The 72,089-nt window shown below is 35.2% G+C and overlaps 1 protein-coding gene across 2 annotated transcripts; it reads right to left on the bottom strand.

Annotated features, from left to right (window-relative positions):
- Window positions 1-43,734: 43,734 nt before the first annotated feature.
- On the bottom strand, window positions 43,735-71,486 carry LOC136024884 (calcium release-activated calcium channel protein 1-like). Of its 2 annotated transcripts, none has more exons than XM_065700416.1 (5): window positions 71,316-71,486; window positions 68,763-68,940; window positions 54,127-54,234; window positions 46,299-46,495; window positions 43,735-45,304 (listed from the first exon to the last, which is right to left on the bottom strand). In XM_065700416.1, exons 2-5 carry the CDS (start codon window positions 68,814-68,816, stop codon window positions 44,962-44,964), a joined length of 702 nt encoding a protein of 233 aa, XP_065556488.1. In that variant the 5' UTR covers window positions 68,817-68,940; window positions 71,316-71,486; the 3' UTR covers window positions 43,735-44,961. The 2 variants fall into 2 exon arrangements, with proteins under 2 accessions (XP_065556488.1, XP_065556487.1); XM_065700415.1 differs by having other exon boundaries at window positions 71,320-71,486.
- Window positions 71,487-72,089: the final 603 nt, after the last annotated feature.

Here is a 72,089-nt window from a genome sequence, read left to right as displayed (position 1 = left end):
CCCTTTTACCCTAGAATCTGTTTACTGTATAGAAATAAAGTAAATTGAAAGAAAGTAATATAGGATGACAGTCTATCAAAATAGAATAACAGCAATACCTCAGGACTGACTTGGAGGAACGTGTTGGATTTTTACAATGTTCGAAGCTGAGGGGCAGGGGGTTTCTACATTGTAATTGAGGGCAAATAAATGAGGAATTACTCACCATCATTTTGCTGTCTTTTATTTGGAAAAAAGTCTCCGCATTATCAACCCTGTGGAACTCTGAACCGTTTCACCTTAAAGTAGTGAGGTACCTCCAAAGGCACTATGTTAAGCTAGGCCACCAGAACAGTGTATAAGCAATATATGGTGAATAGCTTAGTGGAATGACTTGAAAGTTTTGAGTAGTATCGGAAGAACCAACACAGTCTCCAGCAGTATTTTGTTTTGCTCCAACCTGCTTAAAAGTTTTGTTTGTGGTATTTTTTGACCCCAGGCCCTAAGACCAAAATATTTTTGATGCACACAAAGAGGGCCAAAAGTGTCTTGTTTCCATTCAGCTTGAACATTGCGTTCATAGGTTCTTGGGCCAGGTGAACCCCTATGCGGGAAAAAATGGTATCATGCTTTTGGCCACAATGGTTCGCAATATCCGAAAACAGACCCTGAAAGACTTGAATCTTAAAGGAGATGCAGCCAGGGTTATATAGACATGATTCATTTTAAAGCTTGCTTGTATCAAACAGTTCGTGGTAACGAACTGTAGTGAGGAGCGACCCGGCTCAATAGTAAACGAAACTCTAAATAACGGAATTTTGATGCTAAAATATACATCAAAAGAATTGGATTTTCATGCTGATTTTAAATATATAAGTTTCATCAAATTCGGTCTTTGTCATCAAAAGTTACGAGCCTGAGAAAATTTGCCTTATTTTAGAAAATAGGGGAAAACACCCCCCTAAAGGTCACACAATCTTAACGAAAATCACACCATCGCATTCGGCGTATCAGAGAACCCTATAGCAAAATTTTCAAGCTCCTATCTACAAAAATGTGGAATTTCGTTTTTTTTGCCAGAAGACAAATCACGGGTGCGTGTTTATTGTTTTTTTTTTTTTTTTTTTTTCTTTTCCCCAGGGGTCATCGTGTCGACCAAGTGGTCCTAGAATGTTGCAAGAGGGCTCATTCTAACGAAAATGAAAAGTTCTAGTGCCCTTTTTAAGTGACCAAAAAAATTGGAGGGCACCTAGGCCCCCTCCCACACTCATTTTTTCTCCAAAGTCAACAGATCAAAATTTTGAGATAGCCATTTTGTTCTGCATAGTCAAAAACCATAATAACTATGTCTTTGGGAATGACTCACTCCCCTACAGTCCCTGGGGGAGGGGCTGCAAGTTACAAACTTCGACCATTGTTTACATATAATAATGGTTATTGGGAAGTGTACAGTCGTTTTCAGGGGATTTTTGTTTTGGTTTTGGGGGTGGGGTTGAGGGGAGGGGGCTATGTGGGAGGATCTTTCCCTGGTGAAATATGTAATGGGGGAACAGAAATTCAATGAAAAGGGCGCAGGATTTTCTAAAATTACTATAAAAAAAACAATGAAAAAATAAACATGGAAAAGTTTTTTTCAATTGAAAGCAAGGAGTAGCATTGAAACTTAAAACGAACAGAGATTATTACGCATATGAGGGGTTCTAAAAATACTTTAGCATAAAGAGCGAGGTATTTAGGAGGAGATAAATACCTCGCTCTTTATGCTATAGTATTTTTAGTAATTTCAACTATTTATTCTACGGCCTTTCTGATTCAGGGGTCATTCTTAAAGAATCGGCACAAAACTTACGATTTAGTGTAAAGAGCGAGGTATTAACGAGGGTACAAACCCCCTCATATACATAATAAAAATTTAAGAATATGAAAGTTTGTTATGTAAGTTAATTCTTAAGTTACGTATATTTTTTACTAATAAAAAAATTCGTTAAAAATTAAAATTTATAGTTGCCTTTTTGTGTAACTGAAAAATTGCATGGCAACTAGGCCTCCTTCCCCATCCCTTATTTCTCAAAATCGTCTGATCAGAACTAAGAGAAAGCCATTTAGTCAAAAAAGGAATTAAAATGTAAATTTCATTTTAATAATTTATGTGTGGAGAGCCAAAATCAAACATGCATTAATTCAAAAACGTTCAGAAATTACATAAAAAAAACTAGTTTTTCTAACTGAAAGTAAGGAGCGACATTAAAACTTAAAACGAACAGAAATTACTCCGTATATGAAATGGGTTGTCCCCTCCGCAATCCTTCGCTCTTTACGCTAAAATTTGACTCTTTACCACAATTCTGCTTTTTAAAACAATTAAAAGATTTAGCATAAAGAGTGAGGGATTGCGGAGGGGACAAACCATTTCATATACGGAGTAATTTCTGTTCGTTTTAAGTTTTAATGTCGCTCCTTACTTTCAGTTAGAAAAACTAGTTTTTTTATGTAATATTTATAAATGACACCTGAAGCCAGGCCGAAAATTCAGGTCGAAAATATTCCCCTTTGCATTTATCCTAATTGGTATTTAGGCTGGACGAAGAAAGGTCCCTTGCTCCAGCGAATAAGGCCAATACAAAAGAAAAAAGAATCGATCGGCATAAAAGCTAAACCAAAAAATAACTCTTCGATTAGCTTGAAAGGTGCTTAAAGAGTGAGAAGAGGATCTCAATGAAGATGAAAAATAGAACAAAACTGGGTTCCTTTGACTAGTTACGCCCGTGAAATGTTCAAATTTGCTTTTTCTTTGATAGACGTAAGAAATTATGTGTAGGGTTGACTACACTGGGGAATAAAAAACGTAAGAAGAGAAATTTTCTGAAAAAAAGTTAGGTATTGATTAATAGGATTTCTAAATTGTCTCACTCTCCTCTGATTAGTTTGAAACTTTCAGGGTAAGTAAACTGGACCAAGGTGGCCTTAGTGAGGGCAGCAAGATTTGGAAGAAAAACTTCATTGTAGCGATTCGTAGTAAAAAAAAAAAGATTTATTCACTGATCTACTTGAATATTAAAGATCAAACAGTTTGGTGTGAGGAGCTCATTATGTCGATACCCTCTTCATGTCTAAGTCATCCTCGCATGATTTGAAAAATGATTAAAAATTGAATTAAAGAAACAAGTTTTTATCAGCTGAAAGTAAGGAGCAACATTAAAACTTAAAGTAAACAGAAATTATTCTATATATGAGCAGGTCTATCCCCTCCTCAACCCTTCTTTCTTTACACTAAAGTTTCGACTTCGTCCCAATTTTTTAAGTATGTCTGCGAAAACACAAGGGAACCATTTAGCGTAATAAGTAAAGGGCTGAGTATAGGGCATCCCTCCTCATATACAGAAAAATTTCTGTTCGTTTCAAGTTTTAATGTTACTCCTTACTTTCACTTTATTTTTATACATTCCTAAAAAAGGCTTATTCCAGATTTGCCTCTCACTCACTCGGTTTATCTGTCTTGGCTATTCTACAATTAGCCTTGATGCCTGCAACTGCTTGAATTTAATTCAAAATCAACGGACTTGGTCAAGGCCGAAAGCAATACCTCCTCATATACGGAAAATTTTTTATTTGTTTCAAGTTTAATCCTGTTAATCAAATTAATCCTGCTCCTTACTTTCAGTTAAAAACACTGAAAAAAAAAATTCTGGTCGTTTTTCAAACCATGCCCATGCGTTACCAATATATTAAGTAGGAAAATAGCCCCACAAACCATCAATTTCTTGCTATTAATAGTATATATTAATAATTGCAAATTTATTGGTAGCTTCCACCATTGGTAGCGTATTGGTGGCCCTAGAGACGGCGTTGTGACCATCATCAAAGAAAAATTGTCTGTATATGAATGAAAATTTGGCTCTATTGTTTCGTTAGGTCCGAGCTTTTAGAATTTTCTAAGGCAACGAAACAGAATTCTTTTTCTATAAATGAAAGTGACGTGTATTAAGTTACACTTGCTAACTAGTGCAGCAAGTTCCTTTAGATTCCTTTTCTAAAATGATGATTTAAAGATCCTTGTTTGTTTAATTGTGTCTAAAGAGTGGGGGGATGCAAATGCTTCAGCGTGAAGGTGACAGAAGACCAAACATTATGCAGATTTTCAATCCATGCGACTACAAAACCCTCTGCAGCCATCCCCCCCCCAAAAAAAAGAAAAGGAATCACAATCAACTTATAAAAGGTAAAAGGATACGGCATTAGACTTTACAGTCCGTACCAGCGGTGCTGATTTCCGTTTCTTGGCCCTTCAGCCAAGAAGTGCAATGGGGGGTTGGGGGTCAGCCATCCTGTGCTTTTGCACACCCTTCCTGTTTACCTTCCCCAGATTTCTCCAGGTACACATTTAGAGCTGGGTCGACTCTGGCTAAGCTTACAGAGTCACGCCACTGACCCCCGTCCCAAACTGAAGAACGTTATTTAAAAATTGCTGAAGAAAACTGCGGCTTATCGACATTTTGGTTCAAAATTCATTTGTTTCATAAAATCTTAATAGAAATCTGACATCTTATTTTTGAGCAGAAAAACAGAAAAGAAATCCTACATTTTGCCCAAAGTAAAACTACATCAATTAAAAAAAAAAATCAATTTTGTAAATATTTTCCAAAATGGAAGTTTTTCAAAAAAGTGAAAGAATCATATTAAAACCCAACACGACCAGAAATTAGTTAGCAGAACGATCAAAGAGAACTGCTATGAATTGACAAATGAAACATAAAAACGAACTGGGCCACTTGCTATCTTGAAAACTGGTTGAGCTAAATTTTTAAAAATAAATCTAAGCCCTAAAATAGGCCCTAGAATGTTGTCCTTATTTATAGGGCTTAGTAGATTGTAGAGAAGTCAGGTCTATGCATTTCTACTTTTTGAAAAATAATGTTTTACCTTAATCTTGGGTTTTTAGCCTTTTTGTACGGTGGTTCAAGTTTTTAAAATGTAATTTCCATTATTTTAGAATAATTTTAAGGGAATTTATTATCTAAAAAATCATTTTGCGATTCTCAAAAATAAAAGGTGCTTTAGTGAATCTTCCCAGAACTCCCGAAGAACTCCTGAACCATCCGTATCAAACTTAACAACAACAGACACGTCTTTGGATCAATAAATGGAACCTAGAACGATCAAAAATTAAAATCAATCATCAAATAAAACAAAAAACAAACAGAAACTACCACAAATCAGAGGGACTACCACCCTCTTAAACACTCTAAAGGGTAGTTTCACTTGTATCAAACCTCTGTAATGGTCGTGTTCAAAGTATGATACAGGGATCTAAATTGGAATTAATTCAAGCATCATTCATAGGCGTGACAACAAAAACTGTCCATCTTTATCTTATAACAAACCACAGATCATTAAACCTCAGACTAATTTGCAACGGTAAACTTTTGACTGGCTGTCGAAATACGATCCACCCATTATGTTTTTCTTGTGTATGGGGAACACACTATCTTAAAATTTAATCGCTAAATTTATTGCTACTTCTTTTCTCACCCTAAAGTAGTAAAGAGACAATTTAAGTTCTTTATTTTTTATTTTGACTTTTGGGGAGGCGTCTGGCAACATTGCACAACTGACATACAACTGACATAAGAGGCGTCAGTTTTAAGGAAATAATAAGCCATTTTCATTTCAAGCGTTAAAAGTGTAGTTGTAATTTTAGTCAATAACATGAATGAAACCATTTTGATGATTTTCATCATTTGAAGAAAAAATCGGAAACATCAGCGTTTAGATCATATGGTCATTTACATATCAACGCTGAGAATTTTATAAAATTCTACCGTTACGAAGTTTGTAATTAAAATAAAATCAATCTTAAAGGTACTCGTATGAAATAAATAGTTCAACATCAGCTTGCAATAGTTGTCTTGCCGGGAAAGTCGTGAAAGGATTAATTTTGTCCACAGTACAGAACTTCGTAAAGAAATCAGCTTTTAAGCGTTTAGATATTATTTTAATTTATACCAATTTAGCCAATTAATTTAGATCTTACTTTTTAATTTGGTCTTAATCCAAATTCAAGCTAATCACACAATGTTTACCAATTCTTAAGCTTTAAAAGGCTTTAAATGTTGTAACGTTTACCGAAAAAAAATTTGCAAATCAGACATAAAGCAAACATGCGGAATTTCTTTTCTAAAATGGAGTTGATAACACAGGACCATTACCATATATTCTAGAGCATTCTTTGATTTTTTTTTTCAAGTAGCCAAACAGTTCGTGGTAACGAACTGTAGTAAGGAGCGACCCGGCTCAATAGTAAACGAAACTCTAAAAAAAGGAACTTTGATGCTAAAGTATACATCAAAAGAGTTAGATTTTCATGCTGATTTTAAATATATAAGTTTCATCAAATTTAGTCTTTGTCATCAAAAGTTACGAGCCTGAAATATTTGCCTTATTTTAGAAAATATGGAAAAACACCCCCTAAAAGTGACACGATCTTAACGAAGATCACACCATCGCATTCGGCGTATCAGAGAACCCTATAGCAAAATTTTCAAGCTCCTATCTACAAAAATGTGGAATTTCATATTTTTTTGCCAGAAGACAAATCACGGGTGCGTCTTTATTTGTTTGTTAGCTTGTTTTTTTTTTCTTTTCCCAAGGGGTCATCGTATCGGCCAAGTAGTCCTAGAATGTCGCAAGAGGGCTCATTCTAACGGAAATGAAAAGTTCTAGTGCTATTTTTAAGTGACCAAAAAAATTGGAGGGCACCTAGGCCCCCTCCCACGCTCATATTTTCTCCAAAGTCAACAGATCAAAATTTTGAGATGACCATTTTGTTCCGCATAGTCAAAAACCATAATAACTATGTTTTTGGGAATGACTTACTCCCCCACAGTCTCTGGGGGATGGGCTGCAAGTTACAAATTTCGACCAGTGTTTACATATAATAATGGTTATTGGGAAGTGTACAGTCGTTTTCAGGGGATTTTTTTGGTTTCGGGGGTGGGGTTGAGGGGAGGGGGCTATGTGGGAGGATCTTTCCTTGGAGAAATATGTCATGGGGGAACAACAATTCAATGAAAAGGGCGCAGGATTTTCTAGCATTACTATAAAAAAAACAATGAAAAAATAAACATGGAAAAGTTTTTCAATTGAAAGTAAAGAGTAGTATTGAAACTCAAAATGAACAGAGATTATTACGCATATGAGGGGTTCTAAAAATACTTTAGCATAAAGAGTGAGGTATTTAGGAGGAGATAAATACCTCGCTCTTTATGCTATAGTATTTTTAGTAATTTAAACTATTTATTCTACGGCCTTTCCGAATCAGGGGTCATTCTTAAAGAATTGGGACGAAATTTACGATTTAGTGTAAAGAACGAGGTATTAATGAGGGTACAAACCCCCTCATATACATAATAAAAATTAAAAAATATAAAAGTTTGTTACGTAAGTTAATTCTTAAGTTACGTATATTTTTTACTAATAAAAAAAATCGTTAAAAATTAAAATTTATAGTTGCCTTTTTATTTAACCGAAAAATTGCATGGCAACTAGGCCTCCTTCCCCATCCCTTATTTCTCAGGATCGTCTGATCAAAACTAAGAGAAAGCCATTTAGCCAAAAAAGGAATTAATATGCAAATTTCATTTCAATAATTTATGTGTGGAGAGCCAAAATCCAACATGCATTAATTCAAAAACGTTCAGAAATTATATAAAAAAAAATTAGTTTTTTTTTAACTGAAAGTAAGGAGCGACATTAAAACTTAAAACGAACAGAAATTACTCCGTATATGAAATGGATTGTCCCCTCCGCAATCCCTCGCTCTTTACGCTAAAGTTTGACTCTTTGCCACAATTCTGCTTTTTGAAACAATTAAAAGCTTTAGCGTAAAGAGCGAGGGATTACGGAGGGGAAAACCCATTTCATATACGGAGTAATTTCTGTTCGTTTTAAGTTTTAATGTCGCTCCTTACTTTCAGCTAAAAAAAACTAGTTTTTTTTGTAATTACATACGGGCTGGCCTCTCTATACATTTAGGGATTACCACTCCCTTTGCTGAAAGTGAATATTAGTAAGTAAGTAAGTAATTTATTGATGCTCACTCATATAACATGAAAAAATGGAGTAAAATAAAAAGAAAAAGATAATAGTGTGACCTCTAATACAACTCAACTTCAAAAATTGCAATCATACAAAATATTTAAAGGTAAGAAACTTGCCAGTTTACAAAGAGACTTAGGCCTTGCCGACTCTTCCACCTCAGGTATTACATCCAGAGGACCATGCGTATTATAACGGTTTAGCAAGGAGGAATATCTTTCGTGGAGCGGCATACGCAGTAAAAATTTTAGGTACTTGCAATAAGCTGAACGAAGCTTCAACTTTTCTGTCACTGAAAGCCACTCCCATAGAGGTGCAATATACAACAGGTGTTGCAGAGTGACTGCCGAATACAGTCGAGATAGTACTTTTCTATTAAACGTATACTTAAGGGAAACTTATTTGGCATAGCTGAGTCTAATTACCTTAGATATATTTTCTACTAAAAGAGTTATAGTGCTCATTACGCTACATCTGTAAGTAATATCCAGGTATTTCAGCTGCTTTTCTGGAAATACTTTTGCCCTACATACAACAACATATGAAGTGACGGGGCTGATTCGCGTCGAGTTTTGCATGCATGGCCGTGAACCAAAGATTAAAAACTCTACAATGCCCCATCGGTCTAGGTACTTTTCTAGTTTTCCAATAAGATAGTTTACCTCTGCACACAACTGATCTTATTGAATATCGGTGCATCCCAGGTGGTAAGCCGTAGTATTTCGCTAATTCTGCAATTAGCTACCAAAGCTACATAAGGGGTATGATCTTTGCAAATTTTTATTGTAAACGTCTCTCTTTAGCTCCAAAAATATTTTCAATATTTTTTAATGTAATAGTGATACGATGTTGCTTATGCTGCATATTCACTTCACTAAGGATGTAAATAGAAGGTGACAATATCGTATGATAAAAAAAATAATAATAAAACAAGGGTAATATCAACCAGCAGACAGGTGTAGGTGTTTTCTCTATATATAGAATATTCAAGATTAGGAGTCTTTTTTAGAAATAAACATCTAAGAAGGAAAGCTTCCTGAAGCTTTTAGCTTTAACGTAAATTGAAGATTTCAATCGAAATGTGCGACAAGTACATTTTATGAGACAAGCATTCATTTGCTTGACGCTATTGGTAATAATAAATAAATAGAATCATGTTCATGTTCACAAACAGACAAAATATCATGGTTGCAGCAGTAGCTGTAACCTAGTAAAGAGCGAACCACAGCCCATAGTAACCAAAAGTTAAAAAATGCACTTTGAAAAAAACCTGCCTAGTTACAAAAAAGGGCCCTCTGACCCTGAATTAGGAGTGATAACTATTGTTTTGGTTAATCTTAAAAGTAAAAGCTTAGTGCGGAAACCAATTTATGGTTATTTCCAAAAAGTGCCTGAAACCCTTTGAAAATGGTATTGTATCAAAATAAAGAATACACTATTGGAATCAAGATGGTCAAAGACCTTTTTTAGAATAATCACAGTTCTCCACCTTAAACACCAAGTAAAATCACTTTTTTTGCATGGGAAGCACTGATGTGTAGCTTTTTACCAGCGCTAGTGAATGACCAGAACGTCCTAGAGAGATGTTTAATGGTTCATCTGAACGTAAATTAAATTTTCTAGTTTATTTTTCAACAAAAATAAAGGAAGGGATGTATCCCCTCCCCCAAAAGTCGTCCTACAAAACTTTTGAGATAGCCATTTTGTTTAATATTGGTCAAAGGTCCAACATACATGGATTTAATGATGGCAAGGCCCTCAATTGCCCCTAGGGAAGAGCTCTGCGTCACATTGGGTGCATCGGTATCGGGTATATCAGTGTTGCGCGTATCGGTGACGAACGTATTGGTATTGCGTGTATCGTAACGTGCATATCGGTATCAGTAATTTTTTTCAATTATGATTTTCTGCCTTCTAAAATAGTTGAAGAAGCAGCAACAAAGTAAAGCAACTAGTAAAGAACAAACCCAGCCAATAGTAACCAGAAATTTGGAAAGTGTATTAAAAAAAAGTAAAGTAAAAAAAAACAAGAGCTAAGAGCTCACATGGTACTTGTGAAGAGGTCGGAAGAGCCAAGAAACAAGAGCTCATATGGCTTAAGCAATAGCAAAATTCAAAGAATCAATAGATTGCTTTAAAAGGAAAATCAGAGGGTTAATGCCGGCCGGGATTTAAAATAAGAGCTCTGAGACACAAGGTTCTTCTAAATATCAAAATTCATTAAAATCCGATCACCCACTCACATGTTAAAAATACCTCATTTTTTCAAATTTTTCCTCTCCCTTGAGCCCCCCAGATGGTCGAATCGGGTAAAACGCCCTTATCAAGTCAATTTTGCAGGTCCCTGACGCGCCTACTAATTTTCATCGTCCTAGCACGTCCAGAAGCACCGAACTCGCTAAAGCACTGGACCCCCTAGCTCCCCCAAAGAGAGCGTGTCAAGTCTGGTTACGTCAATCACGTATCTACGACATTTTCTAATTCTACCCACCAAGTTTCATCCCGATCTCTCAACTCTAAGCGTTTTCCAAGATTTCCGATTTCCTCTTCCAACTCTCCCAATGTCACCAGATCTGATTGGGATTAAAAACAAGACCTCTGAGACATGCTTTTCTTCCAAATATCAAATTTCATTAAGATATGGTGACCCGTTCTTAAGTTAAAAATACCTTAATTTTTCTAATTTTTCTGGATTAAACACCCCCCCCCAACTCCCCCAAAGAGATTGGATTCAGTCTGGTTATTTCAATCACGTATCTAGGACTGCTTATTCTTCCCAACAAGTTTCATCACGATCTCTCCACTCTAAGTGTTTTCCAAGATTTTCTGTTTCCTCCTCCAGCTCCCCCAGTATCAGCGGATACGGTCAGGATTTAAAATAAGAGCTCTGAGACACAATGTCCTTCTAAATATCAAATTTCATTAGGATCCGATCACCCATTCGTAAGCTAAAAATACCTCATTTTTTTCAGTTTTTTCTCTCCCTCCAGCCCCCCCCCCCAGACGGTTGAATAAGGGGAAACGACTGTTACCAAGTCAATTTGTGCAAGTCCCTGACATGCTTACCAATTTTAATCGTCCTAGAACGTCCAGAAGTACCGAACTCGCCAAAGCACTGGATAACCCCCCCCCAAACTCCCCCAAAGAAAGCGGATCCGTTCCAATTATGTCAATCACGTATCTAAAGCTTGTGCTTATTCTTCAATATTCCATGGAATTTTTATGGAAAAAGTTTTTCAAGGGCCAGGAAGTTTCTGAGGGTACTTTCCGGGAGAAAATTTACAAAGGAGGAATGGGAATTTCCTAGTTTTATTTGAAAACCATCAAAAATTAAATAAAAAAATCAACTGGAAGTAAGGAACAACATTAAAACTTAGAGCGAACAGACTAATCTCCAAATGACTAATCACCAAAATTTGAGCGATTTTGAGCTTCACTTTTCTTCTGATAATTTCTTGACGAGAAAAAAAAGTCACCTTCGTTTATATTTTCTTTCAGTATTCCAGAAAAAAAAATTAAATCAAGCTATTCGAATTCATCAGCTCATTGTATTTTTTGATCCCTTAGTCTTCAAAGAAAGGGTTTTATCTATGGGCCTTGGTATTTCTTATTGGGAAATATTCGAACACTTTCTAGGGTAAGTTTTTGTAGGAGTGGGGATATTCCACAGAAAGAGTTTTTCTTGGGCAAGGAAGTTTCTGGGGGAACTTTCCAGGAGCAAATTTACAAAGGGGGGATGGGAATTTCCTAGCATTATTTGAAAACTCTCACAAATTAAATAAAAAAAAAATCGACTGGAAGTAAGGAACAACATTAAAAGTAAGAATGGACAGACTAATTGCCAAAACTTGAGCGATTTTGAGCTCATTTTTTTTTCTGATAATTTCTTGATGAGGAAAAAACTTCACTTTGGTTCTACATCTTCTTTTAGTATTCCAGAAAAAATATTAAATCAAGCTGTTCGAATTTGTCAGTTCATTGTTTTTTTTTGTTTTTTTTTGGATTCCATGGTCTTCAAAGAAGGGGTTTCACATATAGCCTTAGTATTTGTTATTGTGAAATATTCAGACTCTTTTTAGGGAAGGTTTTTTTAGAGGAGGGGGGACATTCCACGGAAAGTGTTTTCCATGGGCAAGGAACTTTCTGGGGGTACTTTCCAGGAGAAAATTTACAAAGGGGGATGGTGATTTCCTAAAATTATTAGAAAAATGTCTCAAATTAAATAAAAAAATTAAATAGAAGTCAGGAACAACATTACATTTAAAACTTCGAAAAAACAGACTAATCCCAAAAGGACCAATCGCCAAAATTTGAGTGATTTTGAAATTCATTTTTTTTTCTGATAATTTATCGATGAGAAAAAACTTCACTTTTGTTTTATATTTTCTTTCAGTATTTCAGAAGAAAATTAAATCAAGCTATTCGAAATAGTCAGTTATTTTTTTTATTTTTTTTTTAGATTCCCTAGTCTTCAAAGAAAGGGTTTCACATATAGCCTTAGTATTTGTTATTAGGAAATATTCGAACACTTTCTAGGGTAGAATTCTTGTAGAAGGGGGGAGATATTAAACGGAAATAGTTTTTCGTGGGCAAGGAAGTTTTTAAGGGTACTTTCCAGGAGAAAATTTACAAAGGAAGGATGGGAATTTCCTAGTATTATTTGAAAACCGTCGCAAACTAAATAAAAAAAATAAACTGGAAGTAAGGAGCAACATTAAAACTTACAGCGAAAAGACTAATTGCCAAACGCCTAATCACCAAAATTTGAGCGATTTTGAGCTTCACTTTTCTTCTGATAATTTCTTGACGAAAAAAAAAAACAAACTCACCTTTGTTTATGTTTTATCTCAGTATTTCAGAAAAAAAATTAAATCAAGCTATTCGAATCCTTCAAAGAAAGGGTTTTATATATGGGCCTTAGTATTTGTCATTGGGAAATATTCGGAGACTTTCTAGGGTAAGTTTTTATAAGGGGGGATATTCCTCAGAAAGAGTTTTCCTTGGGCAAGGAAGTTTCTGGGGGAACTTTCGAGGAGAAAATTAAAAAAAGGGGGGTGGGAGTTTCCTTGCATTATTTGAAAACTGTCAGAAATTAAATAACAAAAAATGAACAGGAAGTAAGGAACAACATTAAAACACAGAATGGACAGATTAATCACCAAAACTTGGGCGATTTTGAGCTTTTTTTTCTGATAATTTCTTGATGAGGAAAAAACTTCACTTTGGTTCTACATCTTCTTTTAGTATTCCAGAAAAAATTAAATCAAGCTATTCGAATTCGTCAGTTCATTGTTTTTGTTTTTTTTTTTTTTTTTTTTTTTTTTTTTTTGATCCCATGATCTTCAAAGAAGGGTTTCATATATAGCCTTATCATTTGTTATTAGTGAAATATTCGGACCTTTTCTAGGGAAGGATTTTTGTAGAGGAGGGGGGATATTCCACAGAAAGGGCTTTTCATGGGCAAGGAAGTTTCTGGGGGTACTTTCCAGGAGAAAATTTACAGAGAGGGGATGGCAATTTCCTAACATGTCACAAAAACAAATTGAGAAAAATGTCACAAATTAAACAAAAAAAAATCAAATGGAAGTCAAGAACAACGTTAAATTTAAAACTCCCCCCAAACTCCCCCAAAGAAAGCGGATCCGTTCCAATTATGTCAATCACGTATCTAAAGCTTGTGCTTATTCTTCAATATTCCATGGAATTTCTATGGAAAAAGTTTTTCAAGAGCCGGGAAGTTTCTGAGGGTACTTTCCGGGAGAAAATTTACAAAGGAGGGATGGGAATTTCCTAGTTTTATTTGAAAACCATCACATATTAAATAAAAAAAACTAAACTGAAAGTAAGGAAAAACATTAAAACTTAGAGCGAACGGACTAGGAAGCAAGGAAGTTTCTGGGGGAACTTTCCAGGAGAAAATTAAAAAAAAGGGGGGCAGAAGTTTCCTAGCATTATTTGAAAACTGTCATAAATTAAATAACAAAAAATCGACTGGAAGTAAGGAACAACATTAAAACATAGAATGGACAGACTAATCGCCAAAACTTGAGTGATTTTGAGCTTTTTTTTCTAATAATTTCTTGATGAGGAAAAAACTTCACTTTGGTTCTACATCTTCTTTCAGTATTTCAGAAGAAAATTAAATCAAGCTATTCGATATAGTCAGTTCAGTTCAGTTCTTTTTTTTTTTTTTTTTTTTTTTTTTTTTTTTTTTTTTTTTTTTTTTTTGATCCCATAGTCTTCAAAGAAATGGTTTCATATATAGCATTAAATTTTGTTACTAGGAAATATTCGAACACTTTCTAGGGTAAAATTTTTGTAGAGGGGGGATATTCCACGGAAATAGTTTTTCATGGGCTAGGTAGTTTCTGAGGGTACTTTCAATGAGAAAATTTACAAGGGGGAGATGAGAATTTCCTAGTATAATTTGAAAACCATCACAAATTAAATAACAAAAAACCGACTGGAAGTAAGGAACAACATGAAAACTTAGAATGGACAGACTAATCGCTAAAACATGAGCGATTTTGAGCTTAATTTTTTTTCTTATAATTTCCTGATGAGGAAAAGACTTCACTTTGATTTTACATTTTCTTTTAATGTTTCGGAAAAAAATTAAATCAAGCTATTCAAATTCGTCAGTTCAATGTTTCTTCTTTTTGGACCTCATAGTCTTCAAAGAAGGGGTCCATACATAGCCTTAGCATTTGTTATTGGGAAAGATTCGGACACTTTCTAGGGTAGTTTTTTTAGTAGGAGGGGGGATATTCCACGGAAATAATTTTTCCATGGGCAAGAAATTTTCTTGGGGAGCTTTCCAGGAGAAAATTTACATAGGGGGGATGGGAATTTCCTAGCATAATTTGAAAACCGTTATTGTTTTAGACCAGTATTGACCAGTTCTTTTTTTTCTTCTTTTTTTTTGGCTCCCATATTCTTCAAAGAAAGGGTACATATATAGCCTTAGTATTTGTTATTGGGAAATATTCGGACACTTTTTAGGGTAGGATTTTAGTAGGAGGGGACATATTCCACGGAAAGAGTTTTCCATGGGCAAGAAAGTTTCTTGAGGAACTTTCCAGGAGAAAATTTACAAAGAGGGATGGGAATTTCCTAGCATAGTTTGAAAACGGTCACAAGCTAAATAACAAAAAATCAACTCGAAGTAATGAACAATATTAAGACTTAGAATGGACACATTAATCGCCAAAACCTGAGCGATTCTGAGCTTAATTTTTTCTGATAATTTCTTGATGAGGAAAAAACTTCACTTTAGTTTTACATTTTCTTTTAGTATTTCAGAGCAAAATTAAATCAAGCTATTCGAATTCGTCGGTTCATTTTTTTTTTTTTTTTGCTTTTTTTTTGATCCCATAGTCTTCAAAGAAACGGTACATATATAGCCTTAGTATTTGTTATTGGGATAAATTGGGATACCTTGTAGGCTAGGATTTTATTATGAGGGGGGATATTTCATGGAAAGGTTTTCCTTAGGCAAGAAAGTTTCTTGGGGAACTTTCCGGGAGAAAATTTACAAAGGGGGATGGGAATTTCCTAGCATAATTTGAAAACCATTACAAATTAATTACAAAGATCAATCGGAAGTAAGGAACAACATTAAAACTTAGAATGAACATAAATTATTCTTTATATGAAGGGGAGACTTCCCCTAAGTAGAAAAAATAATAAATCATGGCAGTGTTTGTTCTAATTCAAATTTTAATTAAAAACGAGCAAAGATTAATTTAAAAAAAAAGTTTTGCTAAGGGAAATAAAGAGGGAAGTTGAAACTTAAAACGAATAAAATTATTGTTTTACAGTCTATCTAACATAAATCGATAAAACTACTGCAAATAAACCAACTAATAATGTTTCCCTATGTTTTCATGATTATAGAAAATTAGTGCTTTATCAAAAACACCCAAAGGCCAGTATAAAAAAAACAAGCATACTGACTTAGGAGTAAAAAATGACTACATAGCCTGACGATAACATACTAATCCATAACGCTTTTCCTAGTCTGACACTAGCACTGATATCGGTAATTTCCAGTGTACAATTAAAATTATCTGAAAACTTAAGCATAAAAATGAATATTATTTTAAAAGCCACAAAGTCATCGAACAGCACACACAGATAATGGACTGATTTGTCAGGTAACATTTTGTTCTCTACAGTTATAACACCATTAGAGCGTTATATACAATTTAAATTGTAAAAAGAACGCTTTAGTGTTATTCGTAATGAAGAACAAATAAACCATTATATGAACTCCTGAAATTCGATCATTTCTCTGAATGCAAAGGAAAATTTCAAGTCATGATGCAAATTCTAAAACTAGTCTATAGTCCTAATACTATCAAAATGGCATCACTCCGGACTTGTCTATAAACGCATCATGAAACATCCTTTCCAGAGCCAAAACGAATTTCAATCATTGGATTGAGCTCATTGCGCAGAAGTGATACCACATTGAACAAAAAAATAAAACAAAACAAAACGGAAACAGAATCGTGAATTTTCTATCTATATCGAATTTTCTAACATCTTGAATTTCTCACCTATAGGAAACTCACACACAATGATTGTCATCTGCCTTTCCCTGAAACCACCCACTTCCAAACAGTTCGTGGTAACGAACTGTGTAATGTTGTAACGTGGTAACGAACGACCTGGCTCACTAGTAACCGAAACTCTAAGAAAAAGAGTTTTGATGCCAATAGAAACATCAAAAGAATCGGATTTCTATGATGATTTCAAATATAAAAGTGTCATCAAGTCTAGTCGTACTCATGAAACGTTACGAGTCCGAAAAAATTTGCCTTATTTTTGGGAAAAGGGGAGAAACATCCCTTATAACTCAAAGGATTTGAATGAAAATCACAGTACGAGATGCAGCATATCAGAGAATCTTACACAGGAAGATTGAAGCTGCTATCTGAAAAAATGTGGAATATTGTACTTTTTGCAAATAGAAAGATCACGGATGCGTGTTTGTTCAGTTTTTTTTCTTTTTCCCAGTGGGTGATTGTATTGACCTAGTGGTCGTAGAATTATGCGAGAGGTCTCATCCAAATTGAAATTAATAGTTCTAGTGCCCTCTTCAAGTGACCAAAAAATTGTAGGGCAACTAGGCCCCCTCCCATGCTCATTTTTTCCCAGTGCCACCAGATCATAATTTTGAGATAGTATAATCGAAGAATCTAATAACTATGTCTTTGAGGATGACTTAATCCCCCACAGCCCTCAGGGGGATGGCTGTAAGTAATGAGCTTTGCCCACTGTTTACATATAGCATTGGTTATTGGGAAGTATAGCCTACAGACGTTTTCGGGGGGATTTTTCTGGTGGTGATCGGGGGGGTCGGGGAAGGGGCTACGCGAGAGGATCTTTCCCTGAAGGCAATTTTCATGGGGGAAAAGAATTTCCATGAAGGGGGCGCTGGATTTCCTAGCATTATTTAAAAAACGATCAGAAATTAAATAAGAAAACAAGGTTTTACCACTGAAAGTAAGGAGCAACATTAAAACTTAGAACGAACAGAAATCATTACGTATATGAAGGGGTTTGCCCCGTCGTCAATACCTCGGTCTCTACGCTAAATTTTTTAGTACTTTAAAAAGAGCTATTTATTCTAATTAAACGGCCTTTGTGATCCAGGGGTCATTTTTAAAGAATTGGAACGAAGTACGAACTTTAGCGTAAAGACCGAGGTATTGACGAGGGTGAAAACCCCCCTCATAGACCAAATATTTTTCTTTGTGTTAAGTTTTAATGGTGCTCCTAACTTTCAGTGAAAAAACTTGCTTTTTTATTTAATCTCTGAAAAGAACCGCGGTTATCTCTTTAGTTGAACTAGTTCTAAAAATTTATTCACACATTTATGGAACCTCTGTATGAAATTATGTTGAAGATGTTTTATTTTGTAATGCTTACCCCATTAAACTTAGTGAAAATATTATAAACAGATGATTAAATAAGGTAAAACAATTAAATAATGAACCTATCCCTTTTCTTTAGTTGTTAATTAAAAAAAAAAACTTTTTCCACAAAACAAGTTTTTCAAAGAAAAGTAATGAGCTCCACTAAGCCAAAAATGAGCAAAAAAGATGGTCAAATTGCCTTCCAAGCTTAAAACTACCGCAAATAATCATCAATAAATAAGCAAAACTCAATACGAACAGAAATTACAATTAATAACCGAGTCAAACTCTAAACGAACAAAAATTAACATGAGCTAGGGCTGACAACCCCCACGCCATCTCAACACCAGAGCATAATTTGCACTTTACTAAAAAAACAGACCGTTTATTGTCTGTTTAATATACATATACTTGATATTTTTTTCTTAAAATTTTAATATTTTTTATTTATTAAAATAAAAAAGGTAAACCATTAAAATATATGTTGTTGTCAGTAAAGTGTTAATTATGTTCTGGTTTTGAAAAGACATGGGGGTTGTCAGCCCTACTCATGTTATTTTCTTATCGTTTTGAATTTGACTCGGTTATTTATTGTAATTTCTATTCGTTTTGCGAAAAAAAAAATACTATTTACATCATTTCGTTTTTCAAACAGTTCGTTGTAACGATCTGTAGTAAGAAGCGACCCGGCTCAATAGCAACCGAGTTTAATCAATTTTTGTAAAAGTGAGGAAACCTTGCCGAAATATCAAGTGATCTGAATGAAAGTTTCATCTAGTCAGGGAGCCACACGAGAGAAATGTTGATATTTAAGGATTGAGGTGATCAGCAAGCAGCAGAAGGTTTGAGTGTACAATCTAATGCAATCGACCATGCTGAAAACGAAAATCGGCGTTATATAGTCGACAAATGGGTGCGACATCCACATTTCTTCAAATTCCCTAAAAATTCATCTTAACTGGCAAAAATTATATTAAAATCGATAAAAAATTACAGGTTACTCCAAAATTGTTCAGCTATACCTCAGATCGAAGGTAATTAAATAAAGAATCATATTCTCTTTTCAAAACATTTTTATCTTTTGCCGTTCAGTTGTAATCACAAAATTTCGACGAAAAAGTTAACACAATTTATCTGTCTTTTGGATTAATCTTGATCCATCTTGAAAATTTGCCTGACTGAGGTGTATTTTTTTTTTAATGGCTTCTGTAGGAAATTTATTGTCCTACAAAATGACTGATCCAGAAATTCTCTAACTCTTCTCGTTTTGAACTATTGACAGAAAAGCGGATTGACCCAATTTTTAGCTCGGATAAGCAGCGAAATTCTGAGTGACATAACTTCTTTCCCACCAATTTGACAAAAAACTATGACTCCTGTTAGTGATGATGAAAGTTTGATGAAATTTTCGGATACCACGATCAGTTACCACAGTACCTGGCTAGAGACCACGGTAACTGCAAAAACGCCTTTTGACCGTGGTATCAGATACTTCGGTAACTACGAAAACGACTTTAGACCGTGGTATCAGATACCATCAGGGGCGTCACTAGCCGTTTAGCTTTTGGGGGGGACGTCCAGTTTGTGCCGACGGACTCAAAAATGTGCCGACAAAAAACGCCGTTGCCGCTTCGCGTATACAGCAACATGAATCCTATCTTCCAGTTTTGTTTCTTCTTCAGGTGTCCTTGGAGCAATTTTCGAAAGGAATAATAGGGTTTTTGTTACATTTTGCTTAAGAGTACTTTTATTTCAGGAAGAGACGTCTGACGGTTCGACGTCACATATTACGACAAGCATCATTATGCAACCAAACACGGACGGCCCACTAAAGAAAGCGTGTTCTTTGAAGAAAAGTTGGAACAGAAACCCTTCCCTGTCGTCTTCAAATCTGATTCAGCCTGGAAAGTTTGGGAAGATGTACCTCAAGAGAAAAATAGAGGTGACCGATAAATGCAGCGATCTCATTGGTTTGTCAGGTGACCAGAAAGTTCCCGTTTCAGTCTTTTTCACGATCTGGCTTCTTTGTAGAGCTTTGCCGACGCAGCTCATTAATGTATCAAGTGACTCGGCAGAATCTCAACCATATTTTGGTTTCAAGTGTTCCTCAGCAGTGTATGGCTGTAAGGCTGATATTCCTGTTACCAGGATCGGATACCTGCTAGTGGTTCCCCACTCTCCCTCGAACCCAGCAGTCGTGGAAGAAGTCATCAAGTCTTTCCAGAAAACTGCCAGAGAACTGGGACTGAGTTACACCGTCGTCACATGTGACCAGGCCGTATATGAAATCGTTCATGCTCTGAGAGTCTGAAATCCTGAAGCATATTCTGATGTTGTCCTCAGAATGGGCGGTCTTCATATTTTAATGAACTTCATGGGTGCCATCAGTCATATAATGAAGTTCTCGGGTCTAGAAGAGGTGATTTACGAGGCTGGAATTCTGTTGGAAGGAACCGCAAAGAAAGTGATGAGTGGTAAACCGTACTATAAAACTCTCGCTGCTCATACGTTAGTCCTCGAGGCAATATCCATTCTGTACTGGGAAGCATTCGAAGATTTTTGCGCAGAATCAGACGATTCATCGTGCATCAATATCTTTGAAGAAATGGGAGATTTACTGCAAAACTTGAAGATCTCAAGAGAGGGTGATGAGAACTTGAACTGTCTAAAGGAAAAACTTACCGCATTGTCCCCGTGGTTAGAAAGGTTCGAGACTTCTCGTGCACGCTCAAAAACCCACAAGTTCTGGAAGCAGTACAAAGAAATGGTACTGGTTTTGTGGCAGTTTTTGTACAGTGAAAGATCTGGTGACTGGGATGGCCATCTTGAAGGAGCTAGCAAAATGCTTCCTTATTTAGTTGCATGTGGTCACTATAAGTATGGCACTTGCTTGATTAAGTACCAGGCTGAGATGCAGGGCTCACCTCAAGAAGTAGATCAGGCATTCCACAATGGACTGTTCAATGTGAAGAGGAGGAATGCAAAATTCAACTGCATATCCCCAGACCATGCTGTAGAATCTACCATTAATTTAGATTCAAAAACGGAAGGTGGAATGACGGGTATTACCATGAATGAGTTGGCACTGGTGAAGTGGACTTTAACTCTTCCGTTCTGTGCCTCAGTCTCGTCTACATTCACTGAGATGCTACGCATTGTTCCCCAGACTGAGTTTGACTCCTCTCACCACGAAGATCACCCTTCCTTCGTTCTGCGGCAACACATGGCTGTTGATAAAGTGAAGTCTGTTCTGGAAGCCAGGCTCAATCCCTTTCGATCCACTGACGAAGATATGCTGAATATTTATACGCTTGAGGCAGTTGATAGTGAGATAGCTGACAGTCTCCTCAGTGTGCGATCTGTTGGAAGCAGAGCGGTTGATCGCTACTTGGACGGTGAAAAAGGTGCCTTTAGCAAAGTAAAGGTCATGAATAATGAGACGGCGAAACAGAAAAAAGCAACCAATACTTCTAGTGCTGTAAATAGCCTTACCAATGTTGAACTTCAAACTGTCAAAAGGGTATTGGTGAGTGTTGACTTTACAGGCGAAAGAGGACTTCACCATCTAAAGAATTTGCTTTCCCATGAGCTTCTTCCATATGCACCTTCTATATTCCAGAGAAGTGCCATATCTGGAATGGTTGTGCTTCGGACAGGAACAAAGTCAGCTCTTCTGGAGTATTTGAAAACAAAAATCAGCTTGAGCGAGCGGCCCGTTAACCTCGAGATTAGCAGTGAGTCGACTCACTCAAGGGTGGTAGACTTGATGCCCTACCTCAGAAGCCATCCACCAAATCCATCGGAAACCGTTGAGAGCTATGGAAAACGGACATTTTCTACGCTTGTGTCTTTCAACAGCAACGTTAAGGAGCTGCACGTCCTTGCAGATAGATATGATGGGATTTTTGGATATTCCGACGAAGAAGGCAAGGTGATCTGCCTAAAGGACTGCGGTGGTTGCCATGAGCAGCGAGGATGTTCAAACAGGTCTCCGGTAGCTCTAGGTAGACACTCAAACCTAGATGACTGGAACTCGTTGCTCTCAAATTCCAAGACAAAGGCAAGACTGATTGAGCTTCTATTCGGTGAGTTTGAAAACTCAGTTCACCTGCTGCAAGCAGGGTTCACTGTGTACCTCTCAGGAGGCTTTCGAGACCGGATGAGAGTGGTGATGCTCAACAGAAGTGGAAATGCTGATACAAACTTTGAAGAGCGTTTGAGCTGTACCCATGAAGAGGCCGATACAAGAGTTATGTTACACATGTTGGACTGTTTGGAGAGGGGTTCCGATGTCGTTTTGGTCGATGTGAATGACACAGACATAGTTGTCGTCTTGCTATACCACTACAAGTTATTCCTTGGGAACCACCCAAATTGTGAATAGCGGAAAGTTTATGTCAGGTTCCACAGCTGTTTAGTGCCTATACATCGGCTTTGCAGCAATTTACCGAACGATTTTGTTTACTCCATCTGCCTTCTTCATACGCTTTCAGGGTGTGATACCGTGGGTTTCATGTTTTCTAAAGGAAAACGAGTGGTGGCCAAGGCTGTCGAGAAATGGGGATTGGAGAAACCGATTGCTTTGCTTGTCCAAGAGATACAGAAGTCAAAGCTCGACCCTGCGGTTCTAGAAAAATTCAGTGTGATTTGCAAAAAGGTCGTTGTTGCCTCATACGGAAAAGACCCAGACCACTTTACCTCTCTTAATGAATTAAGAGTGCATTTGTACCCTCGAAAGCGGGAGCTTAAGCATTTGCCACCATCTGACGCTGCCTTTGAGTGTCATACTAAGCGCGTGTACCTGCAGTTGGACATTTTTTTTGCAAGCAAATCGAGCAAAGCCACAGTTTCTGGATCCCCTGCAATTTGGCTGGATGTTTCAAGACGGTGGGGTTAGGCCAGTTGTGTACCCTTCAGGCATTTAAAGAAGGTTTGGTCCCCCAGTACTGCTCGTGCAAGCGCTGTACAAAAAAATGTTCATGTGCTGGAAATAGACCTTGTGATTTACTTTGTGGCTGTGGTGGGAAGTGTTTTATGGACGAGTTTGACATGCTTGATGGATAATTTGATGTGCTGAGCTACTTTTTAACTTTCGTAGTAACAAGTGTCGTTCACGAAATCCGTAGCAGGTGTTAGTATAGTAATCTTTTTTTTGTTTATTCAAGCTTATTGAATAATAATCTTGTCAAGTTTACTAATAATTCTGATTAGGAATGAAAGAGAGTTGTAATCAAGGTCATTGTTGAGTATAGTGGCAATCTTCCTGTCTGAGATAATAAAACTATCCGCTACCAGCTGAATCTAGGCGTGAAATCTTTTCCAGCGCGAATAAAAAAAAATTAAAATTGGAAGTTTCAAGGTCATTCGCGATGGTCCCTACTGTACTTGTCACTTCTTGTCAAGTTTACTAATAATTCTGATTAGGAATGAAAGAGAGTTGTAATCAAGGTCATTGTTGAGTATAGTGGCAATCTTCCTGTCTGAGATAATAAAACTATCCGCTACCAGCTGAATCTAGGCGTGAAATCTTTTCCAGCGCGAATAAAAAAAAAATTAAAATTGGAAGTTTCAAGGTCATTCACGATGGTCCCTACTGTACTTGTCACTTCTGGCATCAGTTACGAAAGATTTGGCGATCATTGTGGAAATTTTTCCGAAACGTGATTTAATAGTAAAAAAACGCGAAATTTTCAATTTTCGGGGTCAAGCACCCTCCGGCCGAGTATATAACGCCCGTTTTCGTGATCAGCGCTATCGATTACCCCATATTCCGTTGTCAAACCTTCTGCTGCTCACTGATCACCTACCCGACACATTTTCGTTGAGTGGCTCCCTGACTAATCATCGGATTCAGTATATCAGAAAATCCCACTCTAGAGGCTTCAAGGTCCAATATACAAAAATGTGTTTTTTTTCAGAAGAAAGATCATAGATTGGAATTTACTTGTTGTTGTTTTTTTTTGTTTTTTTAGGGGGATTTTATCGAGCCAGTGACCCTAAAAGATAAGAAGAGAGCTAATTTGATCGTAAATTAGAGGCTCTAGTGCCCCTTTTAAGTAACCAAAAATATTTGAGGGTAGCCAGGCCCCCTCCCACTGCCTTTTCCCAAAAGTTGCCTTATAACAATTTTTAGATAGCCATTTTTCAGCAAAGTAAAAACATCTAATAATTATGTCTGTGAGGATGACTTGATTCCTCACAATCCATCGGGTAAGGGCTGCAACATATGAACTTTGCCCCTTAATCAAACAATTCATGGTAACGAGCTGTAGTAAGGAGTGACCCGGCTCAATAGTAACCAAAACTCGATAAAACGAAATTTTGATACCAATAGCTAGACCAAAAGAATCGTATTTTTATGCTGATTTTAAATATATAAGTTCCATCAAGTTTAATCTTACCCATCAAAAGTAACGAGCCTGGGAAAATTTGCCTTATTTTAGAAAACAGGGGGAAACACACCCTGAAAGTCATAGAATCACACCATCAGATTCAGTGTATCAGAGAACCCTACTATAGAAGTTTTAATCTTCTATCTACGAAAATGTGGAATTTTGTATTTTTTGCCAGAAGACATATCACGGATGTGTGTTTAATTGTTGTTTTTTTCCCAGGGGTGTTAGTATTAGCCCAGTGGTCCTAGAATGTCGCGAGAGGGCTCATTCTAACGTAAACTAAAAGTTCTAGTGTGCTTTTTAAGTGACTAAAATATTTGAGACCCCCTAGACCCCCTCCCACGCTCATTTTTTTACGAAGTCACCGGATCAAAATTTTGAGATAGACATTTAGTTCAACATAGTTTAAAAACCTAATAACTATGTCCACCACCCCCTTTCTTACCAAAATCGTCCAATCAAAACTATGAGACAGCCATTTAGCCAAAAAATAATAATATGCAAATTTCGTTTTAATTATTCATGTGCTGTGAGCCAAAATCAAAACATAAATTAATTCAAAAACGTTCAGAAATAAAATAAGAAAACAGTTTTTTAAAATTGAAAGTAAGGGGCGACATTAAAAACTTAAAACGAACAGAAATTATTCCGTATATGAAAGGGGCTGTCCCCTCCTCAACGTCACGCTCTTTACGCTAATTATTTCTTTATTTCCTGAATTACGCCCGTTTGACAGCTTGTATGCACATAATATGTTTTGATTTAGTTCCACACTCCCTTCAACCTTCTCTGAAAGGCTCACCCGAATGCCCTTTGTCTTTTTGGAAGGTAAAGGTCAAACATACATACCTTTCTCAATAATATACAGTCAATAATGTAAACAGTGAATGAATTGCCTATTTTACAGCCCTTGATCTGGGGGCTGTGAGGTGTTTGACTTCCCCAAAGGTATAATTAAAGGATCTTTTAACTTCTCAAATTTTTGATTGGATATTTGTTTTGGAAAATGACGGTCGTGTGGGGTGGGGACTGGTTGCCCTCAATTCACTTCTGACTCACGATCGAGCACCATAACTTCCAATCTCCAATCAAAGGAACCCTATTCGACCACCCAATCCATAAAAACCTTATATGACTTAGGGGCATAAATCACAAGCCTTACCCGAAGGGCAATAGGCCTTTCAATATCGAATTGTATTGTTCTCTTTCAAAGTTTTCACGACAATTACTTCTATAGGAAGAACCCCGGTTTAAGAATAAAAAGTAATGAAAAAAATACATTGTGCCCACGTTCATCTTTAGTTAGGCAGCGCTACATTCAGCCAAAACTGATAATAAATAAAATCAACCATATAAGGAAAATACGACATGTATGTGTAGGTAGCTCTCCTCCAATCGCTCTGACTCTTAAAAAGAGAACTAGAACTTCTGATTATCAATCTAATTAGCCTGCTCCGAGGTTTATACTACCACCCTATCTACAAAAACCTTGTATGCCCCCAGGGCATAACTTACAACCCTTACCCTGAGGGCTATGGGGGGAGGAATTGTCATTCTCAAAGACATAATTACCATGCCTTTCAACTACGCTGAACAAAATGGCTATCTCAACATTTTTATTCGATGTATTTTCAGAAAGGATTGGCCTAGGGGGTGGCTGGCTGCTCCACAATCGATTTAACTATTTAAAATGGTAATAGCCCTCTCAATTTCTAATTAATAGGCCCCTGTGGAAGTTTTTACGACAACTGCTTCTATTGGAAGCAGGCTGGTCTAAAAAAAAAAAAATAATAATAATAAACAATACATTGTGCCCACAACGCTTTTCACTTAGGCCGTGCTGTTGCGCTGCCTATGATTCCCTACAATTGAAAACAAAACTTCACGATTATACCATATTGATTAAAAAAATATATAAAAAAAATTAATTTCCCAAATAAATGAAAAGGGCAAAATTAAACCAAAAATAATCATAAATAAAATTAAATAAGTTTCCCTGATTAAAACTACCACAAGTCACCATCAATAAATAAATGAAACCCAAAACGAACAGAAATTACAATAAATAGCCGAGTCAAACTAAAATCAAGCAGAAACTAAGATGAGTACGGCTGGTGCCCCCATACCTCCTGAAGACCAGAGCAGAATTTTCAATTTACTGAAAACAATTCTTATGTCGAACTGAATGTTTCCAATTTTCACAATATCGAAAAAAACCACCGTCATAACAAAGATTGCATCGAGAATAATAGCAAATGGGTGTGGATTGACAGTTTAATATGCATATGCTAATATTTACTCTTTAAATCTCAATAATTTTTGACTTATTAAAGTTAAGAAAGCAAAATCACTTATAATATTTAGCTTTCAGTAAAGTGCCCCTTATGTTATTGTCTTCATAAGTTATAGGGGACGTCAGCCTTACTTATGTTAATTTTTGCTCGTTTTGAGTTTATCTCGGTTGTTTATCGTAATTTTCGTTCGTAATTAATTGCGATTAATTTCTGCTCGTTTTATTGACATGGTTTTTTAATTGGAACACAAAATAACATATTATATCTTCTCGATTTTTTTTTTTTTTAGAAGAATCCATAATTTAGCTTACTATTTATATGTTGGAGAACATATTCAACCATTTTTAATTGCATACGCCTTCGGAAAATCTGGATACACATAGTATATTTAATTTAGTTTTACACCTCCTCTAGTTTTCCTAAAAAATTAAACTTAGCACTATTTCCAAAACATTGCATCTACGCTATTTTGATAGCCTGGATACACTTGCAGTCTTTTGATTTACACAAACGTAAGAGCAGGGAATATTTCAATTCAGGTGCAATGAAACATCGCAAAGCGTGTTTTGTCGAAAAGCAATAGCACAACAATATTTTGTCATTTTTTCTTATAGGTTCTCCGTATTTCCCTCAGTCTTAAGCCTTGTTCTAAAAATTTATTTTTGGAAACTGATAGTAATGTTTAATTTGACAATTCTGAATTCCGAATGCATTGTAACACAACTGTAAACATAATATTATAAACTATCGGAGCATTACTACAAGCCAGGGGCGTAGCTACAGTATTTTTATTTGGTAGCCAGATGGGTTGCTATTGGAGTTGGTGCTATTGGAGCGGTAGTGAAGATAAGTAACTCTTTAATAAACACGCTTTTTGGTGAATTTAAAAATATTACGCAATACATTATAAACAATAAATACACATTAACAACCATAAATATAAATGCTGGTGCTTGGCTTTTACTAAAATTGTCAGTAGGGAGCTGCTGATGACGATAGTAGTATAGCATAAACAAGATTTTGGGTGGGCAAAGATAAATATCGTATACATTCGGCTTTTATCATCAAGATTCACCACTAATACTGTAGTATATATCCCCCTTCCACTTCCCCCGAACCAATGCCCAGCACGGCTCGTAAATTTGAATGGATTTCGACTCCGTAAGATTTAGTTTGTTGTACCAAATTTTTAATATACGTGATTTATTGAAATATTATTTAATTTTTATGAAACTGATTTTTTTGTCGGTCCACTAACTTATAAATAAATATCATTATTTCGTAATAATGAAATATCGTAATATCATAAAAACAAATATCGTAAATATCACTATTACGTGGGCCACGTAAAGCTGAAACAAACCCAAAGGTAGCGCAGTAGCGCTGTCTAGCCAAAGATCAAACAGTTCGTGGTAACGAACAGGAGTAAGGAGCGACCTGGCTGAATAGTAACCAAAATTCAAAAAAATGGAATTTTGATACAAATAGCTACATCAAAAGGATTGCATTTTAATGCTGATTTTAAATATATAAGTTTCATCAATATTAGTATTACCCGTCAATAGTTAAGAGCCTCAGAAAATATGCCTCATTTTAGAAAATATGAGAAAACATCCCCTAAAAGTCATAGAATCTTAACAAAAATCACATCATCAGATTCAGCGTATCAGAGAACCCTACTGTAGAAGTTTCAAAATTCTATCTACAAAAATGTGGAATTTTGTATTTTTTGCCAGAAGGCAGATCACGGATGCGTGTTTATTTGTTTGCTTGTTTTTTTTTTGTTTTTTTCCAGGGGTGATCGTATCGACCCAGTTGTCCTAGAATGTTGCGACAGGTCTCAGTCTAACGGAAATAAAAAGTTTTAGTGCCCTTTTTTCAGGGGTGACTATATCGATTCAGTGGTCCTAGAATGTCGCGAGAGGGCTCATTCTAACGGAAATTAAAAGTTATGGTGCCCTTTTTCGGTTACCAGAAAAATTGGAGGGCACCTCCCACGCTCATTTTTCCCCTAAGTCAACGGATCAAAATTCTGAAATAGCCATTTTATCCACCATAGTCAAAAAATCTAATAACTATGTCTCTGGGGACGACTTACTCCCCCGCAGTCCTCGTAGGAGTGGCTGCAAGTTACAAACTTTGACCTGTGTTTACATATAGTAATGGTTACTGGGAAGCGTACAGACGTTTTCAGGGGGATTTTTTGTTTAGGGGGGATATTTGAGGGGGTGGGGTTACGTGGGAGAGATCTTTCTATGGAGCAACTTCTCATGGGGGAAGAGACTTTCAATGAAGGGGTGCAGGATTTTCTAGCATTATTTAAAAAAATAATGAAAAAATAGATTAAAAAGTTTTTTCTACTGAAAGTGAGGAGCAGCATTAAAACTTAAAACGAACAGAAATTGTCACGCATGTGAGGGGTTTACCTCCTCGTAATACCTCACTCTTTACGATAAAGTATTTTTAGTAATTTCAACTATTCATTCTACAGCCTTTGAGATTCAGGGGTAATTCTTAACGAATTGGGAAAAAATTTAAGCTTTAGTGCAAAGAGCGAGGTATCGACAAGGGGTGAACCCCCTCATATACGCAATAAAAACATACGAATATAGAAGTTCGTTCCGTAAGTTAATTCGTAAGTTCCGTATATTTTTTACTAATGAAAACGTTCGTTAAAAAATAAAAGTTCTAGTTGCCTTTTTAAGTAATCAAAAATTTTGAGGGCAACTGGGCCTTCTCCCTTGCTCCTTTTTTCTCAAAATCTTTCGAATAAAACTATGAGAAGGCAATTTAGCCAAAAAAAACTAATATACAAGTTTCGTTTTAATTATTTATGTGCAGAGAGCCAAGATCAAAACATGCATTAATTAAAAAATGTCAAGAAATTAAATAAAAAAACAAATTTTTTTTAAAATGAAAGTAAGGAGCGACATTAAAACTTAAAACGAACAGAAATTACTCCTTATATGAAAGGGGCTTTTCCTCCTCAACACCTCACTCTTTATGCTAAAGTTTGATTCTTTCTCTTAACTCTACTTTTTAAAACAGTAAAAACTTTAGCATAAAGAGCCAGGCGTTGAGGAGGAAAAGCCCCTTTCATATAAGGAGTAATTTCTGTTCGTTTTAAGTTTTAATGTCGCTCCTTACTTTCTTTAAAAAAAACGTTGTTTATTTATTTAATAATTATAAAAAGCAATAAGTCTTATTATCTTTTTCAATGATTTCTTTTTCATTCAGGAAATTATATTCACTGTATATCTACCTTCATATTCTTCAATGATTCGATTTCTGTCCTATTTGCAGATATAGAGGGTGTATTCATTTGCACTTCTAAACAAGAGAACAAGTCTTAAAAATAAAAGAATATAATCTTGCACTGGTAGATTTTAGGAAGTAAAAGCACCTTAAATATCAGGGGAAATAAGTGACCTGAGCAAATGTGGCGAAACAGGAAGCATACAACGTTTTTAATGTTGTCATCTACTAGGCTCACGTTTTTACTTTATGATAAGGTTTCAAAGGCAGTATATGTGGAAGAATAATAATGTGGAACATATTATGAAGAGTAATGGACCCCTATTTTTCTCGTTTTCCGTTTTTAAAAACGAACATGGATGGATTAAAAAAAAATCTGCTCTAAGTAAACAGAAAATTTGACATTTAAAACGAGGAACAGTTTTAAAGTTACTTAACAAACTATAGTTTTTTTTCAAATTACTGGAGGGGCAACCACCCCATTCCCCTTGCCCCCTTCTCAACGACGGCACTGCTACAAGCAATGAAATTAAAAACAACTCAACAGCAATGCTTGGTACGATATTAGGTTTTGTTAGCTTAAAACCCGTTGCGTGCTATTTTTATTTTCAATATTTTCCGAATTTTCATATTTTGATTTTCCAAAGATGGAATAGACTTTTATCTGAAAATTTAAATGCAAATGACAATAAACTCTAGAAAGTTCACGGCAATTTTGTGGGGATGGTATCAGTTCGCTGTAATTTATCTTCGCTTTAAGTTGGACTTGAACATTCATTGTACTTTCTACTTGTTTTAGGATTTATTTATTCATCAATAGCAGTATAAGTTATGAATTTGTTTGAAGTTTGATGTGTGTTATACTTGCCTATATTATTTCTTTTATGACCACCCTCGTATAGCTACGCGTCTTTCCCAGATAGACAAGTTCATTAAAAATCTCAAGTCAAAGAATTTTATTAAAAAAGAATAAATAAAAGCAAAACAAAATAAAGCAAATTTTTCACTAAGGCAAAAACAACTATACAAAGTACAAATGCAAAAACAAAAAGGTTAATTTAGCAATAATAATTAAGACAGTATAGGACAACAGTCATAAACAGATGGGTAAAATCAAATTTCTAGTCTATATCCAAAGAAGAATTATTCAAAGAAGAAGAATTATCTATATTGAATTCTATATAGATATATAGAATTTATTTATATAGATTAATATATGTGTATATACATATATAGAATTATCAATAGAAGAAGAATATCCGAAGAAGTCTACATCCAAAGAATTGCTTTAGGAAAACAGAATTGCAACTTGGGTGGACTTTAACCACCCAAAACCTCAGGCGGCTCAACAACTACTGTGATTAATGTTTTGGCAACAATAAGGAACGAACCCATCGTGGAGGTTTTAGCGTTCCATCTTAAGAATTAAGATTGTTCGTCTTTTCTTTGTAAAGGATGGATACAAAAATGTGTCTATTGAATTTTTTCTTGAAGAGGTGATCCCACTAAGGCAATGGTTGTAAATTATCTGAAAGGTACTGATTTGAACGGAAGTTTCGAGTTGTATTAACCATTTCCAGTTCTATTGTAATTGAGTTCTATTAGAGTTGTATTGTATTTTTAAGCAATAGCACTGCAAAAAGTTCCACTTTATGCGATTTTCACTACAGAATAGAAATAGTTTTCCAAATAAAGGCTAAATATTCCGGAAAAAATAGGAAGACCCTCATACAAGCGAGATGTGTCAAAAATTTGGATTAAAATCTTTTACTTTTCGAGGCACCGCTACCATGTGTAGATTTACTCAGAATGATGGTAAATACGGCACAAAACAGAAAAATATATCTTCCGAGTGTGTTATGCAGTCGTCCATGTGTAGCAATAAACAATTTTTAGTTTCCAGTACAAAATTGAGTTTAGTTTAGCGTCTGTAGACTTATGTACAAAGTTATAAAATAAAGAAAGACCTATAAGGGGGGATGAGACTTCATCTGACATCTTATCGGGCGTGTAAAGAGGGGGGGAGAGCTTGGGGTCTATGGATTTACTTTGAAATCAGATAGATTTTTGGAATTTCCCAATATTTTCCGCATACTTTCCTCTATTCTTCAAAGATTCTTTTCACATCCAGTGCACTGTTATATCAACCCCACTCAAAAAGTCAAATAGTAAGCTCCTAAGTACGCACTTGCCACCAATTTCTTCTTTTCAAACAGTTCGTGGTAACGAACTGTAGTAAGGAGCGATCCGGCTCAATAGTAACCAAAACTCTAAAAAATTGAATTTTGATATCAATAGCTACATCAAAAGAATCGCATTTTAATGCTGATTTTAAATATATAAGTTTCATCAAGTTTAGTCTTAGCCATCAAAAGTTACGAGCCTGAGAAAATTTGCTTTATTTAGGAAAATAGGGGGAAACACCCCCTAAAAGTCGTAGGATCTTGACGAAAATGAAACCATCAGATTCAGCGTATCAGAGAACCCTACTGTAGAAGTTTCAAGCTCCTATCTACAAAAATGTGGAATTTTGCATTTTTTGCCAGAAGACAAATCACGGGTGCGTGTTTATTTGTTTGTTTTTTTTTGTTTTTTTTTCCCCAGGGGTCATCGTATCGACCAAGTGGTCCTAGAATGTCGCAAGAGGGCTCATTCTAACGGAAATGAAAAGTTCTAGTGCCCTTTTTAAGTGACCAAAAAAATTGGAGGGCATCTAGGCCCCCTCCCACGCTCATTTTTTTCCCAAAGTCAACGGATCAAAATTTTAAGATAGCCATTTTGTTTAGCATAGTCGAAAATCATAATAACTATGTTTTTGGGGATGACTTACTCCCCCACAGTCCCTGGGGGAGGGGTTGCAAGTTACAAACTTCAACCAGTCTTTACATATAATAATGGTTATTGGAAAGTGTACAGACGTTTTCAGGGGGATTTTTTTGGTTTTGGGGGTAGGTTTGAGGGAGGGGGCTATGTGGGAGGATCTTTCCTTGGAGAAATATGCCATGGGGGAAAAAATTCAATGAAAAGGGCGCAGGACGAATCTGGTCACGTTAGAAAAAAACGTCAAATTAAGAGCTTAATATACAATGCTGGGTGTTCGGAGCCTCTCTATTATGGAGTATAATTTGAAAATAACACAACTATACGAGCGATAAAACATATATACCACAACCATAACTACTGCTAAGAGATAACACAACTATAAAGCGAAAACAGGTGAAAACTAACGGGAAAATAAACGAACTAAGAGGTGGAAGGGGCCCAGAGAAAAACTATAATCCTTTTTCAATTTTGAGCCTAACTTCCGCAAAGGAGTAATAATGTCAGAAGCCCCGAAATACCGAATTATTTTCTTTTCAAACAGTTCGTGGTAAGGAACTGTAGTAAGGGGCGACCCGGCTCAATAGTAAACGAAACTCTAAAAAACGGAATTTTGATACTAAAAGATACATCAAAAGATTCGAATTTTTACGCTGATTCTAAATATTAAGTTTCAATTAATTTAGTCTTTGTCATCAAAAGTTACGAGCCTGAGAAAATTTGCCCTATTTTGGAAAAAAGGGGGAAACATCCATTAAAAGTCATAGAATCTTAACGAAAATCACACTATCGCATTCGGTATATCAGAGAACTCTATAGCAAAAATTTCAAGCTCCTATCTAAAAAGTGTGGAATTTTGTATTTTTTGCCAGAAGACAAATCACGGGTGCGTGTTTATTTATTTGTTTTTGTTTTTTTTTTTTTTTCCCAGGGGTCATCTTATCGACCAAGTGGTCCTAGGATGTCGCGAGAGGGCTCATTCTAACGGAAAGGAAAAGTTCTAGTGCCCTTTTTAAGTGACCGAAAAATTGGAGGGCAAATAGGCCCCCTCCCATGCTCATTTTTTTCCAAAAGTCAACAGATTAAAATTTTAAGATAGCCATTTTGTTCAGCATAGTCGAAAACCATAATAACTATGTCTTTGGGAATGACTTACTCCCCCACAATCCCTGAGGGAGGGGCTGCAACTTACAAACTTTGACCAGTGTTTACATATAGTAATGGTTATTGGGAAGTGTACAGACGTTTTCATGGGGATTTTTTGGTTTGGGGGGTGGGGTTGATGGGAGAGGGCTTTGTGGGAGGATCTTTCCTTTGAGGAGTATGTCACGGGGGAAGAAAAATTCAATGAAAAGGGCGCAGGATTTTCTAGCATTACTATAAAAAAAACAGTGAAAAAATAAACATGAAAACGTTTTTTCAAATGAAAGTAAGGAATAGCATTGAAATTTAAAACGAACAGAGATTATTACGCATATGAGGGGTTCTAAAAATACTTTAGAATAAAGAGCGAGGTATTTAGGAGGAGATAGATACCTCGCTCTTGATGCTAAAATATTTTTAGTGATTTCAACTATTTATTCTACGGCCTTTTTGATTCAGGGGTCATTCTTAAAGAATTGGGACAAAACTTACGATTTAGTGTAAAGAGCGAGGTATTAACGAGGGTACAAACCCCCTCGTACACATAATAAAAATATAAGAATATAAAAGTTTGTTACGTAAGTTAATTCTTAAGTTACGTATATTTTTTACTAATAAAAACGTTCGTTGAATATTAAAAGTTCTAGTAGCCTTTTTAAGTAACCGAAAAATTGGAGGGCAGCAAGGCCTCCTTCCCCACCCCTTATTTCTCAAAATCGTCTGATCAAAACTAAGAGAAAGCCATTTAGCCAAAAAAAATTAATATACTAATTTCATTTCAATAATTTATGTGCGGAGAGCCAAAATCAAACATGCATTAATTCAAAAACGTTCAGAAATTAAATAAAAAAACTAGTTTTTTTAACTGAAAGTAAGGAGCGACATTAAAACTTAAAACGAACAGAAATTACTCCGTATATGAAATGGGTTGTCCCCTCCGCAGTCCCACGCTCTTTACGCTAAAGTTTTTCATTGTTTTAAAAAGTAGAATTGTGGCAAAGAGTCAAACTTTAGCGTAAAGAGCGTGGGACTGCGGAGGGGACAACCCATTTCATATACGGAGTAATTTCTGTTCGTTTTAAGTTTTAATGTCGCTCCTTACTTTCAGTTAAAAAAACTAGTTTTTTTATTTAATTTGAATATATATCGTGTTCATGTTAAACAAGATAAGATAGGCTTCTCTTAAAAGGGACAGTGAGGATTTAGGGCGAAGTAGCAAGAATAAATGGTAGGGAGCTCACATTTCATTGATAATAATTTTTTAAGGACACGAAAGGTATTCTTTGTCTCCATTCTTCAATGCAATAGCTCCCAATATGTGTTTTTCATCCATGCAGAAAATATGAAAATTGTGACATATTCCCAATGAAGAAGTGAAAGCGATTTAGGTTTGATAGTGGGAGGAAAGGGTTGAGGAAGCAGTACGCCCTTTTGGTAAGGGGACAATGATTTCCTTTTGAAAATTGAAGCAACAAGTAAAAATGAATAAAAAAGCCTTTTCTTAAATGAAACCAAAAAAAGACAACAAAATTTCAAAAGTAAAATTCCTAACACAAAAGCAGGTTATACATTTAAATATAAAGAAATGACCCTTAAAATGGATCTCTCCCTCAATTTCCTTATCTTGGCCCATGAAAGGGTTGTTTTTACTTTATGAAGAAATTACTAAACCAACCAACCACAAAACAAAATAGTTTGCTAGTATGAAAGTGAAAAAATATACACATATAGCCAATTGGCTGTACAGGATGCAAGCTATCTGACTTAGGTTTTTAAAAAAGTGTAAGTACCACTTCATTGTTTAGAACCGGGAGGTTTTGGGAAGCAGCTCATTAGCTTCTAGGATGATTTATGCTCAGTTTAAGCTACACCGTCTTATATAATTTAATTTCTACCCAAATTCGGGTTTATATATATCAATATTTTCTTGCATTGAATAAAAGAACCGTAGTTTTTTCACAAAAAAAGAACTAAGACGAGCGTTGTAAGAATTGCTCAAAAATCTGAGTCAAAAATTGGTGAATACTTCAGAGGTCCCACTCAGTTTAGTTTTGTCTTGAATAGGCTAAGTGGGAACTTGAACCAGAAAGAACATTTTTAAATGTATAATTTGCAAAAACACTTGTACCATAAAACGGATATTTTTCTAAAAAAAAAATAAAAAACCGGTCCTTATTAAAGGATAAATTTTATGTTTTCTTTGAGTAGGCTGTCTAGAGTCTTAATTTTATGTTTTATTTTTCTCATGCATTGGTAAAAAATAATCCTATGTTAATTATGAAAAATCAGCAATATATTATTTTTAAAATTCAGTACTCTAATTTTTTGTTTTCATGGTACAACAAAGTTAAAATCTTCAGCATTTCAAATGGCCGTAAAACCAAAGCTAAAATGTCACAGAAAAAGTGTATTTTATTTTCGGAAGAAATAAAGCTACCAAGTCTTGTTGAAACCGGAGACCATAAGCACCAAAGCACTTTTTTATATAGTGATTGACCCTACTAGAACATACAAGTAATTGCAAAACATTTCTATCAGAGTTAATGCAAATAGTCATAATGACTAAGAGTACTCTGCTCGACATCAATAAGTAATTACAATTTGTCTTGGTTTTAATTTTTAAGGAGTCTAAATTAGCTTTTGTAAGATGTCATACTGAAAACAAACATGAATAAATAATAAAGAAGAAATAAAACGTAAAACAAGCATAAATTACAATGAACAATTAATTCCCGCTTTGTATAAAAAAATAGCCACAAATAGATGTATTTTAGCTACGCTCTTCAGCCTCCTCACCTAAGAAAGACTGGAATTTCCCTGACACTACAACTGTGAATTTTAAATAAGGTTAATATAGTTGAAATTATAAGCAACAGGATGACATATGCATTTCGTTTTTAGACGCTCTGTGTATCGTGCCCACTCTTTTTTATCTATCTAAAAAAATTTATCCAAAAAAAAATATCTAAAACAAAGCTTTTTACCTAAAAATTGTAACTTTTAGTGACTAATTAATCACCATAAAATCCCGTGAAATGCCATTTTTTTTGAAAATCTAATCTTCTTAGTTCCTCCAGTGTCTCCGGAGGCACACAGTGTGTCGGTGAGCAGCATCTAATCTTCCCTCATGTGAGCCGCTGCTTATATGTCTTCCCACTCTGGAATGAGACTTGTCTGGAGGGGTAAATAAATAAAGGAATCTAACCTGTGGCCCATAGTAATCAAAATTCTAAGCTGCAGTTTAAAAAAAAATCTGGTGAGCGAAAATTGTGATTAAAAGTTTGATTATTTTGACTGATTTGAATAGAAAACACTTATTGTGAAAACAAATCTGTATCAGTTTTAAAGAAGAGACTGAAATGTAATGTAGAGGTAAATGTAACATAGAAAATCTAACATAGTTCACATAATATGTACTTAACATGTTTTGATTTCGAAGCTGAATATTTTAATTTTCACTTAATAATAAAGAAGATCAAATATTAGTTGACATGAGCTGCAGCGGAAAGCATACGAATTCTGAGGCCTATCCATTTTTTCTCATTGAGAGCTTTTACACTACAATTTTGAGGAACATATTTGCAATCATTGCCTCGAAAACACTAGAAAATCAAGCATGAAATACTTAATAAATTACTTGCTTGTGGCCCTCTTTTGACTGCTTAACGAATGGCCCTGACTAAGCAAACCAAAATTTTTGTGCCGCTCTGATTTAGTCACCTCATTTTTGCAGAACTAACTGACATTTAGTAAAAAGCAGCCTGTGGCCCATAGTAATCAAAATTCTAAGCTGCAGTTTAAAAATAAATCTGGTGAGCGAAAATTGTGATTAAAAGTTTGATTATTTTGACTGATTCATCTATATAAGTTTTAAAGAAGAGACTGAAACACCTAGAAAATGGCGTCGTATCGAAATGTAGAGCAAATGATTGGACTCAGAGAGTCAAAAGCCTTTCGTTGGGAAACTAGATTCTACCGCCTTGAACAACGAGGAGCATCACGTTTTTGCATGGAGACTCCCCAACATTCCCTGACTGTGTCAACTTGATTTTTTTAGTTATAACTTAGATATTGCTAGTGAGTCCTGTAGACAACCTGGATGCAGACAAAATCTTGCGATTTCGTTCCAGAATCCCTTCAACGCTTCCTGAAACCTTAAACTAAATAACGTCAATCGTTCCTGCGATATTGGAGATACGCTCTCTTTAGAACCTGGATTCACGTACACCTCGGGAGACTCAACTAAATGAAGACACAATATACGTGTCCAGGCTGTCAGAAGGACGTATCTTTAATATCTTAGGAACGATTAAGGGTACCAAGTTGAAACTGTCAGGTGACGCTAAGATACATTTTGAAAAAATCAAGAGACACTATGTGCATCCAGGTTGTCAAAAGGGTGTTTCTGCAATATTTCAATAATTACCAAATATGTCAAGTTGGAACTTTCAAAGGATATCGAGATGGACTGTCAATTAAATCAAAAGACATTATATTAATCTTCTGGTTTCAAAAGCGTATACATTACTTACCTGCCCCTTAGTAAGCGTAAACTAAAAAAAAATCCTAGTAAAAAATATATTTTGTGTATTTCCGTTTTCCTGAAAATAGTTAATGTTTTTTTATGCAAATTCTCAAAGATACAGGTGGTAAATTCCCTCTCAGACTTCCCAGTTTTGGGACAATGTTGCACATACCTGGAGAAAAATATAAAATTTTCTATCAACTGAAGGAGGAACCTCCCAAGCTTTTATGACCAACCCTTCAAAATGAACTAGCCAAGGACGTTTTTGGCCTTTTCTGGCCCTTTATTGGGACCAGTTTTAGAGGCCCAATATTCATCTTTTTTTCTTCTGCATTGATGTCCCTATAGCCCAAAGGACTTAAGAAAACAAGTTTTGAGCCACTTGATATAACCGTATCTATTATTTACTATTCTCACTAACCTGACGCAAAGGGTGCATTTGTAAAGTTAGCTTGCGGTCAGACAGTGGTTTTCTTTTGGAGGAGGGGAGGCACAAAGGTTCGAAGACATTGAAAACGGTTGCTACCTGTAGTTAGGATTGTCACTTTTATCAAGAAAATGATATTTTAGCACTATTTAATTATGTGTAGCACTGAGCACTGTAGCACGTGCTCAGGGTTACAACCTCGAAAGTGCGGCTTTGGTGCTATTGCAGTCATTTTTTTTACTATATTGCTGTGTAGCACACAAATTTGGGCAATTGTAGCACTTTAAGAGCTGACCGTAGTGGCAACCCTGCCCACAGTTCGTGGGGTGATGCCTGTGAATTATGAAATTTGCCCATTGCTTACCTATTTTATTTTTTATTGGGAGGTATACAGACATTTTTCGGGGGGGATTCATATTTGGGGCGGATTTCAGTAGGGATATTCTTACTTGGGGAGGGAAATATCCTGGCGGGGGGGGGGGTGTATTTTCCAGGGAAAATTTCACTCTAGGGGATTTGACAAAAATCCTATACAAAATTCCTTTTAATTGTTTCACATTCTGAGATGTGGAGCATGTGGAGATGTTCTGTGAAAAATACCCGATGGCTATTTTCCGCGTGTTTTAATTTCCGGGAAAAAAATTCCGGAGTGCTTGAGAAACCGATTAGATATTAAAGCCTTTTTCGAATGAAAGTATGCTAAGGAAAAATTTTCAGGCTGAATAGCCCGCAAGAAATTTCACAGGGTGGGGGGTAAGTGAGGATGTAACTATCTGGAGGGACCTTGATGGGGAGAGGGTTACATCTTACGCTGGATGAAATTTTCACGGAAGAGTTTCCCATGAGGGGAGGGTGTAAATTTCATGGAGGGTGAGTCAGATTTACTTGTATTATTTGTAAAGTGATTAGAAATTAATTTAGAAAAAAAGCTTTTTTTAAATAAATAAAAGTGAACAGCAACAATAAAGCTTAAAACGAACAGAAATTATTCCTTATATGAAGGGCTGCCCTCTTGTCATCACCTTGTTGCTTACACTAAAGTCTGACAGTTTGTCCCGTTTTCTTAAGAACGGCTACTGAAACAAAGGGACCTTTTAATTAGATTAGAAACCTCTTTTAAAGGGGTAACAGCATTAGTGGCGTAAAGAGCGAGGAAATCTTCATATACGCAACAATTTCTGTTTGTTCTGAGTTTTAATGCTGGTCCTTCTTTTCAGTTAAAGAAAACGTGTTTTTTTAATTTAATATTGAAAAAGGTTCCCCGTGTTTTCGAAAAAAAGAGTAGGCCTACCATGGAAAGTTTGCGAAAATGACAGTCATAGTAAGAAGTATGTTATACTTACTTCTTGATTTGGTAGCATTATTATTTCCCTATTTTGAAAGTTATTCTGTCATAAAAAGTTTACAAGAGTCAGAAGAAACATCGTGTAGGTGTCAACAGTGAATGGAAGACCTCAAGCAATGGGGTAAGAGGCAAACATCCATGCTTTATTGAATGTTGAGCTTCTTTTTTCTTTTTTTTTACAATGGAAATATATTCTGTCGAGATTGCAAGACGTTGTTTAATACCAGTTGCATAGCATTAAATAACTTTTTGTTATAGCGTAAATTTTTATAAAAACATATTTCTTTACAAAATTTTGGCAGGGTGGGGGAGAGTAAAACTGTATTCACAAACCAATTTTCATGCCAGCTTTTGTATGTGATTGATAAATATATACTTTAGCCAGATACATAACGATCTTAGATTGAAGTAAATATAAAAAAAAACTAGTTTTTTAACTGAAAGTAAGGAGCGACATTAAAACTTAAAACAAACAGAAATTACTCCGTGTATCAAAGGGGCTGTTCCCTTCTCAACGCCCCGCTTTTTACGCTAAAGTTTGAATATATCTCTGAATTCAACTTTATTAAACAGTAACAAACTTATTAAAAACTTTATTAAACAGCCCCAAGGTAACTCGTGAGTGTTTGGAAGCCACTCAGCCATAGTACGATTTTTTTTTTTTATAGGACTTACATACGCCTCGGCAACAATAATGGTAAGAGCTTTCCACTTAAGTGGCTAATCAAATGTTTTCAGTACTGGAGTTACACCTTACCTGAAACTTCGTTTGCAAACGAAGCTGAGTGTGGAGTATATACAAATCGTATCACAGGGTGTCATATCTATTATGGGTTTTAAGAGAATGGAGGCTTTTCCTGTGTGAGAGCCTGAATGCGTATCAACACACAGCTCGCTCATATCTCCCTGCCAGCTATAAAAGGGTGTCGGAAAAATTCTGGATATCTTCCAAAGCAAGTTGTAATATTTTGAAGGATCCAGAATTTAAGCTTGTGGTAGCAGATCGTACAGATGGTTTGGATGTCCTAGTGTCTGTTTGTGATACTTAATGGAACCTTGGTTAGGCTCATTTATCCGCCTTGACATACCGCACTTCCTCCGCTCAAGTACTGTTGAAGACCTCAACAGTTGCGTCTGAGAAACAAATATGCCCATGTCGTGAAAACTGTCGCTACCATCAAGGATTCAGCCGTCGTGATTTACGTTACCAGATATGCGATGCATGCAAAAAGTTCTTTCCAGTTCTTCGATTTTTGTGCTGTTAGAAACCGAGACGTTACACTCGAAGAGCTTCATCACGTATTATAATGAGATGGCACCCATAGCACTGAGCATGTCAATTAGAAAACGACTGCTTAAACTGATGATGCGACCGGACAGCTAATCCAATCTGAAGAGGTGATCTGATTGCCTATGGCCAAAAGACTTGTAACATGCACTGACCTGCTGACGCCACCTTCCTGTCCATTTTGTTTCCTACGAATAGAGTTGAAAAAAGCAGCAAAGAGAAGGTTACATATTCAATCTGCTTTGTTATCTCCCCGAGCTTGTCAAAATTGGGATACACATCCATTTGTTATTTAATACCATTGGCATTAATTTTGATTGTATGTTCTGGAGCTCGAACGATAGTTTCCTTCTTCAGTTCTACTTCGACACTTTTTGGCTTTATGTAATACTCGTGGAGAATGGCATGAGCTGTGGCTCTTAGCGTAGTGCTGTTATGTCTGCCGTTTATCTCTGCAAATACTGCACTCTCACCATATCTCTCTCGTGTTATACTTTTCATGTGAATTTCACTATATCCAGAATCCTCTGAACTACTCACGAGGTTGTTCACCATACTAACAAGGTCATTCAGTCTTAGTTGCTCATCACCATTAGTCTGGAAAAACTCGATAACTTTCTCGAACTCCTTGTTCTGATTCAAGTTCTGTGGTCAATCAGATTTTTCCAGACTGTGAAGGAATTCCGCTATACATGTTCGAATAGCAGTTCGAATAGCAGGATGTGTGGTGAACTATACCAGCAGCGTGTAGATCGGGAGTGGCAGCAAGAATTCTAGTCATCACTGGTCCTGACCAGAAGGCATTTCTCTTTCCACGAAACTCTCTTAGTGTATTTCGAAAGCTTCTTGTTCTAACCTTGAAACTGTCTTCTTTCCTCTTTGTTCTGACAAAGGTAATTGGCTTAGAGCAAAAGAGGCAACATGATTTAAAGTTGAAGTTTCCAGATAAACGGGAAGATTATCGCCTCTTAATTTTTTTCACCCGCAACAACAATGACAAGTATTGTTCAATTTCTACTGAATTTCTCGTTTGTACTGTTGAATTTCTCGTTTGTCTTATGGACAGGATCCCCAAAAACTGCTTTGATGTCCTCAGGCTTCCTTAATCGAATGACTTCATTCACCGAGACTGCACCTTTCCCTCCCAAAGCAATCTTTCCTTACTCTCTACTATTTCTTCTTTGCAAATGATACCATTCACATCAACAATTTAAAGTTTAAGAGTAGTTTGTTATATATACATCTTTCAGTCTATAAGATAAACGAAATATTTGATTTTAAATTCGAATAAAGATGAGTTTCATAATCACCACAATCTAGCACCCTATTCAAGACATCAGTTTTGTTGCTGTGCACCTTTACATGAAAATATGAATTTCACCACCTCAAAATCAATCTCAACCTCAAAACACCTATGTTTTAGTTTTACATTCAAATAAAAGTGAGTTTTATAATCGCCGTGATCTAGTGCCCTTTGCTAGACATCAATTTTGTTCTTATACGCCTTTACATGGAAACACGAATTTCGCCATCTCAAAATCAACACCAACCTCAAAGTTATAGTTTTACGTTTAAAAGAAGGTGATTTTCATAATCACCGTAATCTAATGCCCATTCTAGATATTAATTTTGTTGTTGTACGCTTTTACATGGAAACACGAGTTTTTACTTCCTCAAAATCAACCTTAACCCCAAAAAACATATTTGTGAAACAGCTAGATGAGCAAAATTCATTTATTTGGAATGAACACATTTTTCTGAGTTGGGTAGGGATCATTTCTTTTGCACTTTGCTCCGTCTCAAACCGTTCCCTTCCTGGGCTATTTAATCCTAAATTTTTATTTTAATAACGGTTTTTGATTCTTTTCGTAAAAAAAAAATTTTTTAGATGCCAAAAAATATCTTGCTTTTAATTTTAACGAAAATTTGGCTACCTACAAAAATAACGGTGAACCTCAATTAAAAAGTTGTTCTGAAGGACTGATTTTCTAAAAGAATAAAACTGGCTGAAGGATAGGAATTTTGACAGGAAAACCTCAAAATCCAGAAGGAAAAATATTTGAAAGAAAAAATTAACATTCATGTTGATATTTCTCCCACTTTTTTTTACAGCTTTCACTAATCATTGACTTTCTCGTCTTTTTTCCCTACCTCACTTCTTCTTCTTCTATTGCCTTCACTTTTATACTTAACAATCCAATAGGGCTTATTTGATATTCAGTCTCTTTCAATACAAAACTAATATATTTTTTTATAAAAGAAATTTTTTATTTTGATCGATGACAAAAACAGCAACAGCACAATAAATCACCAAAGAAATCCTTTTGTAGGTATTGTCTTTTGTTGATCAGGCCTATCAAACAATACAAGTGGAAAGAAGTGTCTAGAAAGTTGTATTGAAAACAACAGAAAGTACAAATGACAGGTGTGGACACGTAATATAGGTCTTATTTGACTACAGTCACCAAATAGAGTATTAAAAAATGCGTAAGTTAAAACGTTAAAAGTATGATTCCCTTATTCTTTTTAAGTTAAGATTTTCAGCTTAGGTGCAGATTAATATTGATTAGTTTTTAATTATAGTCATCTGGATTTATTGACGAAAATATGCAATAAAATTTGTCAAGCTTCCAGCCTATGAATCTGTAAGGCATAAGGAGCTTATCCATACATTATTAACTACCACTTCTCTCCAAACTACTAGATGCACCCCTGACGCAGGTAAAACTTTAAAATCTTCAGAAAAAAGCTTAAAAACTGTTTATTATACCTCCCTAAAGCCCAGAGACATGAGTGTTTTCTTATATAGTTTCTAGTAAGATAATTAAAGGCTTTCAAATGTAAAGGGACTTTTCTAAAATACACATTTTTAAAATAAAAGTTTTTAGGACTTCAATTGTGGAAAGAGCTTAAAAACCAGTTGCATCAACTAGATTTTGAAGAGCATATTTTTTTTTTTTTTTTTTTTTTTTTTTTTTTTTTTTTTTTTTTTTTTTTTTTTTCTTTTTTTTTTTTTTTTGGTCTGAAATCGATAAATTTTCACTTTTCTCTAGATTTTCAACAGCAATCTTTTACTCTACAATGTTTAAATTGAAAAACACCCCCTCTTATTCTTGTAAATTAATGCCTCTGTTATATTTAATTTAAAACTTGCCGACTTTTTCCATAGCTCACTCCTAACTAGGAGTAAATAATCATATTTTTGATTTTAATACTTAATTCATTAATAAACACAATTATAACTCATTACTTTTTACATTTACTGGACTGATGGACAAACCATCCGTTTTTGTTGGCGTGCAGTGATAAAATTTAACTATTTTCTTAGCACACCAAAAAATAGCATAATAAATAACTAACGAAAAAAAAACATACCACAAAAAAAGATCAATCTTCTGATTATCACTAAAATTCGTCAAGTCACTCGTACAGTGCCCATAAATCATGTATATATATGTATAAACAACAGTATCCTAACATTTTCCATGATCTGAGTCTTCATCGGGCATATCAATTACCACTTCTTTTATTTCTTTGCTCAAGGCCAAAGGTATACCTGATAAAACGGTGGCTATGTTTTGCATTTCATTAAGAACTTTTGTAGAGCTTCTTTCCTTTAACTCAACAATTTTCCAATGAAACTTGACAGTAAAAGCGGCAAAAATTGCCAAAGCTGGCAGGGCTATAATGTTTGAGGCAATGATCGCATTCTCTGATATGTATATGAATTGCATCCAACAAAGCATGCTCACTTCCAGTATAAATAGTACCGTTCCAACTACTGTTGACAAGGTCCAAGCGAACTGAATGTAACCCCTAAAAAAAGTAAGGGTCTTGAGTCCAATAATGTAATGTTTGATAATGGCTTTTTGCTAAGAAGCTGTAGAACCTTAAAAACTTTTTTTTCTCTCTGAGACTGTGAGACTCGGTAGCTTCTGCGGCTTAATTCAAAAATGAAGTCAAATATTTCTTTTGTTTATTCAAAGAATAATTAAATATTAAAAAATTACTGTTATATACAAAAAAATAAGGAAACAGTTTATCAAAAGAAAACCACCCTCTCCAATACAAGACAGGTTAATTTGCTAGCTACATATATTTTTCTTTCAAAATGATTCTCGGACTAGATTCTTAAGAAAACTTGATGGAACCTCAGAAATCCCACTTGAGAGTTTGCAAGTATCTGCGGATTCTAATACCATGCCTTTTCGTATACCAACAACAAACATGAAGACAGGCCCTGATCAGCAAGGTGTGGAGCCAGATTGGAAGCTTTTTAACGGGGCTCTCTCTATAAATTAGTTTTTAGGTAAATTCCGATTCAGTATAAATATACTGTCTTTAAAAACGAGCAATATATATATATATATATATATATATATATATATATATATATATATATATATATATATATATATATATATATATATTCATTATAAATGTTTGAATCTAAGTGAACAATCCCCAAAGTTGTCAGTACAAAGAAAATATTCTCTCAGAGTGTGTTTGACGATATCATGAACGATGAAGGGTAAATATTTCGTCGCTTGGCGCAAGAACAAAATATTTAGGGAGGAGGAAAGGACAAAATGGTCTTTATTCTTGCTTCTTCTCCAAAGATATGAATGGAACGATGGGATATGAAACGGTGAGTGAGAAGAATCGACTGAGTTGTGAAAGAAGATATACGGAAGGTAGTGTAGGTTTGATGGAAGACAGTGGGCAATATCGCTGTTGTTTTCACCACTGATGGCCGCAATTGCGCATTTGTAGCAATTTCTTAAGGAAATGAAAAGCATATTATTCTTACCCAAAAATTTCGAGAGGTGAATATTCTGTTAAGTTCAACTTCACACTTTCTGAAATCGTTGACGTATGAGGTCGAATACAAGTGCTTATGATCAAGGCAAGAGAATGGACCATGACAAACAGTGAAGTAATGGTGGCAAATGCAACACTAAGCTCGTCTGGAATATCTTCTCTAATCGAAATTTCAACCATTGCAACCTAGGGAGAAAGTTAATATTAACACAAATATACAAAAAAGAAGTTTTGGGTCTAACCTCTAACGCAACGAAACTCTAAAGTGTTGTTTTGGTGGGGAATAGAGCATAATTTAATAATCGTTTAGTGTAATGCCTAATTTAAAGACCAAACCTCAACTAATGTATTAACCTAATCCACAGAAATAAAACCAACAAACTGTTGCTTAGCAGAAAGATCTACTAAAATTATTATATATAAATATAATATATATATATATATATATATATATATATATATATATATATATATATATATAGAGAGAGAGAGAGAGAGGATTATGTGTTAGATTATTTTAGGACTGCATTGCGTAAACTAGGTATGAAATTATGGCTTCCGATCAATTTTGCTTTGTCCTATATGGTGGCGTGAAAACTGATAAGTTTGTCAAGAGTAGCGTGGAATTTTTTTCGTTAAGAAACGATTTTTGAGGGGGAAAAGTTATCATATAAAGTAAACGACTGTAATGATAGATGCGTAAAGTACTTTAGTGATGAGGCTAATCGTGGATATTGCGAAAATATTTCGTAAATGCTCAAAAGAGAAAGACACTTCCCAGGTTTATGATTTGGGACCCTGCAGAAGTCCTGCCGGGTACCGAACTAGTTCTGGAGTGCTTCGCCTCTACGGTGAATCAAATGTTTAGAAAGCTGAAGGAAGCTCTAACCAAATTGAGCCAGGGATCATTGTGTAAGGCCATCTCCGATCTCGATAGAAACACTGACGTAACCCCTCTACTATATTCTGTAGTGGTGAAAAATCCCCTAATCCTTGTTGACTCCTGAAGCTCGTAAATTAGCTATTTATTCAGTATATAATACGGATCCATCAGGAAATAAGATTGAAGTTCTTTGCCGCAAATCAGAGTTTAAAGTTTTTGTAGACCACATCAGAATGGCTGAGAGAATTGCAGATTCGTTTCAAACTTCGGACGATAACGTAGTTATAGAAATCAAAGCTAAACAGTTTATGGGCATCTTAAAGAAAGTACCACTAGAGTTTCTTGATGGATTACAAGCCTTGATTCCTAACTGCATCAAGGCGGAATGTTGTGGGCTTTCATTAACATTTAAATTATCATTCGCTACTCATAATGATAGGGAATTTTTTTATAAATCCCTCTAAACTTGGATACGAGACTCTCCATGTTAAAAAATATCGGTATCTACTCTGCAGATGCTATAATTACCTCAAAGAGGATGGTCACGTGGCAAAATATTGTAAAATTTCCCAGATATGTGAGCACTGTGCGCAAACTTGTCAAAGACATATTAAAGAATCCCTTTCCACTAATAGTCTATACTGTGTATCATTACAATCTAGAAAACACAGTTATTACTCTGTTCGAGATTTTTCTTGAAAAAAGCAAGGGGAAAAGTCCACTTATCGTTCAAGTTCTTGACGGGGGTTGAGGGTGAGTACGGCAAAATTTCAAATTCCCTTTCCACAAAAAAGAAACCAATGTAAGCAGGAAATGTGTTTAAAAGCAGTAAAAAGTAACACAATGTTGTATAAATATTGTAATAAAATACAAGATCTGTAAAGTCCTTTTCCAATCAATGTCGTTGGGTATGAATTTCACTGTAGTGGTGGGGGGGGGGTAGTAACGGAAAATCAAAAACACTTGTGCTGAAATCGCCGAAATTTTTTGACGATTTAAAAAGGAAATGTATAAGAAGAGAATAACAAACAAAATAATGTTGTAAATACGTTTCAAAAAAAGGATTAAAATAAACTCAAATTTTATTTGATCGCCACAGCTGGTCTGGATTTCCATGGATAAGGGCTAAGTTAAACGGGAGCGGAATTTATTCGCCGTGGAACAGCCATAAATTTTCAATGAATAGTAAACAACAAAGCCATTACACAACTGACATTTTTTCATTTAAAATCCCTCAAGAACAGTTCTGTCCTACGTACATTGGAATGAAGGGATCTAGGTACTCGCTTGATCGTGGCCGACATTCGCATTAGAAATTAAATGGGCTCCTACAGGAGAATAATACTAATTATAAAGTCCTGTAGTGGTGCAGTGGGTTTGACCTTAGCTTGGTAATACGGAACTCAGAGATCGAATCATGCTGCAGTAAGGCACTGCAGGGCCGACGCAGGGACCTGAGTAGTTAAGAAGCGCGTTAATCTGATACAATACAATACTAATTATAATAAGTTACAATTTTAATCCAACAAAAAGTGAAAAACTGCTTAAAAATACAGACATCTTTTGCAACCAGTGAAATTGGAAGCATACCACAGCCTATGTGTAAATCCTTTGTGTAAGCATCTAGTGTCCTTTGTGTTAGGTGCAGGGTTGCCTTTCGGTAAAAAGATCAATAGATTCTTGAAAAAAATTTCTAAATCAGCTAATAAATCACCAGATTATTGACTAAAAATCACTAGAATTATAATACTCTTTATCAATATAATTGATAATAGTTTTGTTTCTTTACCATGTTCTATGCTGGAGAACCTGTGGGAAGGGGGTACAATTTCCTCCCTCCCTAGACGTGGAAAAATACTTTTCGATTGATGTCTTGTGTTTTTTCAAGCGAAAAATGCCTTTTAAATTCTGAAAAATGCCTTTTCAAAAGTTTATACAGAGAATAGAACTAAATCCTTACTTCCTCCTTGATGTTCCCTAATTGGTACCCTTGGCTTATAACCCGGTCACCGAAAATCGGTGATCTAATCGAAATATTTAATTTTAATTTTTAATTTGTTTCCTTTTCGATTCATAACCCCAGTTTTTTCCGCCAAAAATTATAGAAACTATTTCTTTTTACATTAGTTGAGCTAGTATAACTCCTGGGACACCAGCGACAATCAAACAGTTCGTGGTAACGAACTGTAGTAAGGAGCGACCCGGCTCAATAGCAACCAAAACTCTAAAAAATTGAATTTTGATATCAATAGCTACACCAAAAGAATCGCATTTTAATGCTGATGTCAAATATATAAGTTTCATCAAGTTTAGTCTTACCCATCAAAAGTTACGAGACTGAGAAAATTTGCTTTATTTAAGAAAATAGGAGGAAACACCCCCTAAAAGTCATATAATCTTAACGAAAATCACACCATCAGATTCAGCGTATCAGAGAAACCTACTGTAGAAGTTTCAAGCTCCTATCTACAAAAATGTGGAATTTTGTATTTTTTGCCAGAAGACAAATCACGGGTGCTTGTTTATTTGTTTGTTTGTTTTTTGTTTTTTTTCCCAGGGGTCATCGTATCGACCAAGTGGTCCTAGAATGTCTCAAGAGGGCTCATTCTAACGGAAATGAAAAGTTCTAGTGCCCTTTTTAAGTGACTAAAAAAATTGGAGGGCATCTAGGCCCCCTCCCACGCTCATTTTTTCCCAATGTCAACGGATCAAAATTTTGAGATAGCCATTTTGTTCAACATAGTTGAAAACGATAATAACTATGTAATTGGGGATGATTTGCTCCCCCACAATCCCTGGGGGAGGGGCTGCAAGTTACAAACTTTGACCAGTGTTTACATATAGTAATGGTTATTGGGAAGTGTACAGACGTTTTCAGGGGGATTTTGTTTTGTTCGGGGGGTGGGGCTGAGGGGAGGGGGCTATGTTGGAGGATCTTTCCTTGGAGGAATCTGTCATGGGGAAGACAAATTCAAGGAAAAGGGCGCATGATTTTCTAGCATTACTATAAGAAAACAATGAAAAATAAACATGAAAACGTTTTTTTTCAAATGAAAGGAAGGAGTAGCATTGAAACATAAAACAAACAGAGATTATAACGCATATGAGGGGTTCTAAAAATACTTTAGCATAAAGAACGAGGTATTTAGGAGGAGATAAATGCCTCGCTCTTTATGCTAAAGTATTTTTAGTAATTTCAACTATTTATTCTACGGCCTTTCTGATTCAGGGGTCATTCTTAAAGAATTGAGACAAAACTTAAGATTTAGTGTAAAGAGCGAGGTATTAACGAGGATACAAACCCCCTTGTATACATAATAAAAATATAAGATTATGAAAGTTTGTTACGTAAGTTGCTAATTTATAAGTTACGTATAATTTTTACTAATAAAAACGTTCGTTAAAAATTAAAAGTTCTAGTTGCCTTTTTAAGCAACCGAAAAATTGGAGGGCAACTAGGCCTCCTTTTCCACCCCTTATTTTTCAAAATCGTCTGATCAAAACTAAGAGAAAGCCATTTAGCCAAAAAAAGAATTAATATACAAATTTAATTTTAATAATTTATGTGCGGAGAGCCAAAACCAAACATGCATTAATTCAAAAACTTTCAGAAATTAAATAAAAAAAAAACTAATTTTTTTTAGCTGAAAGTAAGGAGCCACATTAAAACTTAAAACGAAAAGAAATTACTCCGTATGTAAAATGGTTTGTCCTCTCACGCAATCCCTCGCTCTTTACGCTAAAGTTTGATTCTTTGTCACAATTCTTCTTTTTAAAACAATTAAAAACTTGACTCTTTGCCACAATTCTGCTTTTTAAAACAATTAAAAGCTTTAGCTTAAAGAGCGAGGCATTGCGGAGGGGACAAACCATTTTATATACGGAGTAATTTCTGTTCGTTTTAAGTTTTAATGTCGCTCCTTACTTTCAGCTAAAAAAATTAGTTTTTTTTTATTTAATTTTGAAAAGAAGCAATAAGACAAATGCCTATGTACATTTGTGAGGGATGAGAAAAATTTTTTTCATGAAAGCATAAAAAAAGCCATAAAAAATCAAAAAAGATAATAAGCATAAAAAACATAAAAAGACAGGTTTTGAATGGACAAGGATGAAAATTAAAATTGAAAAGAAAATATTCCGATCAGATAACCGATAACCGATTTCCAGTGATGGGAGTATAAGCCAAGGGTATCAATTTGGGAACATCAGGGAGGAAGAAAAAGATTTTTTTTCTATTGAGGTAGTTATTCTTTTCAACAAAAATAAAATGGCCAAGAATTTCGCCTTTTAGGATGACAACCCTTCTCAGAACCCTCAGGGCAAGGGTTGTAAATTATGCCCTGGAGGCATAAGGTCTAAGGTTTAATATGAAAGAGTGATCATATAAACTTCGGAGAAGACTCATTGGATTACTAATCAGATGTTATGTCTTTGAGGATGACAACTCCCCTCCCAGAGCCCTCAGGGCAAGGGTTTTAAACTTTGCCCTGGGGGCATATAAGGTGTATAAAGAAAGGGTGATTGTATAAACTTCAGAGGGGGCTCATTGAACTTATAATCAGAAGTATTAGTGCCCTATTTAGAATTCAGAGGGTGTATATCCCCTCACACCTCTTAATTTCGCGAAATGCATCTGATAAAAATTTTTAGAAGACCCTTTGTTGTTGTAGAATCTTCAAAATAGCTCATTCTATCGAAAATTGAAAAGGCTAGTGCAATTTTTAATAGTCGAAAATGATTGAAGGGTGGCTAGCCCTTCCTCTCACGCCCACCATTTCCCCAAACACATCGAATTTCCCCAAACACATTCGACGTAATGGAAAAGTCTATATATATATATATATGTATATATATATATATATATATATATATATATATATATATATATATATATATAAATATGTATATATATGTATATACATATATATATATATATATATATATATATATATATATATATATATATATATATATATATATATATATATATATATAAATATATATATATATATATATATATATATATATATATATATATATATATATATATATATATATATATATATATATATATATATATATATAAATATATATATATATATATAATTATATATATACATATATAAATGATGATCATATAAACTTTGGAAGGGGTTTTTTGGATTATTAATCAGAAGTTAAGGATGACACCCCCTCCCCAAACCCCTTAGGGGAAGGGTTGTAAGTTATGCCCTGGGGGCATGTAAGGTTTACACAGAAAGGGTGATCGTATAAACTTTGCAGGAGGTAATTGGATTGGTAGTCAGATGCTCTAGTTGTCCTTTTTAAGATTGAGAGTGATCGAAGGGTGGATACCTACCCACACCTCGTATTTTTCCTAAATGTATCTTATAGAAATTTAGAAATGGCCATTTGTTGTCGTAGAAACTTTGAAAAAGGCTCATTCGATTAGAAATTGAAAGAGCTAGTGCTCTTTTTATGAGTAAAAAGTGATTGAAGGTTAACAAGCCCCCCACGCCCATCAATTCGAAAAACAAATCTAATCAAAATTTTGAGATGGCTATTTTGTTCAGCGTAGTGGAAAGGTCTGGAAATTGTGTCTTTTACGACCCCAATACCTTCTCAAGACCAGAAAATAATTTGCACTTTACTGAAAAAATTGTCAGGCTAGTATACATATATACATATATATATATATATATATATATATATATATATATATATATATATATATATATATATATATATATATATATATTTATATATATATATATATATATATATATATATATATATATATATATATATATATTCCTTAAAGTTTTGATAACTTTTATTTATTAAAGTTAAAAAAGTTAAAACACTTTTAACGTATTTTGTCGTTTAATGTTGTAGGATGAAAAAATTTTAATGGCTGTTGAGTTTTCAACGGGAAAGTGAACACAAAACAGATATTTTGTTAAAAAAAGCACAAGACAAGTTTGTTCTAAAAATAAGATCAATACCGAATTTTGTTTTTCATTAATCGGATGTATAGACAGCTCCGAGTACCTTCAAAGATTTGAACTTTGCTTCTTCAATCAGAACTCCGTTTGAGTTTTTGAATTAAACAAGGGGCCGTTACCTCTCTTACTTATTTTGGCCTTTTTTCCTCCTTACCCTCGTTTGCTACTGTCAAAATAAAACCAATGGTATATTTTCCTCTGAAAAAGCAATTTTGTATCAATCCTGGGACTTACATAAAAAGGACACGATGGTTATGCCATCGGATTCATTAGTACCAGATCCGTCCACTCATCGAGTTAAAATTATGATATTATATGGACTTCTTAATAGAGATGGATCTAATCTTGCACAAAAATTGTCCTTTTTTAAGCGTTTTCAGCCAATTTTTAGCGTATTTTTATTCTAAAGAAACACTGTAGCCCACACTAAACTGTAAAAATTTGATTCGGTAGATGAATAGAGCCAAATTTCGGCTAAGGTATGGTAGCGAAATTGACCAATACAACACAGTTGTGAAAGTGACCACATTATTTGTTATGCTCTTTCATAATACAATAGTTGTTTCTAGGTCAATATGTATTTTGAGCCCTTAAGGGGGTTAAAACCTAAAATAATGATCCTGAATCAGCTATAAATGACAAAGAAATTTCACAAGAAAGGTTTTTCTTACAAGCACATTTTTAAGCTTTTGGTTACTATGGACTCTTTTGAGCCCTTAAAGGCTCAAAATTTTATTTCTCGTTGAAGTGATTATTGAATTATGAAAGATCATGAAAAAGGAATCTTCGTATTCACTTTCATGTTGAAAACTGCACTCTTACAACACAATTTTTGTTGTTCTTTGATACATTAAAACCGTAAGAAAGTATTGAAATAATACCAAAACATGCATAGGAAACATAAACCTTAAAGATAACAATTTAATTACCATTCCGAAGCCTGCCATAAGAGCCGACATTTGACTGACTAGCTTGAGCTGGGTGTTGGCCAGGTGCAACTGTGTCCATAATAAGAGTCTTTTAGAAGGAGTTTTTTCCTGTAAAATACGCAAACAATATATTAGATAATGAACTTATTATTTTCTTAGACACTTATTATAGACATTGAAAAAAAAGTAGAAAAACCAGTAAAATTTCCCCACTAGATTTTGATAAATATAACTGCCCCCCCCCCACATTTTCTAAGACAACTAAAACTTGCTACCCTATTAGCTTCAAGGGGATCAGATATAATTGGTGGATATGAAAGAGAAATGTCAGTGCCTTATTTCAATGTTCTGTTTGGTTCCGATGTTATCTTGAAATGTTTGTGGATCAGAAAACAAACTTTGGAGAACCAGTAATTTGATGTCCCACCCCCATTGAGCTTATTTCGAAATTAATGGTGTTATCAGGGGTTGAAAAAAGTCAATATTATTCATTCCACGAAAATGCGATGAGAAAGCACTCTATACCGCAAATGAACCCCTAGAAACTAAAGGTGTTATCAGGGATTGAAAAAAGTCAACAGTATTCTTGACTAGAAAATGAATAAGGGATCAGGTTAAAGGATTGCCTCTCAGGTTAATAGAACCCATGTGTTTCAATACAAGAAAACCTTAATCTGAGAAAATAGCGTTCGTAGTAGGTCATATGGCTGTTTGCCTTATAAAAAAAAACTGGAGTTACATAGAAAATCTCCTTCGAAGGGCCTAGTATAGCGATATTAGTGCCACGAATCCCAAGTAATAGGGTTGGGAACTAAAATTCCTATTAGTATATCGACAATAGCACTAAGAATCCCTAGCGACAGGCCCGGGAAGTAAAATTCCTGTCAGTATATTGAAACTAGTGCCACAAATCCCTAACGGCAGGGTGCGGAACATTAATTCCCCGCAGTATAGTGTTACTAGCGCCAAAAATCCCCTATTGGCAGAATTGTGAACGGAAATTTCTGTCAGTATATCAACACTAATGCTGGGTCCTTAATCATGATTTTCGAGTTGACGCATTCCACAAAGAGATATAATAAAGATGAAGCTACATTATACTATAAATAATGTGAACCTGCATTTCCACTACAAGATGAATATAAAGTGAATCTAAATGATCGACCACCACTAGCTATTGTCGATGAGGATGTATTTGAAAAAAAGAAGGAATCTGAAGAAAAGACTTTTTGTATATACGCTTGTTTTCTTAATAATCATTTTTATTATGAAACGCCTTAACCACTTAGCAGTTGACGGTCTAGCGGGGAGAGATAGGAATATATTGAGGTGGGGTAAGAATCAGGTTAAGGATTACCTCTCAGGTTAAAATGTCAAAGCACATTTATGTTCGAAGTAAAGGGTATGTCTCCTAGCCGGAAAACAATAATATCGACCAATCTGGGCTTAGACCTAGGCTAAAGATCAGGCATCGTCTTTACTTTTCCTCTCAGGTTAATAGAACCTATATGTTCACATACAAGAAAAAGGGTGAGAGAAAATAGCGTTCGTAGTAGGTCATATATCTTTTTACCATATAAAAAAATGGGGTTACATAGAGCATGTCCAAGATAAAAAGTTCCCCGGAAGCTACCAAGCAAAAAGGGATTCCAGGCTCTGAATAGAAAATCTCCCCGGAAGCTACCTTGATAGTTTTACTGTTAAGCTTGCCCCACTTTTTGGGGTACTACCTACAAAATAAAAAAAAAAATACTTTTTAGGGGCAGTATAACTTCCCAAGCTTTACTGGGTTTGAAATCATTTGCAGTACAACAGCATTCCTTAAGCAAAGAGCAAAGTCGGCACAATGCACCAAGGTACTTTGTATGGAAGGAATTGTCGTAAACTTCAGAATAGGCTCATTCGCTTGGAAATTTAAGGTTCAGGTGCCCTTTCTAAGAACCAAAAGTGATTAGAGGGCAACCGCTAGTTGCCCTCAAAAATTTTGAGAAAGCCTTTTTCTTCAGCATTGTTGAAAGGTCTTAAAACAAGGTCTTCTGGGATGACAGCCCCCCCCCCCTCCAAAGCTTTTTGGGCAATGGCTGCAAGTCATACAATTTACGCATTGCTTATACATAATATTTGTTATCAGGAAAGAGGTTATGTTTACCTTTTGTGTTCAAAAAGGCTAAGACCATTCAGGTCAAGCTTTCAGGGAATGCTGAGGGGAATGTTGAACTAAATAAAAAATACGCTCTGTGCATGCAGATTGTCAAAAGGGTTTATCAGCAATATCTTGGGAACGGCCTCAAATATTAAGTTGAAGCTTATTGGGCTTGTTATGGGGGAAGTTGAATATAAGAAAAAAGCAATATTTACATGCTGCTACTGCTACCGCTTCTTCTACTACTAGCACTACTGCTAATTCTATTGCTGCTACTACCACTTCTACTACTACCAGATGTTGAAATAAATAAGAAAACACTATGTGCATGCAGGCTGTCAAAAGGACGTATCACCGATGTCCAAGGAACTCTTTAGAGAATTAAGTTGAACTTTTCAGAGCGTGTTGAGGGAGTTGTTGAAAAAACAAAAGTTAATACGCGCATGCTGCTACTTATGGTATTTCTACTACTACAACTATTGCCTACTACTGAAGCTAAGGGTATTAAGGTGAAGCTTTCAGGTAATGTTTAGGGGGGTATTGAAGCAAATCAAAATACACTCTATGCATTCAGGTTGCCAAAAGGATGTATGAGCAATTTCTTAGGAACAGCAGAAAGTTTTAAGCTGAAACCTTGGGAGAACGTTGACAGGGATGCAGGACTAACGAAAAGACACTCAGTGCATACTGTTGCTACTACTACGGCTGCTACTTCTACTACTACGGTTTTCAGGGAATATTTTAATGGGGTGTTAAACTAAATCAAAACACACTCTGTGCATGCATGTTGTCAAAAGGGCATATCAACAATATCAAAGAAATAGTCTAGGTAGTGGTTCTTAAACTTATTTAGACACTGTACCCCTTTTTGCTCACAAAATATTTTAGGTACTCCCTCTCAGTTGCCAATGCTAAGTAAACTATAGCTAAATATAAATAAAATTTCCAGTCCTAGAGTTACAGAGCTATTTTATTTCATTTTTTTATTGGCCGGCCGCATACTCCCTAAGCACTTTTGCAGACCCATTAGGGATAAATGTACCACAGTTTGAGAACCACTGGTCCAAGGTATTAGGTCAAAATATTCAGGACATATAAGATAGGATCTTAAAACAATAGAAAGATACTATGTGCATAGCTCCAAGTTGACAACCCCTCCCCACAGCCCCGTCGCAAGGGCTATAATCTATGGAAGCTACAGATTATTAACATATGTGGTTTTTAATTTCATAAACCACAATGGCCTGCCATAACATAAAGAAAGAAAATGATCAAAAATGGGGTTTTTAAAGGCCAAATGAAAAAACTGAAGAAGACACCGAAAGAGAATAACCACCTCTGTTGTTTGTTAGTATCTATCGTTGGCAGTCAAATATTGTTTGGATTTTATGCAAATCGTGGGTATTGGCAAATAACTCACCATATTGTTTGTTAGGTATTTGATTTTAATTCTTTTAATTTTTGGTCTTCTGTTGAATTTTATTTAATTTTTAGGCGGTTTTTTTCATTGGTTTTGTTGTGCTTTCTGCACTTGTTTTTTCGTTTTCGTTTTTCTTAATCTTATTATTTTGCTCGTGCTGAAGAAGAGAGGCGGTCGTTCTCTCAAAATATTCACTTTGATGTTTTCTTCAGTATTTCATTTGGCCTTTAAAACCCCCATTTTTGATCGTTTTCTTTCTTTATGTTATGTGGTTAATAGCATAATCCAACCCAATATCCATAAGCAATATCCAAGAAACCACTGATGGTATTAAGTTTAAGCGGTATGTTGAGGGGATATTAGAGAGGATGGAGGAAAACCTGCCCTCCCATTTCTCCCCTTGTCCTTTTAAAGTGTTCTCTCTTCTCAACACTCATCAAAATTTTGAAATTATCATTTTGTTCAAACTAGTCAAAAAGTTTCATAGCTGTACCTCCAAGGATGCCAAGCCCCCGCAGCCCAGTGTAAGGTAAGGATTGCAAATTGCTTAATTTTCCGATTGTTTATATGCAGGATCTATCATTAGACAAAAGGTTTATTGATTATCATCTATCATTAAAATGGATTTTAATGTTTATATTAAATTTTTTTTTAATTTTAATAAAATTTTTAATGTTTAATGGATATATCATTAAAAGGTATTAAATACCAATGTATCATTAGTATATTACACTGAATCCAAAGCACTATGTGCATCCATTTTATCAAGAAGGAGGATCTGCAGTATCATAAGAACAGCTGAGGGCATTAAGTTGAAACTTTCAGGGCACGTTGAGGGGGTGTTGAAGAAGTGGATGGAGGGCTGCCAGCCCCCGTCCCATGCCCATCTTAGTCAGAGTGTCAGATAACTATGCCTATGGGGACGACATAACCCCCCTATCACAACCAAAACTTACTGCGTGCATGCTGGTTGTCAAAAAAACACATCAGCAATATCTAAGGAACGGCTAAGGGTATAAAGTTGAAATTTCCAAGGTATACTGAAGACGCATCGGAGGTCAGCTAGATCCCTTTCCCTCATTTAATTTTTTAGGTGTCCCTTCCCCTCAACACCTATCAAAATTTGAAAAAGCGATTTTGTCTAAAATAGCCGAAAGGTCTCGTAACTAAAGGTTCCGTAATGCTTCGAGGATGCAATGGTCCCCGTGGCCCACAAGGCAAAAATTATAAATTATGCAATTGTGTTTTTTTACTTGCAGGATTTATCATTAGAAAAAAGGGGAACGTTTGACTCTGGGTGTATTCAAAAAGACTAAGGGTATTAAGGTGAAAGTTTGGGGAGAGTTGAGGGATATATTAAAGTAAGTCACAAGACACTATGTGCATCCAGTTTATGACAAAGGTACATCTACAATATCTCAAAAAACGGCAGAGGGTATTAAGTTTAAAATCTCAGGGCATGACCAGGGGGCTGTCAAAAAGTGATCAGAGGACAACCAGTTCTCCTGCTCTTCCGTTTTCAGCTGCCCTCTCCCCAAAGAAACTTCGCTAAAATTTTAGATAGCCATCTTGATTAAAATAGTCGAAGGGTCAAATAACTTTGACTTTGGGGGGGATATAAGTCCCCAGAGCCACAAGTGCTGTAAGTTATATAAGTCCCATACTGTTTATATATAAGTCTGTTTATTAGAGAAAAGGGGAATATTTGATCCTGAGTATGTAGGTAGGTAGTTAATATTATTCGAAAATCAATACAATAAAATATCATTCCTCAGCTAAAAAAAATAGGCCGCAATGACTTGTAAGCATAGCTGACATCAAATACGATCCATTTCTTTAAAATATTTCATTTACATCAAAAAGAAAAATAAATAAGATAAATAAACTACAAAAAAAGAAAAAAACACAAAAAAAGAAAACAAAACAAAAAGTAATGATCAATTTAACAAAATGGGGGCAGATACCCTTCTCTCAATCTAAAATACTCAACATTACTAATTGTTCAGAAGATGGGCCCTGAGGCGACGCTTCAGCTGAGGCAGACTTTCTGATTCCTTAACTTGATGTGGGAATGGATTCCAGACGGACGGTCCCATGTATCTGACGACATGAGCCGACCGGGAAGTATTCCGAAACTCATGAACAAGATTATTTGAATTTTGTGTGTCATAATCATGATGAGAAGAATCCAAGCTAAAATAATCATTAAAAATATCAGGCCCTAAATTATGTAGACACTGATATACTATAATACCAATCTGCATGTCTCTGATTTTTCCAGCATCCAAAATATCAAACTTCTTATATATAGACACAGTGCTAGCGCTTCCTGTGAAACTTCATTATTTATTACAACTTTTACACTTCTACCCCGCAAATACGACTCAAACAAACTCAAACACTTATTCCTAATACCTAACTTCGACAATCTATCCAACAAAATTCCAAAATCAAAAGCTTTCTTAAAATCAATGAAAATTGTCATGCAAAATAATTTTTTTTTTCCAGTGCACCGTTTACCTTATCAATTAAATTTGAAGCGGCATGCACAGTTGAATGTCTTTTTCTAAATCCAAATTGAGTTTCAGACAGAAAACCGCAGTTTGTTAGATGCTCATATAGTCTTTTATGCACTATTTTTTCATATAGCTTTGAAATGATGGGTAGTATTGATATAGGTCTCCAATTTGAAAGGTCACTTAGAGTCCCAGATTTTGGAAGCGGGATGACTTTGGCCATCTTCAGCGAACAGGGAAATTGACCCTCTTGCTTTGACAGATTTATCAAAAACACTAGTACTGGAAGAATATTCGGAAGCACTGATTTTAGAGTTCGTAAATTGAGGCCATTGGTCCCAGCACTGTTTGATTTTATTGAAGAAACAATCTTCTCTGTTTCTACAGAATCGCAGGGTTCTAATTTCATTTCAAAATCTTGGCCTCTTAGGTCTTCAAAAGTTGATTCTTCTATCATTAACTCGTTGTTCACTGCTGCTTCACTCTGAACAGTTTCACCAATCTTCGAGAAATGATAAGCAAACAAATCACATACTTTGTCAAGATCCCGAACTATTTCGCCACCAACATTTAGGCTATACTGTTGTGGAGCAGGACACCTCTGATCACTTCATTAATAATTTTCCAAGTGGCTTTAGGGTTTGATGCATTTTTCTTAAATTCTTCGCCATAAAAGTCTCTCATTTTCTTTCGTTTATTAGAGTTAACTAGATTATGTTGATCCTTAAACTGTGCAGAACAAAACCCATTTTGTTCATTGATGTGTGCTGTATACAAAGCATTTCTTATATCAATCATTCGCAAAAGCATTAACCCAAGGTTGCTTTTTTTCTTATTTTCATGCTTTTCAGTGGGCATGTCAAGTCATAAATACCTAGCAGTGTGCTGTTGAACTTTTCAAAAGCCAAAGATGGGTCATTCTCCCTAAATATACTCTCCCAATTTACAGCACCTAGCTCTTCTGAAAATATCTTAACGTTCACTGGCTTCAGATCTCGGATCTGTATATTGCGCTTCAGTACTTGTTTTTTATGTGAAGCTCAAATCTAGCTAGGACTGGCAGGTGATCAGAGATAGGCGAAACTATAACGTCTGTGCATGTAGCTGCTACTTGACGTGACAAAACAAATATGTTGTCAATCAAGGTCGCAGAATGCTCGGTGATCCTTGTTGGAACTGTAACCACAGGGTATAGATCGTGAGATGACATGAAATTTAAAAAATCAAGATTCATACCAGCTAGTATTTTCGAATCATAATTAAAATCACCCATTATCATAAATTCTAAACCTGAATTTCTTACATCCAGCATTAAATCATCAAAACCAGATACAAAACGATCAAACATAGCACTTGGTGGTCTATAAATAATACAAAATAAAAAATTCCTTTCTTCAAACGTAACTTCAACAGGAAAACTTTCAAACTCACCCTCTAGCCAAAACTCAAGATCATCACGCACCTTATACTGTAGAGAATCCCTAAGTAGAAACGCCAGGCCTCCTCTGCCCATTTTTGAACGGTTTTTCGATTCTAAACAATACCCTGGAAAACTATAGAACTAGAGAAGACTATCCCTATCCAAACACGTTTCACATAGAGCAAGCAACTGAATAGAATCATTTTCATACATAAACTGAACAATATCATGATAAGATGGTGTAATGTGGCAGTTCCACGCGCACACAAGGCACTCATTTATTCTTTTATTAATGTCTACAGGCCCATTAATATACGTCCTAAAACGACCCGGCTGAAAACTTAAAGTAGACTGCTCTGCCACAAGCTTAGATAATAAATATTTGTCAATATCAAATGGGTCTTGTTCATATCGTTTAAGCTGCAAACTTAGTATATCAGTACCCATTAAAACGAAAAATAGTAAATAGTGGTGTTACTATCGAACAACAAAAATAAAAATCAAAAAATATCTGAAAAAGAAAAAGAGAAAAAATTAATCAACAAAATCACATGCAATCAACGAGTGGCTTTATTCTGCGAACGGAAGGGTCGCTTGGCCTTTTCACAAGGACATTACCATGGTCTGTCCAAACATACTTCACACCAAATTTGTCTCTCGCCATGTTCAAAATGTCTCTTGGACGCTTTGTTAAAGCCTCAGTGATGTATACGCCGGTACGTGCTAATTTTGCTTTTTCTTTGAAGACTCTTCGGACAATATCTTTGCTCTGAAACTTCACCATTATGGGAGCTACTTTACCAGAACCATCTGCACTGATCATATTCTGCCGGAATCGAAATACGCTTGTGATATGCCCATCCGTTATACCACTAAGACCTAACTTCTGCTTAACCAAATCAATCACAGTGGTATTCAAGTTAACACCTGGCTGTTGTTTCATTCCATGGATTACGAGACTATTAAGGAGACCTTCTTGGTCATAATCATCAAGCTTCATCTCTATGCAATTAACGCGCTCCTCAAGATTTTCAATAAGTATTTTAGGGTTTTGAGTGATTTTTCAAGCTTTTCAAATTTAGGATTATATTCAACCGCAATAGAGTCGTACATTTCGCTGACAATTGTATCCGCAGAGCCACCACCAGTAGCCATTTCCGTTACTTTACGGGTTTTATCATTTTTTAGACTCAACTTCGTTTTTTCCAACTCAGCCTGCAGCGTAGCCACTTGGACAAGTAGACCTGAAGTCGCAGGTTCAGGGTCAGCCAGAGTAAGATTCATAGCGGCAAAAGTCTTACTTCCACGATATATATCGGGCATCGACTCTAGCTCAGCGAAAGCTTTATCTACTCCTTTTGATCTGTTTATTGAGGCCTGTTGAAATTTAGCCTTTTCGGACGTGATATTTGACTCAGCGACTATATATTCACTATGCTGACCGTAGCAGAAAACAAGGTATTTGCAATATCCGTCACCCTCAGTTGTAACTTTCATTATTCTTGATGGCCAGAGAGGATATCCTGCAAAGTGGACTAAAACCAAGTCGAACTGCCTAATTTATGGCATTTTAAGGCGGCAAAAAATAAACCGCAAAAAGTATGAAGTGAAGAAAAAAACTTCACTTGCAAGAGAAGTAAAGGGAGCGTTGGAGGCTGTACCTTGTCCCCGCAATTTAAGAGGCAAGCCCAGCGGGTACCACGGCTCTTGCAAACAACTCTTTCACCCCTCTTCTGCTTATTTTTCTTCTCCCAACTTTATCGTAGCGTAATTGCTTATTTTCTCCCAAAGGTAACTCCTTCAAAACATGTAGCTGTGAAGTCTGAAAACAGACTTTTAATTTAGAACTGAACCCGCATTAAAAATTCTTTAAATTGTCACTTAATTTAAGTCCAGAGTACACTCTTTTAATCCTCAAAATTAATGATATTTCTTAATCTCTTACTTTACTCAATTTCACTAGTTGCGCAATCCAATTAGGTTCAGAGTTCAATCCAGTTTAGGTCCTCACAGTTCAAAGACTAAATCAATACTGAAAGACTAAATCAATACTGAAAGACTAAATGAATGAGTAAGAAAGCTAATGGTATTAAGGTGAAACTTTAAAAATATGCTGAGAGGGGTGTCAAACAAAATAAGAGCATACTTGTGATATCCCAGAACGGTTTGTGGTACCAGGCTAAAACTTATAGGTAATCTTTGGGGGGATTTTGAAGAAAATTGAAAGACACTAAATAAAACTAAAATTAGAATGAGAAATTCCAATTCTCACCCCCGAGACGTGAAAAATTCGTTAAATATTCAATATAATAACCATTAAAAAAGCTTGACAATCAAAAACTGACAGAAGTTAATTTAAAGAAAAATCTTTTCTAAAGAAAATTTAAGAGCCATTTTAAACCTAAGAACTGAAAATTAAATTCCCATTTTAATTCAAACTTAAAACGACAAAAAATTGCTATTAAAGAATAAATGAAGCAAGAAATGAAAATAAATTAAATAGATAACCATAGCAAACATAGAGATAATAGATACTAATACAAATGAACAAATAAATCTTAAAACGATTAAAGCTTAAACTGACTATCCAAATCAAGATAAAAACTTAAAATGAAGAAAAACTGCCACATGCAGAAGTTTGGATACTCTCCGCTTCTCCCTCCCGCAAACATAGAAGTTTTAAACCTATTGCATCATTAGTATTTTACATTAAACGAGTTATAATAATTTTTTTATATATACAGCATTGAAGAATAGAAACAAATTACAATGAAATAATATCTTGAATTGCTGAGTTACGAGGAATTAATATCGTTATATGTCCAATTTTCAGTTTATTATATTTGATTTTCTCCAGTCGTCTTGATTTTTATAGTGATTAAATAAAAAAACTAGTTTTTTTAATTGAAAGTAAGGAGCGACATTAAAACTTAAAACGAATAGAAATTACTCCGTATATGAAATGGGTTGTCCCCTCCGCAATCCCTCGCTCTTTACGCTAAAGTTTGCCACAGTTCTACTTTTTAAAACAATTAAGAACTTTAGCGTAAAGAGCGAGGGATTGCGGAGGGGACAACCCATTTCATATACGGAGTAATTTCTATTCGTTTTAAGTTTTAATGTCGCTCCTTACTTTCAATTAAAAAAACTAGTTTTTTTATTTAATTTCTGAACGTTTTTGAATTAATGCATGTTTGATTTTGGCTCTCCGCACATAAATTATTAAAATGAAATTTGCAGATTAATTCTTTTTTTGGCTAAATGGCTTTCTCTTAGTTTTGATCAGACGATTTCGAGAAATAAGGGGTGAAGAAGGAGCCCTGTTGCCCTCCAATTTTTTTGGTTACTTAAAAAGGCAACTAAAATTTTTTATTTTTAACCAATTTTTTTATTAGTAAAAAATATATGCAACTTAAGAATTAACTTACGTAACAAACTTTTATATTCTTATATTTTTATTATGTGTATGAGGGGGTTTGTCCCCTCGTTAATACCTCGCTCTTTACAATAAATCTTAAGCTGTGTCCCAATTCTTTAAGATTAATCCCTGAATCAGAAAGGCCGTAGAATAAATAGTTTAAATTACTAAAAATACTTTACCATAAAGAGCGAGATATTTATCTTCTCCTAGATATCTCGCTCTTTATGCTAAAGTATTTTTAGAACCCCTCATATACGTAATAATCTCTGTTCGTTTTAATTTTTAATGCTACTCCTTACTTTCAATTGAAAAAACTTTTTCAGGTTTATTTTTTCATTGTTTTTTTTTATAATAATGCTAGAAAATCCCGCGCCCTTTTCATTAAATTTCCTTTCCCCCATGACATATTCCTCCAAGGAAACATCCTCTCACATAGCCCCCTCCCCTCAACCCCACCCCCAAACCAAAAAAATCCCACTGAAAACGTCTGTACGCTTCCCAATATCCATTACTGTATGTAAACACTGATCAAAGTTTGTAACTTGCAGCCCCTCCCCAAGGGACTGTGGGGGAGTAAGTCATCCCCAAAGACATAGTTATTATAGTTTTCGACTATGCGGAACAAAATGGCTATCTCAAAACTTTGATCCGTTGACTTTGGGAAAAAATTGAGCGTGGGAGGGGGCCTAGGTGCCCTCCAATTTTTTGGTCACTTAAAAGGGGCACTAGAACTTTTCATTTCCGTTAGAATGAGCCCTCTTTCAACACTCTAGGACCACTTGGTCGATACGATGACCCCTGGGAAAAAACAAACAAACAAACAAACAAACAAATAAACACGCACCCGTGATTTGTCTTCTGGCATAAAATACGAAATCCCATATTTTTGTAGATTGGACCTTGAAATTTTTTCTATATGGCTCTCTGATACGCTGAATTCGATGGTGTGATTTTCGTTAAGATCCTATGACTTTTAGGGGGTGTTTCCTGCTATTTTCCTAAATAAGGCAAATTTTCTCAGGCTCGTAACTTTTGACTAAATTTCAAAATTTGATAAAAACTAAATTTGATAAAAACTCAAAGACTAAATTTGATGAAACTTATATATTTAAAATCAGCATGAAAATCCAATTATTTTGATATATCTTTTAGCATCAAAATTTAGAGTTTCGTTTTTTAGAGTTTCGTTTACTATTGAGCCGGGTCGCTCCTTACTACAGTTCGTTACCACGAACTGTTTGATTGATTTTTTATCTGTCGTTGATGTTTCGAAAAACAATAGCACATTGTTCAATACATAAGTAGTTTTCAATAAAACACGAATGCCATTATAGGCCTGAGACTTTTATGGTGAGGGGAGAGGGAAGGGGGCAGTAGCTAAAGTCCTGTTTGTAGTAATTTTTGTTTATTTTAAGTTTTACTTAAATATTTAATTTTATTTTTACTCACTTTAAGATATATTTATTCATTTATATTATCACCTGTTATGTCTATGTTTGCAATATGTTTACATTTTTGGGTTTCATTTATTCTTTAATAGTAATTTCTGAGCGTTTTGAGCTTGAATTATCATGGGAATTTGTTTCTGCTGGCCTTAAGGTTAATATGGTCCTTAATTTTTTTTGAAGACTTCTTTTTTGAAAGGTTATTTTTTTGTTAATCCGGGTTTCAGTGGTAGCCAGCAACTTAATAAGAAACGATCACGTCCCATAGTAAAAACTACAATACCCTATAACTCCTAAAAGAAAGTGTCAGATCAAAATAAAAAGTACACTATTAGAACCTTGTCCGAACCGAAACCCTTATACAGGATACTTACCGTCCCTTGGCTTGAGGTTTTATAAAAAAAGGTCTTATTTGTCAACTAAAATTAGAACAATTCCTGAAAATTTCTAATAAAATAAGTATTGTTTTTTTTAGGTTCTAACTAGTTGACGCGTGATTTTACACAAAGGATCCACATAGTTAATTATAAAGGGGGACTATTTAAGTTCCATCAGAAATACCTGAACCCTAGTAAAGAAGAAACTACCGCACATAGTAACTAAAAGTTAAGAAAATAAAAGTATCTTTTGAAAAGTTACCTGTCTTGGGTATAGTACCATACTGAAGCTCGTCTCTTACTATCTTTTGTAAAAGGCGAGAGATTAACTCGATATGAGGAGAGGCCAGAGCTATGAAAATTTCTGGAGTTGACTTAGTTATTTAAAAATAAATCCAATTAAATCTTTATCAGTTTTTTAACTAGGTTTGAAAGCAATAAGGAATTTATTGTTTAATCAAGCGTGTTTATTTTTTTCGTTTTTTTTTTGTTTTTTTTCCCAGGGGTGATCGTATCGACCCATTTGTCCTAAAATGTCGCAAGAGGGCTCATTATAACGGAAACTAAAAGTTATAGTTCCCTTTTTAAGTGACTAAAATATCGGAGGGCACCTAGGCCCCCTCCCACACTCTTTTTTTCAAAAGTCACCGGACTAAAACTCTGAGATGCCCATTCTGTTCAGCATAGTCAAAAAACCTAATAATTATGTCTTTCAGATCGACTCAATCCCCCACGGTCCCAGGAGGTTATTGGGAAGTGTACAGACGTTTTCAGGGGACTTTTTCGTGTTGAAGGGGGGAGGGGATTACGTGGGAGGATCTTTCCATGGAGGAATTTATCATAAGGGAAGGGAAGTTCCATGAAGGGGCTGCAAGATTTTCTAGTATTATTTAAGAGAAAGAATTAGAAAATAAATAAAATAATTCAGCTGGAAGTAAGGAGCAGGATTAAAACCTAAAAAGAACAGAATTACTACGTAAATAAGGGGGTTCATCTCCTCTAAAATACTTCGCTCTTCAGGTTAAAGTATTTTTGATAATTTCAACAATTTATTCTACGGCCTTTGGGATCCAGGGGTCATTCTTGAAGAATTAGGACAAAATTCAAGCTTTTGTGTAAAGTGCGAGGTATTGACTAGGGGGCGAACCCTCTCATATGCGTAATAAAAATATTCAAATATAGAAGTTCGTTGCGTAAGTTAATTCTTAAGTTACGTATATTTATTACTAATAAAAGCGTTCATAAAAAAAAAAGTTCTAGTTGCCTTTTTAAGTAACCAAAAAGAGGAGGGCAACTAGGCCACCTCCTTGATCAGATATTCGGATCAAAACTATGAGAAAGCCATTTAGCCGGACAAAAATTAATATACAAATTTCGTTCTAATTATTAATGTGCGGTGAGCCAAAATCAAAACATACATTAATTTAAAAACGTTCAGAAATTAAATAAAAAAAACAAGTTTTTTTTAACTGCAAGTAGCCTAAGGAGCGACACTAAAACTTAAAACGAACAGAAATTATTCCGTATATGAAAGGGGTTGTCCCCTCCGCAATGCCTCGCTCTTTACGCTAAAGTTTTTATTGTTTTAAAAAGTAGAGTTGTGAGAAAGAGTCAAACTTTAGAATAAAGAGCGATGCGTTGCGGAGGGGATAACCCCTTTCATATACGGAATAATTTCTGTTCGTTTTAAGTTTTAATGTCGCTCCTTACTTGCAGTTAAAAAAATTGTTTTTTTTATTTAATCACTATAAAAAGTGAATCCTTTTAATGCGCTTTGTACACACTTTTTTTCTTGAAGTGTCAGTTTCTATTGACACGTGTCACCCCATACATGCAGTTTTTTCAAAGAATTTGTTGACTGCTAAAAATATAAGAAAATTCACATAGAACTTGCCTTTTTTGATCGTAGGGAGTTGTTGAAAAAATTTTCTTCCCCAAACTGTTTCATATGGTACAGAAATTCTGAAGACACATTCAGGGGATGGATTAAGTTGCATTTATGAGCACCATTGTTGGAATGATTGCAGCAAAAATTTGGATTGCTTGGTCCAGCGTATTTTGAGTAGGACTGACTAAAAAACAAAGAATATAGCACTTCCAATGTTTTAAGTAATCATTATGTCAAAGAATATAAGACACTGTCTGTTAAATCAGGTAGCCTAAGCCAATTCTTGAAATCAAATGAAGAGAAAATAAGTTTTAAAGAGTAATTAAAGGGTAAAATAAGACTTGGAATAAAGATAAATTATCCTGCATACGAGGTTTGCTACAAACACCCCAATCCCTACCTTTTACACTAAAGTTTAGTGTAACAACTCCCTCCCGCCGTAGCCTTCCAGGAGATCTGACCAAAATTTTGAAATGTCTATTTTCTTCTTATTGTCAAGATTTCAATAGACAGGGCCGCTGGTACATCTATTGATGTACTACCGGAAATTTTAAAAGATATTGTAATCGAAAAGAGGTTTTTTACAACATCACAGTGTCAGCTAGGGGTTATAATGTGGAAACATCCAGGGAATTTTGATCGCATTCTTGAAGTAAATAAAAAAACATTATGTGTACGAAGGTTTTCGAGGGTCGTATCTGCAATGCCTCAAGAATAGCTAAGGGTGCTAAGTTGAAACTCTGAGTAAATATTGAGGGAACTAAATCGAAATGAACTATGTGCATCCATATTGTTAAATTGTTTTGTGATATGTATTATTAAAACTGTGTTTAAAGGGACAGTTTATATTCAAAACGAATTCAAAATTGATGTTATAAAAGGTTAGTAGCTCTACATAAGTCGGAAGCATACGTTGTGAACGTCTGGAGAAGGCTCGAAGTGCCATTTGAGGCCAAACAGATGAGAAATGAGAAGAGCATAAAACCCCAACGGTTGCATTTTCCTTGAGTTTTCTAGCAAATGATATCCAAAATCTTAGACGTGCAAGGGTGAGTTTAGTTCTACAAAAGTATTTTAATTTCAAAGTATTTTTTTTACCATTTCAGGAACTTATGCCCTACTTAACCGGAATAGTCTGACCCAGGTAACATACCCAGTAACCTTTAAGCTAATCGGGTATAGCTGTAATATGCATACACTACACCCTTTTGCCAAAATTTTTTCTCCGCTCATGTTCCATTGGCGCACACTCCGTCAATTTTGCATCAACCAGGCATCAAAAATATATTTTCCACTCTTATACTGTTGGAAAAATATTAGTGTGTCCTGATCAAAATATTAGTGTATCCTTGACATAGGGTAGAATAGATATCCTATATATTTGAAGTTGACTGGACAAAAGGTTTTTTCGTGAACTTAAGCCCTTTTACAAAAAAATTGCAGTCTGTTGAAATTATAATGGCTCAGGGTACACAATATGTATGTCTGGGACCGATTGGGTATCTAAAGAGTATTTGCCAAAAATTACTTGTTCGTTCACTTTCCTTGGGGCCGGGGTAAATACCCTGTACGCTTTAAGCAATCGGTAAAAACAAATTCATTTTCATAGAATCCATCAAAACCTGTCGTATTGTGTCAGGGAGCCAATAAAAAGTGTCAATTTAACTCTCTGGTAGCTCCTTCTTTTTAATTGGAGTGCCCAAAAATGTTTAAAATTCCGTACCTATCATTGCTCAGGACTCATTAAAATTAATTCCTTTAATCCGGTAGTTCCTTTTGTTCAAAATAAATTCAAAAATGTTTCGATTCTCTAAGTTTCATTTGGTCTGGATCGTTGAAAATATTCCAAGCTGTGTGACTCCATTGGGTCTGGGCTGGTCAAAAATATTGAAAGTTCAGTTACACACTCTGGTCTAGCAAAGCCGTTGCTAGGGTTGGTGGTGCCAGGGGAAAAATTAATTACAGCGCCACCTCCCGACTTAAATATTAGCAAAAAAAGCAGAATCAAAGTTAAAAAATTGATCAAAGTGGCTCCCAGCCGCGCTCCCAGCCACCACATCCAGGATATCTGCCCCAGTTGCCCCCCTCCCTGAATGGCTTTTTGGTCTGGGTAGTTAGTTTTAACATAATTGGATAAGAAAAAACGGTTTATGCATTTCAGTTGTTCCAGCAAAGCTACTATTTAAGACGAAACTCGTTAGCTATGCTTTCGAAACGGTTAGTTATATTTTCAGTGGGTTATTTTTCGGCATTTTTCATCTGTTGTTTTTGGGTTTTATTTGGTTTTGGTAAATGGTCTCTTGTTCCATGCTCTTTTTCTTTTTTTATTTTAGCATATCCTCGTAAGATCCGCTTTTGTTGTGTTATCATATAAAAAATGATTATTTTCAATAAAATTCCTGTACTACTACTACTACTACTACTAATACTACTGCTACTACTACGTTCAAAATTTTCTAAAATAGAGACAATCTATGTTCAATAGGAAATAGGTTTCAAGAGTTTGGACTTCAAGACCCGTGCAAGTTAAAAAAGATAAGGTTGCACTATGTTAGCTACCTACTTCATTAGTTTTTGTCCAATAACTCCTTTTGTATTTTATCCCTTTTGCTTAGTTGTATCCAAGAGTTTTTGAATGATACTAGGTTTATTGTTGCCTGAATCTCAAATCTGAATTTTTATAAAAAAAACTTAATATTCAGTAAGATAAAATCCTCTTGGACTTTCAATAATTCCTTCATAAATAAAAGATAAGCAACATCGTGTCATATTATGACGGGGGTATGTATATAGATAAAACAGAAATTAGAGATAATGTCAAAATCAAATTTGTGTAAACAAACTAAAAACGGATTATACAACGGCTTAACAATTAAAACAAATCGTCTGCCGTCTATGTGAAAAAAAATTCAAGATTCAATACAACATGCGTGCTTCTACGAGCTAAGTTTGAATTAACAGAAGTGTCAAATATGTATTTGTTAGTGACAATAAATAACCAAGCTCAAAAATTTTAATTCCAACTTTTTCCTAGAAAATTTTTATTCTGTGTTTCTTATTAATTTTTTTATTAGTTACTTTTTTAATAATCCTAAGCGAAAACACGGCTTGTTAATTATGATATTGATACGTTATGTCATGGGTGCAAGACTTATATGGAAGACATAGATAGTCGTAAAATTCTCAGCATTTAAGGGGCGAGTCTCGAAAGCCCTCTATGGCATATTTTTCTTCTATAGAGAATATAACTTGAATGGAAGATTTGGTGAAGAACTTTAAACCTATTTGTGCTGAATTAGCATTGTTGGCTTTTATTCCAAGGGTTCTCAAAAC

This window comes from Artemia franciscana, chromosome 3, assembly GCF_032884065.1.
Source record: "Artemia franciscana chromosome 3, ASM3288406v1, whole genome shotgun sequence".
NCBI classification, from domain to species: domain Eukaryota; kingdom Metazoa; phylum Arthropoda; class Branchiopoda; order Anostraca; family Artemiidae; genus Artemia; species Artemia franciscana.
The sequence above is the reverse complement of the archived record's forward strand: the minus strand, read 5'-3'. Positions and strand labels throughout refer to the sequence as shown.

What these genes read in the sequence shown, in the direction of transcription:
- LOC136024884 (XM_065700415.1), bottom strand. An exon ending in ACTCCCTACGATCAAAAAAG is followed by an intron (nt 54,235 to 68,762) that starts GCAAGTTCTATG and finishes CGTATTTTACAG; the next exon opens with GAAAAAACTCCTTCTAAAAG. An exon ending in TCACCTCTCGAAATTTTTGG is followed by an intron (nt 45,305 to 46,298) that starts GTAAGAATAATA and finishes TACTTTTTTTAG; the next exon opens with GGGTTACATTCAGTTCGCTT.